This window comes from Tetrao urogallus (assembly GCF_951394365.1).
Source record: "Tetrao urogallus genome assembly, chromosome: 1".
In the NCBI taxonomy this organism is placed as follows: Eukaryota; Metazoa; Chordata; class Aves; order Galliformes; family Phasianidae; genus Tetrao; species Tetrao urogallus.
The window spans coordinates 165,557,040-165,629,128 of NC_136813.1; the positions used below are offsets into that span (position 1 = coordinate 165,557,040).

The window sequence follows — 72,089 nt, forward strand, 5'->3', positions numbered from 1 at the left end:
TCTACAGACTCCTGTATTATTCCATAAGTGGAGTGGGCTGAGGGCAGGAACTTACAGTCTCCAGCTTATCCAAAGCAGTAGTAACCTACTCACTAGACCTCGTTATCCCACCCAAAGAATAGCAACGACATGTTTGCCTTGCTCCTATTTCACAGAGATCAGAACGAGGAAGGCATCCATACCTCCTGTATTTTGATTAGCCTAGAGATGTGAACAGCAGCAGGATAGGGAACTCCACTTTTTAGTCCTACTAGACACAATCTCTCAGAGCAGGGAAGAGGACTGCCTACCCTACCACCAAGGGTAACAGGTAGTGTGTGAGACTACTGGTAAAATGAAACTGAACCATCTGGCATTTTAAAATACTCTTGAAAATCCCTTTTAATAAGTGCACAAGTTGCATGTATGTTCCCTTACTATTCTACTGTTGCCTTTCATCTAAGTCTTCCAGTGATATTTTTTCCCCAACTCCCTCCTTCCTACCACTTTTTTTTTTTTTTTTTTTCTCCTAATGAAAAACTCTGTAACATTTTTTCTTCATCCTTTTACTCAAATAGTGGTCCTCCTTGTGGATTTTGTTCCTAATTCATCACCTCAGTCAGCCTCTCTGTTAGCATTTCATCTATTTCTACTACTTCACCTACACTGCAGGACAACTTTCAGCTGGAAGGCTTCCCTTGACCAATGCCTATACACATGCAGTTAAATCCATGGCATTCTTCTCCAGCTGCAGAAGCACTCTGTAACCCCACTTCCTGCACAACAGCTGTTTTTTGCACTAGTTGACCATACACAATGCCTACATACACATATACAGACCTCCACAGGTTTGTGACACTGAAAAGGCAACTCCTTCACATAAGCTCTCAAAGTCAAGTTGGACAAATGCAACATTGAACACAGATACAAGGAACTTGGAAGTGAAAGTTATAGTTCAGTAAGACACACACACACAAATATCCTTATTAATGAATAAGCAATGTCAGACCCACATTTCAGTAACAGTCTGTAAAGGGATGTGGTATGTTAACGCTTTGGACTGACCAGGGGAGCCTATTATGCAGCCAAAGACAGATTCAAAATTTCCTGGTTATGCAAGGTACCTTTTGTTTTCCTCAAACAAGATGTTAAACAGTAAGAATTACACGCTTCAAACCAGAGGAAATTAAAAGGTCACGTACACCTAATAGTGAAGACCAAGTATGAGAACACCTGCATTCCCACTAGACCTCATCCAAATTCAGCAGCCTTACACAAGGATTTACAGACACCACATCAGTGCTAATTTTGTCCGCTCTAATTGACCATCTAGACAGCTAGATCCTTTCTAATGTGTCTGTTTTTTAAAGTTATCACGTCCTTATAAATTGAACTGGCCTTTTTTTCCTCCCTTGGCTATTTTTGTGCGTCTGAGATGCTCTGCATGAAATGCTGCTTTTTCTATAAAGTTTGGTGGCTTAAAGTAGAATGGGGGTACTGTGAGCTCTTACAGAAACATTTTATAATTCAAGCTGATATGCTTCCATACTAAAAAGTTAACAAGGGGAAAGCTGTAATCACATTATGAATCGAGCCATTTCAAAACCAAAACAGTGTAGGAAAACAGCGCATTCACAAAGTGAATAGTAAGATACATTTATCCTGATTCATACAGCAAAACAAAACAAAACTGAAAGCCTCTTATAACAGTTAATAGAAGATCCAGATGAATGTTTCTGTACTTATTCAACACTTAGGAGAAGGGAGAAGCTACAGAGCAATCCAGAGAGGTATTTGCAATGCAATTAGGCTAGACAAGCAAGCCTGAATGTGTGCCAGCTGCAGGGGCTTGCCCTTAACTCGCACAATCAAGTGTCTAGTGTTGCACACTGTCTAGCATCACTATCTCTGGTATTAATCGTCTCATCAGATATGTACTTGTTTACTGAGCGTCTTAATCAGGGCCTGAGCGCACATCTAGCTGCACCTTGCACAGTCAATACAACAGTCCATCACCAGCTGTCAGTTACCGCTCCCACAGATAGAAAAACTCCAACTCAAACAAGCGCGTTCAGCTCTCAAACTAAGCTATCGTTCACATTTCAATATGAGACTTGAATTCCTTTTCAGTGTTCTTCAACTCTGACCCAGCTCTACCCCCTTCTTCACTGAAAAGGGCAAAGACAACAGCCCAGCAAGTGGGACAGGCAAAACAGACCTCCTTTGTTCACTTTTTCCCTTCCAGTTTTCTATGGAGGTAAATAACTGAAAGCCCAGCCAGCCCTCAGTAGCTTGGAAGAAAGCAATGCAGGCAGCTTGCAACTATATTTTTCTGCCATACAAGCAATAGGGCAAAACTCAACGCAAATCAGGCAAATCATGCTACCCTTATTATTAACAATTAACTCTTTCCAAATTTCTTTAATATTAAAAAAAAAAAAAAAGACAAGCAAACCGAAACAATACAATATTCATAAACCCATTAAATTACAGTACCTTTAATACTAAAGCAAATAGGCAATAAACACACTCACTAATTTAAAATGCAGCAAATTATCACTGCAGAGAAAGTATAACAGAATTTTTTGAATACTATCAGCCCACTCAGGAGGGCAAAATCAGATTCACTGCATATTGCCCAGCAGACAGCCTCCCACGTTATTCCCTCGGCTTACATTACTGGCATGTACTGTCTCTGTACAGCTTCCCATTTTACAAACTCTTTTCATACAGAATGACAAATTTAAACTGCACTACTTGGTTTTCATTGGATGTTTGTTGCACACTTCAGATATATTGGAAGGTAAATAATTACAGCCCAAGGTGATTTGGGATAACCAAATAAAACAAAAGAGAACAGCAGCTCCACAGCTGCAAACAGCAGATTTGGGTTTCAGGCTGACTGAGCCATCTGATCTCTACCAACAAATCCCCAGTCCTTAATACACACAGCACATTTTATATCCAGGTACTAAGGAAATGCACTTCACCATAGCAAGAAGAACAGGGAGACTTGCATTACCTTTTCCTGGCTCAAAATCAGAATCCTCAAACCAATAAGGACTGTCAGTTAGAGAGATGCCTCATTAACTCCAGGAAAATGCAATTCGGTTATTAACGCTTCTGCCATTGCCCTTCTGAGTGCCAGAGAGAAAGACCAAAGCACATGGAGCTATTAGGAGATATGAGTAAGTACCACTGGATCTGTTACCTCATTTCATGCCTGACAATAAAGATCATTTTAGGAAGTCGGATTTCCGCTCTAAAATCATTTTCTGCAAACTAGCTCTGCAGTGAATGTGATAACATTACCCTTTCTGCGAGAAGATTAGGAACGATAACTAAAGATCAGATTCTGGTGATCTCCCTCACCTTAAGCATGATCACTTTTGAATATTTTTACTGTAACCAGTGAGACTAATTACAGAACAAAGTACTAATGCGAGGATGATTAATTGTGGCTTTACTCTGAGTTACGAAGAGGGCTTTAGCCTCATCATTAGCACCAGCTGGTACACACAGCCACATCATCTGATGCTGACACACAGCTGTACAGCTTTCCTTTAGCTAAATCTCCTTTTCACAATCCAGAATACAAATTCATTCAACGGATCCTGGGTTCTCTCACCACTAAGCCATTTCCTGTTCGGGTTTGCTTGGTTTGCTTTTAAATTCAGTATTCTCAAAACACGCTTCGCTAACCGTATTGATACAGTTTCAACAACTGTTTTTAAACACCCAAGAGAATATCAATTCTAAATTCAAATAAATAATTTCCACAGACTTTGGTTCTTTAGCAACTCTGATCTCTTGCTTTGCAGTTCATATTCTAAAGTAAGGACAGACATCAACTAAAGAAACCTACCGTAACCTGTAGGGAACCTGCTTTAGTAGGGGTTGGACTAGATATTCTCCAGAGGTCCCTTCCAAACCCTACGATTCTGTGAAACGCATGAAGTGCACGCACATACAAATTATCAGATTAGGCAAAAATCAGAGTGTCAGCTTTCTGACTTGTGTTTGCTTTGAGGTAGTATGTCACACTATGGTCTCTCTGACAGCTGATACTGTTTGCCAAAAAAAACCACCTGCAGATGCATCTCTTGGCACCTACGCCACTTTCCAACTCAACATGAAGTCCAGATGCCTTCTGGTGTTGCACACTGACCTACTGCACACACAGTCCCATACAATTACGACCCATAAGCGACCACAGTGATCATGCCAAATAATGGAAGTAGCTGAAACAATTAATATTGCACCTGTTAGATTCAGTGAAGTTCTTTTCAGTTTCATCCACCTTTTCTAAGCATACAACAGCACAGGAACAGAAAGCCAGACAGTTGGCTTCTAGGCTCAACAGAAGGGTGGTTTAAAGAAAGAATGAAGAAGAGGATATTTACAAACAGAAGGACCACAGTCTGCAGATCTCACCACAGAGCAACACATCCCATTCTCCATTATTTTATCTCCCCACTCAGCCAGCTAAGGAACAACACTGCTCTCACACTGCATTTGTTGGTGTGGAACAACCCTACTGACTGGGCTGGAATACCGCGAGCTTCAATATTTAAACAGCTCGCCCTCATTAATCAGATAGCGCCTAAACCCAGGCTCCCGAGGCGGAACGTAAACGCATTTCAGACTTCAGAACTAACAGCACCGTGCCGGAAAGTTGAGCAGAACGCTCACTTAATGATGACTTTATAACCGGGGAGCAGGTGCACTGCTGCTCACGCTCCCGTTGCCATTTTCTATGCCGGCTGCCACCAGACGCCAGGACAACGCGCACCCCGACCCCCCTCGGGCTCCCTTCACCCCTTACCCCGCCAGCAGCAGCGGGAGGCGGCACGGAGAGCCGTGCGGGGGCGGTTCCTGCCGGGAGCGCAGCGGGGTTCACCTAGGGCTGCCGCCGGCGGAGTGGCGCGGCGACCGCTGCCGGCACTTCAGCACAGACAGCTCCCGGCCGCCGCCGAGCGCGAAATGGCGACCTCCGGGCACCGGGCGGGGGCCGCGCAGGGTGGAATCGCCGCCACGAGCAGAGCAGAGCCGGGCCGCTCTGCAGCCGCACAGCCGGGCCCGCCGCGCCCCTCCTCGCCGGCAGCGGCCACCTACGGCGCCCGCCTCCCGCACCTGCGGCCCGAGCTGCCGCCGCCTCCCCGCCAGGTGCTTCGAGCCGGGCACCTGCCGCCGGGCTCCGCTCCTCGCCCGACCCAGGACGCAGCTCCTGCTCAGCAACCCGCCGTCGGGGCCGGGTGAGGGGGACGGCCCGGTACTCACGGGAAACTGCGGCCCCTCTGCCACAGAGACGGTCGATGGAGACCCGCGGCCGCGCGCCTCCTACTGCCGCACGCCCGAGCGCCCGGCGAGAAGAGCAGCGGCAGGCGCGCTCCCGCGCCTATCACCTCCCCGCCGCCCCCGCCCCGCCGTACCGGGGCGCGCGCTCCCGCGGGGGGCGGGGAAGGAGCGCGCCTGCGCTAGCGCGCGCGGCGAACGAAGAAGGGAGCGGGGTCGGCGCTACGTCCGCCGCGCGGGTCCGTCGCACCTGAGGCGGAGGGGCGGCGGCCTCCATCTTGGGCAGCGCCCCTCTCCCTTTAGTACTGGGGAGAGCGGGTCGTGAAACCGGCCTGGCTGCGGGCCATCGGGAGATCGGGAGGATCCCCGGAGCGGACCGTAGCGGTCTTCCTGGGTGTCTGCCCGTCCCCCCGTCCTCGTCTGGGTGGGGAACCCGGACCGCCGCGGGGCAATCCTCCCTCCCTCCTCACCCACACCGTGAGGGCCCGGGCGATGCCGTCGTTTTAAATAGAGGCATTATTTTAGCCCGGCAGTGCCCCTCTAAATAGACGGTCTCAGCAAGTTCCCAAACGGGAGACAAGGGTATTATTTTACGCTCCAGAATAGTCCCATTGAGCTCGGCAGCGCTGCTCCCATGCGTGCAGTTAAACACGGGTGTTCGCAGGACTTCAGCCAGGAACTCCGGCCACCCCGGGTACGACAGTACAGTAACGAGGCTGGCAGTGCGAGGACGGAGGCCCGGATTGGCGCTGTCGCACGGACAGGGCCGCGGCACGACCGCGTCCGAGCAGCGCTGAGCTCCCAGCGCGCGGGTTCGGGATGCCGGGCGCTGAGGGAGCGGCTGTGGGTCAGAGCCGCTGGAGGAACGTCTCAACTGAGTGCTATTTCGTAGGAAAAGACCGCTAAGACCATCTGGTCCAACCCACCATCACCGTGCCCACTAACCCTGTCCCTCAGTGTCTCCGCGTTTTGTGAATGCTTTCAGGGACGGTGATTCCACCACCTCCTTTGCAGCTTGTTCCCCATATTCCAGCTTGTTCTGATTCCTGTTTCACACAGACTGCTCTGTTGAAGGCACATCTCAGTCAAGGCGTGCTCGCAGTGCACTCCTGCACTTCCCTTTCACAATCCTGCAGCTCATTTAATAGCGGTCAGAAAGCGTTACAATATCGTTTTGAGAATCCTGTAGGCTGTGCTCAATATTGCTCAAAATTAATCCAAGACTGTGTTTAACACATGATAAACATGATTATCTGCCACTGCTGAGTGTGCTACCAGCCATTTTGGGAGCACCCTTTTGTGGTCTGACAGGTGGACACTTTCACAGTGGTTAACTCTTCGTTATGTGCTTCGGGAAACAGTTCTCAAGGTGAACTCCGTGGTGATAACTCACTTAACAGTGCAAAACACAATGGCCAAGGTAAACAAAAAGCTCTCATCCCGTATCTCTGCAGAAAACCAATTATGACGCTGTCAAGTTAAATCTGAACAGCTGACCTATTGAAAAACAGCACTCCGGATGAATAGCAGATGCTATAAATGATATAGCACATGCATAAAAATATCCAAGGGATAAATAATAAGTCAGACACTACTGCTTCAGACTGGAGATATTCAGGCTCCTATCAATCTGATGCCAGAGTATTAATGTTTGAGAGCTGAATATGTAAAGAAGATTAGAAGGATGTGAAGAAAATCCTTTTTATAGAGTGAGGGAAGTAAGTGCTTGAATTTTCTCTGTAGCCTTGTATGTTCTTTATCTTCATTTGTTTGTATTTATTCTTAGCATAGAATTCCCTTTACCAATTTATTTAATGTAGAAACACTATGGCTAAGTAGAAATCATGCAGTGTGTAAACAGAGTGCCTGAAATGTTAGGATATTGGCTAACTATGCTTCCAAGATGCTGTTTCATAGGGAGAATATGTATCCAGTTCTGGCTTCAAGAAAACGTGGGCATAAAATGCTGAGAGAAGCATGATTTCTCAGCTGTCTTTTTGCATCCTTGCCAAATTTCTGGAGAACATGGTGAGCCAAAGCTTCAGGAGGTGGACTGAGGAACTTAGCACACTTCAAGGAGAAAGACTTGAAAGTGTTTTATTTGGTTTATTTTAAAGTGTACAAATGGAGATCTGGTTTGTATTTGGATGGTATGATGAATTTTGTAAAAGACAAATCAGTTGGGCTATGGCAAACCCCCTGGTGTGTGTTAGACTGCAGAAACCAAATAAAGAATTTTCAAACATTGCATGAAGGGTGTAACAGACAGTTCTACCTTGATGTATGATTAAGCTGAAATGTTGCAATTGCTGTGGTTACATGATACCCCGTAGAATTGAAATTCCATTTTTTATTATTACGGAGATAAACAAATGCATACATTCAGCAGCATAAAGCATAACTTTCCAAATGGTGGCATATATATATGTATCATTATTATTATTTAATATTACATTAAAAAACAAATTAGTATTTATGCAGTAGATAGCAGAGCTAGGAGCTACTCCTGCTGGTGATGGCATCTACTGCTGTGGAACAGGGCAATCGACACTGGCAGTTAGGATGGTGGCATCAAGCAAAAATAAATAGGTGGGTTTGTTGGCAGAAGCATGTGAGCAGAAGTTGTGTGACTGAAGGTTCATTACCTTTTAGAGTAATTCACTGCTGCCTTGCATCATCTCTGGAATCATAATTCCATAATTCTTTTTAGCATTTCTCCTCACTTTGCCTGCTGCAGTTAGATCCATGAATGGGAGTTTCCAGAATAAGTGTTCTAGTATTCATGAAGAATTAACAGCAACCTTTATTCATTTACTTTTCTATCACCAACTTCCGTATTTGAAAAGATCTGTTGAGTATTTAATAGTCTTTGTTTAGGGAAGCAATGATCACATGCAATGATACAGCCAGTTAATGGATACACAAAATTGATACACGTGGTCGCAGTATTGTGAAACAGGAAAAGCTATCAAAAACTTGTCTGTGATAGCTGTCAGTAATTATCTGGGCATTTGCGTACTGTTTTCAGGAAGAATTTACCCACAAAGCATTCAGAAGTTTGATAAAGTAAAAGACACTCACTTTAGCTGAAAAGGAATTATTTAGTATTTTGTTCCTAGACCAGTACTTTTTTAGGGACACAGAAAGACATCTTGGTTTGTTCATCTCACCTAACTTTAGACGTCTACTATGTCAACGTCTGCATCTGAGCTAGTCACTCTCACCAGAGCATAAAGGGAACCAGAAATAGACACTTCTAGCATATGATTCATCTAACCTATTTTAGATGTCTACATTAGGATGAGCTGAGTTGCATCCTAGAAATGCCTGTTTCTCTCCATTGACGGTAGCAGGACCAGCGGGTGTCTCGCTCAGCTGCAAATGTCTATTTTAATAGTCTACATTTACTTAGCTGAATATCATTTGTGATTTTTATGTGAGTTATGCCACTGTTTCACTTGGTTTGAGGTTTTATGGTGGTGAGTGGAGTACAGTGTAGCACAAAGTGAGAAATTCCTGAATCAATAGTAAAATTAGTACAAGTTAGGCTAATCTTACTTGGTAGATTGTGAGGCCTTCCCAGTCATAAACTAAACATCTTTTGAAATTAATCTAATTTATCTATTGGTATATCAGATCTTCTTGTACCGTAATGGTAAAGTAAATACACTAACTGCTGGACAAATACTTTACTTTTTTGATGCTAGTATTTCTTTATTATAGTAGCATAACATGTAAGTATTTCTAAGCAGAAAAGAGAACAAAGTATCAAAAGCTTCAGTGATAATGTCTAATATTAGAAGTTGCACTGCTTGATATACAGTAACAAAAACAAAACGGGAAGTTTAAGTTAGATATTAGGAGGAAGTTTATCACACAGAGGGTGGTGACGCACTGGAACAGGTTGCCCAAGGAGGTTGTGGATGCCCCATCCCTGGAGACATTCAAGGCCAGGCTGGATGTGGCTCTGGGCAGCCTGGTCTGGTGGTTGGCGACCTGCACATAGCAGGGGGGTTGAAACTAGATGATCTTTAAGGTGACTATGACTCTATGATTCTATAAAAATTGGCCTTCACAGGATTTGTTTCGATATAAAATATGTTGAGAACTAGGTCAGCAAGAGAATCATACAGAAGTGTTGTCAAAAACTGAAAAATAATGCTCAGTTTTAGGCCTCAGAACTATTTTCTCAGAAGACAATTCATGACTAAGCATTGTACATGTTGTACTGCCATCACAGGGCTGAAAATTCCTTCAGGACTTAGACAGTTGGATGCAAGGAGTGGGTCCTGATTTTCAAGGACTAAATGGAGAGAATGAGCTACAAGTGCTATCACCTGCCCAGTCTTCCACTGACTTGGTCCAGAGAATGTAAAGGAATGAAGTAGAGTGAATCTTAATGAATTTTAATCTCTCAGGGCAGAAACCTTAGTACAGCATCTAGGAGAATCTGAGGATGAGATGGTTTTAATCCACTCTACTGATGCTCTTCCACCTTGTACAGACTAGTTAAATACTGAGAGAAAGTATAAAGTATCTCACAAAAACACGTAGAAACTCTGTAATTAATGTATTTGCCTATTTATGAAGAAATAGGTTTTAACCCTACACCTACACCAGATACTTCAATGCAGTTTTATCCTTTCGTCTTCTTTTTTTTTTTTTTCTTCTCCAATTGAAGTGATATTTGGATCCTTTCTGCCCAGCAGCTTGACAATTTGACTAATGATCAGAGCATTCTCTGAAAGTGAAATGCCTTTGGAAGGAGAGATGACAGCAGTCTTTTAATTTGGAATATTTGTTTTTGTAGCAGCTAGATAGCGAAGGCTGAAAAAGGAGTTAAAAATATTTCTCAAACACTCTGGACAATGGTGATTACAGGAATATGTTGGTTTTGTGTGCTCTAAAAATGCTTTAGAGAGCAATTTTGAGAGGTAAAAGGGGGAGATGAACTTTTTAAACACACAAAGATGCCAAAGTATACAGAGGAGACAGTACTTTTGGCCATTCTCAGAAGGTGATCTCAAGGGTCGTGAAAGACCTTTGTAACTTTTCAGGAACTTGAGAGAGAAGGGATTATATGAAATAAATATTTAATGTGATCTGTAGCATACTATGGAAACTACAGTCATTTTTGACAGCTGTATTCAACATGATGAAATGACTCAAGCTGACGGAAATTGGATATTGATTTCACCAGGATCCATGTTTTATCTGGTATATAAACAAAGGAAGGAAGCCCTTCGCACAACAGATTAAACTTCCTGCAGATACCAAACTTGATTTGCTTGATTAGTATTCTTATTTTTCCATTTGAAAGGATTGGCTGAGTCTGTTAAAAGTCTCTTACAAGCCTAATTCATTGTTCACAATTCTTGAAACACTGCTTCTGCAAAGATCAAAAGTCTGCAGACACCAGGCATCTTATTCCAAGGGACTTCTGAAGTGCTGAATGCTAAGTAGGACCGTGTTGAAAGTCAGGAGCTTAAGGTTAAACCCAACTTTATGATTTAATCTGTCCCATCCTTTTTGCTAAATGTCTGACAAGTTAAGGGAGACTTCCACTATAAAAATGACCTAGGAATCATTCCAAGATTCTGAAAAACAGCAAATAACTACTATTGTTATTATTGCTCTAATTTAATTCCAATCCACCAAATGTTCATGCATTTTACTGACATATGTATAATGTGAAAAAAACCTTAGTGATAGACACACGCGCGCACACACACACACACACACACACACACACACAAACATGTATTCAAGCCTTTTCAGATGACAGTGAAAAAGAGTAAAGTTGGTGAAAGAGTAAGGTCTGCTCCCTTTCCCAACATATGAATATGAGTTTTGATCACATGTAGGCTTGGAATGAGTGATTGAAAAGAAAAAGACGTAGAGTTTGGTGAAAAATTACATCAGTTAAGTCTTTTTGAAGTTATCCTTTAGTCTTGAACTAGAAAAAAAAGCCCACATGGCTTTTCTAGTCTGCTTGCTTAAGATACACCTTGTTCTCTAAGTCTTTTGGATCTTCTGAGGATGAGATTGCTTTTAAATTGCAAACACACCGTTGCCCTAAAGGCTTGGATTCCTGAGAGCTTTTAAAGTGAGAAAATCTCTGGATAAATTAGCTGGCTATACTAAACTCCCAGAGAAGAGACATCAATGATTTGCTGTTCATGGTCCTTATAGCTTTCTGAAAACAGATGCCAGTATTGTTTCTGAATAACCAAACATATTTGTAAGATTCTCTTGTATCTCTTGGTCATCACATCAGGACAGCTGCATTTTGAGAGGTCCAGAAAACTATGATTACTTTGTGTAATTTTTCTCACTTTGTGTTTGTGTTTGTTAGTCCAAAATGCAAAAGGAAAAAAAAAAATCTGACCCTGAAAATGTCAAGCAAAGCACCTAGGATAGGAAGAAAAGCAACAGCGCATCACCTCAGTACTATATAGGCTATAACTGTCAGCTTTAACTGGCAGTAAAGTTAGTTAATAATTCAAAGGCTTTGTCATAGTCCTCCCAGCACCAAATAGTATTTGTAAGATGCAGTGATCACTGGAATCATGAGCTCCTTGGAGAGCATAGAGTCATAGAATCATAGAATGGCCTGGGTTGAAAAGGACCATAACAATCATCCAGATAAACTGATTTCTTGGAATGTTTTAGTGCAGATTTCTTGTATGGACCTCGGGGTATGTGTTGGGAATTTAGAAGGGAATCTGTCTCAGACAAATAAAATACTTGAAAGTACTCAGAAAGAAACATACTCAAAATATTTAACATGGAACACAACAAATGAATTAAAAACAATGCAATCAAACATCACAAGAGATATCACATGACACATTTAAGGAAGGAAAATGTTTTCAAAATGAAACACTAAGATGTTCAGAATGCCCACAGTTGTCGTTGTGTTGGAAGTGACTCTACCCATGCTTTAGAGATTAAACCAATGTTCAGCAAGGTTGCAAAGTCCTGCTGTATGTGCAGGTGGGAACATCAGCAAAAGTAGGTACCTTTCTTTCATCCTCTTCTGCTTCTTCTCCCCTAAACCCCTGCCTTTCGCAGCATAGCCATTGAGCTTCATCATTTTCCACTCTTTTCCAGGAAAAGCGTGTTGTTTTCCTTTCGCAAACTGAAGGAATGTGACACAATTTATGAGAAGAATACTGGAAATGTCTTCTCTGTCTCACCCTTTGTTTATACTTTACTAGAAGAGCTAATGTCATATACAGCGATTATTGTTTAGTTCGGGTATCTCCTACCTGTGTGATGCATCTCACTAAAATAAATGAAAAAATTTAGTTAGTGACAAATGATTGCTCGTGTTCATGCCTTTCTCACACTGGAAATAAGTCCTCTTCCAATGTGTGTTCCTGAAGTTGTCAGTCTTTCAATCCTGAACTACCCACTCCTTCCTAATTTTAAAGGGCAGTCGTTCACCTCCTGCTGGCTGTGATGCCGACTGCTCACAGAGTCCATCGCTTTCAGTACAGGAGTTCCCATGAATACTTTGAAAACATGCCAAACGTATTAGTACAGTTACCAGCTAAATGTTCTTAAATCAGGTGGTTGAAGTGACAGAGCACAGACTGTGCAATATTTGTTTTATTAGCAGTTTTCTTGTTTTACACCAACTCTCTAATATCAACTGGATTTTTCACTCTTAATAATAAAGGTATAGTGGAAGCAAGCCTGAAAAAGTAAAGAATGCACTTTTGTTGCTCGTTGGTGCTGTAAACCCCACCTGCTAACAACTGATATGGTGCAGGCTTTCACCTGTCTGGCAGAAGGCAGAACTGGAGGCCAGGTGGGTCAGCCAGCTTTAGGACAGGCAAAGGAAGCGTCTGGATCCACGGGACTGACTCCTTGACTTCTTAATCAAATGTAGTGCCAAAAATGGAGCCAGGAGAATGACTGTACTCATCATATGAAACTTTAACTATATGGAGTGCATACTATTTTTTTCCTGTATGTGTGCACACACCAGTTCACTCTTTCCACTGCAGTGGATGAAAGAAACAGATTTGAGTTTCCTCACTTGCTTAGATATGTTAAATAAATATTTTCTCTAGCACTTCAAAAATAATTTCCATACCTGATATACAAATATCTGCAATCAGTACACAAATTATGGTTCACTATTTCAGTGTATGCTTTCAAGGCAAATACATTCTTCTACCATCTCGAATTCTCTCAAAAAAATTACTATGTATATTACATGTGACATTAAACTTTATGGGTTTTTTTTCCTACCTTTCCCTTATTTTCTAAAGTTCAATCCAATCCAAACCCCAAACCAATCCCTTGGCACTATCTACAATCTTCTCTTGTGTTAGCAATGTAATGGTGATTTTCTCACTTCTCCTGTCATCTGTTGTTCTGAGAAACATCTGAGCTCAGCTCAAAGTTTGAGCAATGCTGTAACACTGACATTTTTGAGCAGGAGAGACGAGGCTAGTGCTTTTTGTTTTTGTTGTTGCTGTAACATTTTTATCATGTTTCGTTCTATGGCACAAAGTCAAGAAGTAACACAAAGAGAGCTATCTTAGGAAAGTATGCTTTTGTCCAGAAAGCAGTGGAGAAATAGATGAGCACAAAGACTGTTCTATAAGCCATTTAACTATTATCTATAACAGCAACATTAGCCACGTGGTCATTAATGAAAGTACTTTAAAATACACAGCACTGGATGTACAGGGGAATCAGAGGTTCAAACCAGATATAGAGCCCTGCAGGACAAAGGTTAAAAAAAATATCAGAATTCTTCAGAATGAGAACAATGACACAGAAAGAAAAAAAAAGAAAGAAAGATATGTTCTGGGAAAGCAAAGTGGAAGATCTGGAGGCAGTACCCATTGGAACTTGTACAGAAATGCTATTCTACGTTATGCCCCTTGGGAATAAACCTACACCTCGAATCACGACAGCTGTTCTAGACTTTCGACAAGGCAAGATGACTTTTCTGAGCAATTCTGTGAGATCCTAGACATCTTCAGAGCTCAGGAACAGATGTGAGATTGCACAGCTGAGTGCTTGCCACTGTCAACCACGACGTCATGTTTCAGTAATGATAGAGACATATGCATGGAGATTAGATGCCCAGCTCTGACATGCATACCTGAATAAAAACCCAAAGATGTCAGATACTCACAGGGGACCTGTGATCTGATTTTGTGACCTTCACAGTGTGTGACTGCAGACAATGGGGTAACACTGAGGCATGGGCTGGACTGGTATTTAATTCAAGCCAGATGAAGGCTGCAGTGCTCTATCTCTACAAAGCTACTTGAGCATATCTGCGTCAGATTAAAAAAAACAGTGTTCAGTTATTTTGTAATCTGATGTTAACCGTTCTGGAGATAAGATTTATGATCTGCAATGTTTGTTCCTACAAATACAGTCTGACAGGGTGACTTACCTTCTGAAGAAAGTCTTTATTCTTGTTTCTTTTTGGGTGACTGGGAAGCAAATCTGTCCAGGAACTGTCATGATAAAGAAAGTATATCTAAGCTGTTCTTTTTTTTTCAGAAAGCTTTAAGAGCACCTAATTAGAAGTTCTGTTTTTTGTTGTATGTGAGCTCTGGGACTGCTCTGCAGTTTCGGTTTCCTTCACTGCCAAGAGAAGCAGAAATCATCTTCCCTTAGCATAGCCCTGGCAGCACCCATAAGGAGCCATGCATATATCTAAAGAATGCTTGAGGGTTCTGGACAGTGACCCTGCTGATGTTCTGGGACTATTTTCCTCACGGCACAAGACTTCTACGCTCCCATTTTGGGACCAGTTTGGGACTACTTATGTTTTTCCATCTCTGTGAGGAGAGTGCTCTCTCGTGCACAAGTTGACTTGACTATGACTGGAATAACAGCCCACCTATTCCCATGTCATCCTGTGATGACAACAGTAAGTCATATAAGGGACTTGTAGGTTTAGCAGAGCAGCACCCATCCTTCTTTTTTTGTTTGCTCAGGAAACAGTCTCCATAGTACATGTGAAAACCTGCTTTAACATCCCTCAGCCCAACACTGAATCCAGCTTGGGAGCTTTCTTGCCTTGCTGTAGAGCATACTTCTCCAGAGTAGAGGGTTGGCATGGGAGTCTTCTGCTCTTCTTCTGCCCATCAGATGAATAGCTCTATGCATCAGCTGGCTATTTGATGCCAGAGGTGAGTGTTCATCAGGAGGATTCCTGGTAGAATAAGGTTACCAGAACAAGGTATGGGCAGTCAGCTGGAGGTTTATTTGTTCTGGAGTCTCGGCACCTCTGAAGTGTTTTTGCAATGGAGAACTCACCATGAGGATGTTCTGCAGAGATGGTCAGTACTTCCAGTCTTTCCCATTGCCTTTAGTTTTGGCAGTCTAAGCTCCATTGGAAATCAGACATTTCAAAGTATTTTGTGAACCTGAGAAAGTGTCCTTTCTGGTACTTGTAGTGACTTTTAGCTGACTGTAGGTTATTGTGACCATGGGTTATTTTGACTATGGGGTAGTGTTTTCTGAGGCTTGGATACACAAGCTGCTTCTTTCTAAGTAGCTATTGTGAGTGAGGAAAACAGAGGCATTGTGTCCTGGATTGTAATGATCTCTGTCTTCTTCCTCATTATCTCCAGGAGGAAAGAGAGGCATCTTTTTCTGTACAGCTTCCTTTTTGAAAGCACAGACTACTAATATGAAGTACACTGTAACGTGAAGGAAGAGAGTGGCTGCTGACTAACTGACTGCTGCCTGAGTACGGAGTGACTGCATGAAGCAGTGTTGCTTTCTGGGTCAACAAGTCACACCAGTTGCTGACAAAAGACAGTAGCAGCCCTTGATTTTAATCTAGCATGCTGGGTATATACGGCTCTGGAAACTATTCTGTATTTTAATAACATTTGTTTGAAGTTGAATTATGATGAAGCTGCCGTATAGGTTTGAAAAGAGCTGACATTTACCTGAGAGGCTGCAGCAAGCTGAGTACTGCATAATAGATGAGAAAAAGCTTTCCTTTCCTTAGACAGTTTGAAGCATGCAGGCTATACATAAAGTGCACGGGAACAGCATCACACTGGAAATATTTCATCTTGCTTTTTTTCTTTATCTAACACACATGCATACATATGTGTCTGTGTGTGCTTATAGATGAGCCCACACAATAGGCAGCTGCTCAGAGCATGTTTTTCCTGCTAATCTCATCTAAGCTTTCCTTGCTGATCTGTAGCCCTTCCCAAGGATTTGTGACATATCTAGTGCAAATTCGTGAAAACCCAGTCTAAAAAAGTGTTATTTATTGTCTTTCTCACTGTATTTGTAAGCAGATCTTTCCAAAGCTTTGTTCACATTGTTTGGTGAGGGCTTTAATATAGCAAATAAGAAATCTAACAATAAGAAATGAAGCAGCTACACAGTCCTCAAGCTTTGAGGTTATGGCCTGTATATATCTTCACAAACTTTGCAAAGCAATCCTTTAAGGTCAGGTTTAGTTGTGCCCATGTTTTCATCCTGTGACTCTACACTAAAGCAGCACATGATATATTTGCTTTTCCTTGTAGAAAGACAGCAGTACTCCATACCTGGCTTTTTAGCTCTCTACGCTTCTGATTTTTTCCCTCTGCAATATCTGTCCTCTTGTTTTGTTATTAAGAGCATTCCTTGACTGCCTGGCTACCAGCTTGGAAATGCATTCAGGTGAGGTTATGTACAGAAGGACAGGATGGGTTTCTAATTTCTACAGAGCAGGCAATGGGGAAGCAAGGAGCAATAGCAGTGTTTCTGAGATTATGACTGAGAGTGGACACTGGTCAAGTTTTTAAGAAAGTTCTTGCTATCAACATTTTAGGCGCTCTGTCGTGGATGACAGGTTGGCCATGAGCCAGCAGTGTGCCCCTATGGCCAAGAGGGCCAATGGCATCCTGGGGTGCATTAAAAAGAGCGTGGCCAGCAGGTCGAGGGAGGTGATCCTCCCTCTCTATTCTGCCCTGGTGAGGCCTCATCTGGAGTACTGCGTCCAGTTCTGGGCTCCCCAGTACAAAAAAGACAAGGATCTCTCGAAAAGAGTCCAGCGGAGGGCCACGAAGATGGTGAAGGGCCTGGAGCATCTCTCCTATGAAGAAAGGCTGAGTGAACTGGGTCTGTTCAGCCTTGAGAAAAGAAGACTGAGAGGGGACCTGATCCAGGTCTATAAATATCTAAGGTGTGGGGGGCAGAATGGCGAGGCCGGACTCTTTTCAGTGGTGAGTGGAGACAGGACAAGGGGAAACGGCCAGAAACTGCAGCATAGGAAGTTCTGCACAAATGTGCGCAGGAACTTCTTTGCAGTGAGGTGACGGAGCACTGGAACAGGCTGCCCAGGGAGGTGGTGGAGTCTCCTTCTCTGGAGATGTTCAAGACCTGCCTGGATGCCTACCTGTGCGACCTGCTGTAGGGAACCTGCTTTGGCAGGGGGGTTGGACTCGATGATCTCTGGAGGTCCCTTCCAACCCCTACGATTCTGTGATTCTGTGAAAGCACGTTTCCTGACAGTACTTACTGCAGCTGATATCTCAGTCAATAATGAAATAATGGTGTGAGCACAATAAAGTTATTCCTTTTTCAGCATACAAAACCAAGAAAGCTTTTCATTGTTAAAATCATGAGTTTCTTGAGCTCTGGCATTGCATTTTAATGATCTCAGTAATATGTTCCATTTGTCTGTGTGCCCATGAAGATACTGTATTACAACCTCTTCCTGAAAAGTAAAAAAATTGGAGCACTGGCATGTACTTTCATGTTACTATGCAGTGAGATAGCCATATGTGACAGTCTTACAAGAAAGCAATAAATTAAATGAAATCATAAATATAAAGCAAAGTTGCATTCTACTAAAAATTAAACATGCATTTCCAGTACTGGATTGTTTCAGTACTTAATCGTTTTTATACTGTTGTGCTGAAAATCACTAATGATATCTCATATACGATGCCTGCAAACTTTATTAAATAACATTATAGAACTGTCTTCAAAAAAACCAGGCAAGGGGGCATACAGAAATTGAACGGTACCAGGAGAAATCCAACTGCAGGCATGGTAATGAGGAGGCTGAGCCATGAACAAGGGCAGCAATGGGACATACCACAAGGATGTGGTCACTGGTGGGGCTGGGGTGAGGTCCTGCTCACCCTGCATCTGCAGCACTTGAGGAGGAGGGTCTTGGCATGTTTCTTTTCCTTTGTATATGGACGGCAAGCTGGAAATGAGTCAGCAGTGTACCCTCAAAGCCAACATATCCTGGGCCACATCGAAAGAAGCGTGGCCAGCAGGGCAAGGGATGTGATTCTGCCCCTCTGCTCGGTGCTGGTGGGGCCTCACCTGGAGTACTGTGTCCAGATGTGGAGTTCTCAGTACAGGAGAGACATGGACCTGTTGGAGCGCATCCAGAAAAGGGCCACAAAATGATCCAAGGGATGGAACACCTCTCCTAAGAGTACAGCCTGAGAGAGCTGGGGATGTTCAGCCTGGAGAAGTAAAGACTGAGAGGTGATCTGATAGCGGCCTTTCAATGTCTAAAGTACAGAAACAAGAAGAAAGGGGACAGATTCTTTGGAAGGGTCTGTAGAGAGGATATTTAGTTTGGATATAAGGAAAAATTATTTTACAGTGAGGGTGGTTAGGCACTGGAACAGGTTGCCCAGAGATGCGGTCAATGTCCCGTCCCTGGAGACTTCCAAGGCAAGGCTGGATCAGGCCCTGCGCAGCCTGATCTGGCTGTAGTATCCCTGTTCATCGCAGGGTAGTCAGACTAGATGGCCTTCAGAGGTCCCTTGCAACTCTAAGGATTCTATGGTTGTAGTGCAGAACAACTGCTGGAAGGCACTAAAGGAAGTGTTGATGTCTCCCATCATCTTCGTTGCCACCATCTTTTAAGTGTAGCTATAGGATCCAGAAGATGGGTGCTCAATGGAGCCAAAGGAAGGTGATTCCTTCTTTTTCTTCTGAAGATTGCAGAATAGCTGTACATAATACATTTCCCTCTCACGCATATGTTCATAAACCTGTTGTATATAAGGGGCTAATGAGTGATTAATAAGGGGTCCACATGCCTGTTGCATATAAGGGCTTAATGAGCTCTTTCTTACTGCACAGGTTAAGGATTCTGCTGGCCTTGAAACCTGCAGCCTTGTAATATTGCACTATAGAACCCTATTCAGGAATTATTTTAAAACTTACAGCAAGAGAGCTTCTTTCTCCCCATTAGTTCTCTGCGTAGCTCTGCTATATTCTGTAATGTCACTGCTTTGGGGATTGGAACCTTCTCGTTTTCTTCCTCATTTTGATAGTGGTCAGTTTAATTGCCCTTGGTTTTATGGAAGTGTTGTCCCTTATCTTATTAAGTTTTCCTTCTTGAAGGAACAGCAGCATATACCTTCCTTCCAGCCCTTGTTTTCTAAGCTGGAATGTGAAACAAAGCATGCTGTCTTAACATTCCCCTTGGCAGCCTTTCTTTGCATCTGTTTTACTCTGAGTGTCTCTAGCAGCAGTGTCCCAGCTGTAATTACATTCAACTCTTGCTGCCCGTGCCCTCTGCAAAGAATCAGTATCTTCATGTTGGTACTGAATTGCCACCGACAGGAAATATCCTAAAATCAATTCCTCGCATTACACTATGTAAAAGTTTTATTTTCTTTCCTTTAGTAATGATTCATCTTTCAATTAGTATCTCTGTCTGCGTAGGTAATTAGAAACTAAGACACGTCCAAGAGGCATATTCTCTTTCTGACATTGCATTAACAGACATTATTTTACATCTTCACCTTTTCATTTCCTTGCCTAGATGCCTTCTTCCTGCTCCTCACAATCAGAGCAAGGATACTATGTCAATTTTACAAAGATTTGGCATTATCACATTCTATGCACGCAAACTTGGCATATTCAAATGCGATCGGACACTTGGGTGGAAGAACTTTGTTTTCTGCTCTCACACCAAGCAACCTGGTTATCCAGTATATTTTCAAAATTCACACTGATATCTCATATTCCACTTTGCTTCCTATCTGTCTGTCCATGGCATCCCCTGAGGCGCACTGACACACACCTGGTTTTGTAGCTGTGAATTTGCTGACTCAGTTTCTGTTAGTCAACCGGATAAATGCACATCATTCCTCAGGGTACTTCTTCATAGCAGGATTACTTTAACTCGATTTTCTGCATTACAGTAATCTTCCTTCCACTGTTGATCTTACACCGGTGTTCTTCAAAGGCACTGTTTTCATTCTAACCTATTTTCTCCTTAGATTCATGCTGCACTAAATTACTCTTGTTTAAAATATTAAGGACCCCTCCTGGATTCACCTGTAGTTGTGTTCTTCATTCCATCCACGTGCTTGGTTAAAATATGCTGGTATGTGATCCACATCTAGACCATCTGCTGCTACCTATTAACCCCTTGAATTTAAAATTCCTTCTCTGTATGTAGCCAGTTCTGATTCCTCCACAGCTTTCCCTATTTCGTTTTCATCTATCAAAGCATCATTTGGGATTCCTCATCCAATGACTCAATAAACTTCCTGTTGTACTCTGTGATGTAGGAGCAGGATGAGTAGGAATCCTTGGAAACTGCTAATATCTGTAAGTAACAAAAAACTAATTACAGCCAGATACATCTCTCACGCCTGCAACTTTTAAAATGGTTTAGAAAGGAGTGCAAACTCCTAATTAGTGCCTGATAGACAGCACAGCACTGCAGTGCCAAGGATCAAAGAATGTAGTTTGAAAGGATTTGATACACACATCCTGTGAATTTATACACATAGTGGCCTAGAACAGTCTGAATTAATTACTCTGTAGCTCAGCTCTATCTTATGTGTACTTAAAAAACAAACAAACAAAAACCCCTAAGAAAATGTAGTTACATCAAGAACAAATAAAGGAAAAGGAACCGAAGCTGTCGAGTGTAATCACAAATCCAGATCTGAAATAATTCCTTCTGCCCCCACAAGACAGTGCTATATGGAAAAAGTAGCAATGGGTTTAAACTGCACAAGAAATCTTTCACAGAACAAACCTGCTTTAAGCAGACATTTTTTGCTCTTTCTATGTAGCCTTGGCCTCGTAAGTTTAAGAGCTGTGATTGTTTTAGTCTAGTCCCAAGAGTGAACCATTTCTTCAGATGAGATTTACGTTCTGTTGCTGCTATTACATATCTTTATGCTCCTGTCCTTCATCTCAAATATGTAACTCATAATCCAGCCTCCTTTACTGCACACGAGAACATCAAGCTCTGCAGAGGTTTAGGATGAGGCCATGTACTTCACGTGTCCTCGCTTGTCCAAGCTGACACTTGGATTTTGCAAAGGGGAAGCAAACAGTTGCAGGTGCCATTTTGCCTGCACTCCTGAGCACTGATTAAATGCATTTATGCATATCCCCTTGACAAGGACACTTGTAACATGCAGGCAAGGTTGATGCCTTAGCAAATACATTGTAATTTCTTAAATATGGGATCTCAGAAGTCAGACAAACTGCTCTCATCAACCTAGAATATGTTTAATGCATTCTTATGAAAGGCTTAAAGGCCAAGGCTCTATATCAATTTTTATTTTTTTTAACAGATTTGTTGTGAACATTTAAAGAAGCAGAAATAATGCAATGCTTAAGTGAAGCTAATATGAAATCTTCTGCTCTCATTCAAAAAAACTAGTACTTTTCCAAGTTTATGCTCTTTAATCAACTTCTAGTATAAAGAACAGAGTACTGAGCACTTCCGAATGAAGAAAAAGTCCTGCATTATAGAAAACAGAAATGATATTCCACCTGCAAAGTTATTTCATATTAATAGAGTTGATCAGCACATACACTTACCCGAGTGGCCAACACCAGCGCCCCAGTTTTAATTCTTGTAAAAATTAAATGGAGATTTTATCACCTTGTCCTCTGTTGGTGCTTTCATAAATAAATGGCAATGCCAAAAATCTATGACAGGAAATTTATGAATTCCTAATACTATCTTTAGAATCCTTATGGATAAAGGCTTGACTTTGCCCTTTTTCCAGAGGAGTAATTGTACTGAATGTTGTTTCAAGAGAATATCCAACATTGTTATAATTCTGGATGCCGGCAACCCAGCGTGATGCCATGCAAAGCATCTTGATCAAAATGATGTGTTCAAGGCCAGCTTGGATGGGGCCCCGGGCAGCCTGGTCTAGTATTAAATGGGGAGGCTGACGGCCCTGTATGCAGTATAGGGGTTGGAGGTTGATGATCACTGAGGATCCTTCCAACCCAAGCCTTTCTATGATTCTATAAATGTTAATATTGCTTTTTATATGCTTAAATTTGCACAAATTGGAAAGACTTGATCTTGTTTTCTATCAGTCAGTTCTTAGTAACTGGAATGCAGAAGGGAAGTTGCATAAAGCACAGTTGTATCAAGATCATAAAACTTTTTATTGCCCTATTCAAGGAACTATTTTTGTTCACAGTAATAATGGAGCAACCAGAACCACCACCACACAAACACAAAAAGGAAGAAAAACAAACACCAAACCCTGGTCAATAAAAAACACACATTTTCTTTCACTTCTTATCTTTAAATCGGTGTAGCTTTAGAACTTTTCTTTCTCTCCGTTTCTCCTCTTTTTCCTTCCTCACATGCTGAATAATAAACGCTTCTTTAATCCTTGTGCACCTAGAATTTGTCTGCATGGGGAAGCGTTAAATAAAAAATTGAAGGCTTCAGCTTGTTTTGTGCTAATGGCACCTACTGGCTTCACCAACCAAACAAGTCTGAGAACTGAGGGAACACTAGAAAACAGCAGGTATTTGAGTAAAGAAAAAACACTCAGACAGGTGAAACTTTTTTCACACATTGAAAAATAAAAACCAGCCCAAATCAAATACTTTCCCACAGTCACAAAATGCTGTGGCAGCTCCTGAGGATCTCCGTTGTCCTCTTCCACATCCCTTTCTTAAAAAATAATCTACTAACATTTGATTGAAGAAGACAAGTAGAGAAGGTGACTGTCAAGGTAAGCATTATATTTAGAAAACAATGCAATGGCAGCTTATAACCCCTGAAAGGCAAATGGACAAATGCTGCTTTTTGGTGAAATTGGACATATTACACAGTAAGCAGTTCCATGTAGCTGTCTACTGAGATGTAAAAAGTCACCCAGAGAAGAGTGCTTGACTTGTCCTGGTGCCCAACGCACGACAGCAGCTGACTCACATTTCATTGCACTTATAGAGTTTCTAATAGCATTGTTGAAAATGTTTCATTAACATCCCGTATCGGCAGTGCTCACCACACCACCCCGCTTAACATAAGCAAGAGGTTGCAATGGAATGAGTAGTAAGATCACAGTAAGCTGTAAATAAAACTTCACAACTCTAACACAACTTCAAGAGAGTGCATGTATGAAAGTTGAAAGACAATGCATAATTTATTATTTCAGGTACCAACTGCTAATTTTTTCTTGACACCTGACGTTTGACATCAAAAACTGAAGCTTCTATAACAAGCTTCTCACGTGCCTAAATAGTGAACTGTTCTAAAGCTTTATTTCCTTTACCTTCTGATAAGAACAGCAGCTCAAATGAAGTTGGAGGGCTTGGGATTATTTCCAAATAATGAACAAACCAATCTGAAGTAAAAAAAAAAAAAGGCAACAAGTCTTAAAAATATCAGTTAATCTTCATAATTTAATATGCCATTTATAGTCATCCAAACATCTTACTGAATAGTTATGTACAAAAACCATTGAAAAGAAAAAGAATTTAGATGTTATCTTTCAAATTCAAAAGTGCAATTAACACAAGCAAAGTTTCTTTTTGTTTTTGGTTTCACTTCTATTAAATTCACTGGCTACATAAGAGCCTAACAAGTATGCTGCCTACTGTAAAGTGAATGAGGATTTTATTTGTCATTAATTTGTTTATTTTCAATGAGCCTGGCGGCTGACCGAGTCTTGCTCCAACGATAAATATGGTACATTGAAAAATACATTGTTTTCATAATTTTCAGTTTTACTGACTTCAACAAATTGAATAAGAACAACAGTAAGTTCCCTAAAGTTCTAAAATAATAATTAACACCATAAAACTTGATATCAAGGTAAGTGTGCACAAGACAGCCATCCTTGCACCAGAGCTCTACGGATAGCTTCCAAAGATGTTGCTCACCCACAACAGACACTGTTCCTCTACAGTACTGAATGAGTTTTCTGAAATAAGATTTACATTTACAGAGTTTCATGCATTACATATTCACAATTTGGAAAGAAAAGGAAACCCTTCATACATGTCAGCCTTTAATTTTATCCAATCGTGAAATTTCTGTAAAGTTGATTTTTCTTGTGTTAGTATTTTTGCAGCTTTTTTCAGCTTTTCTTCATTTCGTTCTAAATAGCGAATTCCATCTGTCTGCAACTGACTGAGTTTCTCTTTCCGGCTTTCATCCAGAGGTATGTCTTCATTCATCAGAGGATTAAATCTGAAATAAGTGTCTGGTGGTAACAGCGCATCCAGCATGGTGTGAACTTCTGCATCGAAAACAAACGTAGGAAACGGTAACATTTACATGAGAGGCAAACAGTCCTACAGTCTGAACAACGAGTGCTCTGGAGTGACATGACCCAGAAAGTGTAAATATGTGCTGCTTTACTAAGGACATTTTTTTCCCACTATTGCCTCATACAAAGAAATAAAACTCATTTTGCAAACAACCCCATAGCTCTGCTTTTGCTGAAAAGCTTCACCTTTTATTCTACGACAATTGCATTCATGATAATCAAGAAGACTTTGTGAGCTATCCAGATCCATGCATGTTCATTCCTTGATGAATAAGAACACATTCTGAACAGCAGTAATGTAACTTACATATCCCCACTCATGATTTGTTACACTCAATATTAACTGGAGAAGGTATTATGAAACAGAGCTATATATTCAACTCTCATCTTAAAGTCTGCAGTAAAAAAAAACTACGTAGTTTTGAAGCTTTCTTTAAACTGCAACCATTATGTATTATGAACACACGTTTTGGTTTAGAAATTTTCATGAATTGTAAAATGTTTGAATTCTGAAAAATAACCAGTGCAGAAATAAACTGGCTATGTAATAGATTTATTTGTTACTCTCTTTGCTTCTTCTTTTCTTCTCCTTCCATAGCCTCAATTCTCCCTCCTTTAAGATCTCTCCTCTTATATCTCCTTTAAACTTCCATTTCCATGACTACTTCCAGCTTTCATCTCTTATTTCTTTCTTTGCATTCTTACCACTCCCTCTCTCAATATCCCTTTGTACAAATCCTGCTGGATTACTAGTGGAATTCTCAGTTTTCAGGTACCTGCAGTTTACCTACGTCATCAGCCAAGACCTCATAAGCTAAAAGAGCTCAGCAATGGCACAGTGATGAAGACTCATGGAGGTAACACTGAGAAATGCACTCGTATTCTCATCTCCAGAAGACCTGTAATACTAGTATTAAAACACTAACTACATGTAATAAGTTAAGAAGAGACATGCTTTACTGCGTGTGTTCTTGCTATAACTCAAATCACAGAATCATAGAATTGTTTGAGTTGCAAAGGATCTTCAAAGGCCATTTAGTCCAACTCTCCTGCAATGAATGGGGACACCCACAGTTAGGTCAGGTTGCTCAGAGTCCAGTCCAGCCTGACCTTGAATGTTCCCCCCAAGGACAGGACATCCACCACCTCTCTGGACAACCCATTCCAAACACTTGCTGGTAGAAAAAAAAACACTTAAAACTCTCTGTCTGCTTTTAATTTTGACACCAATAAAGTCAAACAAACATGATCTTTCTACAGGTTATATGGCTTAGGCAGAAGTTTCAGTGGGTCAGACAGAGAGAAAGGGAAAAACAAAATGTTGCAAATTGCTCTCTCAATTGAAATTATTAGAATAATCAAAAAGCTGAAAAGAGCCAGAGAACAAAGACAAATTAAGACACTAACCTTCTGTGTCAGTTGCACTGCTGATAACGTTTGTGAGTTTGGCTTTCAAACTGGTGTATGTGACGTTTGTCTTCCCTGCACTTTCGTATCGGCCTGTACCCAGCGATACCAGACACTGCAGTGGAACATCTGGCCAAAGGCACTTGCACTCATGAACTGCCAGTGCAGAAGGATTATTTAGAAGCAAGCCTCCATCCTGTAAATTAAAAATAAATGTAAAGGTTAATACTATATATGATGTGAATAAAACAAAATTGCAATTACAAACTGAACTGGATAGCACTTTTGTATTAAAACATCTCAATGAAAACAGGCAATAATTTTCATCTTTTGTGCAAGTGCTCTGTTTGTGCTTTGCAGCTGCCACATAGCTAAGTTTCCTGAGCTTATGGACACTGCCAGCTCATCTCTTGAATCACTGGTGAGTTCTGCTGGTGGGAGCAAATAGTTCAGAGTAGGAAGGAACGACTGAGGTCGTGTAGTCCAAACCCCCTCATTGCAGAGGATCAGCTGAAGTGTGCTGCCAAGGGCTACAATCAGTTCAGTTCTGAGTATCTCCACACATGGAGACTCCAAAACCTTTCTGGGCAATCTCTTCCAGTGTTTGACCACCCTCATAATTTTCTTTTTTGATTTGTGTTGTTACTTCTCGTCTTTTCTAAGGGTATTCCCTCTTCTACGTTCTCTCCAAACCTTTATTTATTCACATTGATAAGATACCCCTCCCCCACAAGTCTTCTCTAGGCTGAGCAGCCTCTGCTCTCTGTTTTCCCTCATTTGAAATGCTCCCTTCATCATCTTTGTGGCCCTGTGCTGAACTCGCTCACTTAATTGGTAATCTCTGCTACTTCAGTATGTACTTCTGTCTTCTAGGCTTCTAAGACAGCCAACTTCAGAAAAGCATACTAAATGCAAGCAATAGAATATATGAACATAAAAGAGACTTTTGTTTTCAAGATTTCTGTAGTTAAGAACAGTAATTAATCATAGCAGAGACCAAGATTTTTTATAGCCATTCAAAAAACCATATAAAATACAGAAGAAACAGAATATGGATGAATATTTGCAAAAGCACTATGCAAAAGCTCCCTGAACTACCTATATCCTGTACCTGTCCATCACATTACAAGAATAACAAAGAAACCAATGAGATTCAAACAGAGCTTAGAATGAAAAACATTATGGAATTGCTGCACACTTTACAGGAACTTTTATTAACTACAGCTGTGCTAGACAAGTAGTAATGGGATTGCTGAGATGAGGAGTTTTGTCTTTTTTTGTTTATCAAGCTTCTATTTTAACCTACAAAAAGATCTTTGAGCTGCTTCTGGACTACTGTCTACTTTGCTCAGAACAGTGCTAAAATGAATAGTCTTTTCAGTGCCTATTATCCTTGCTTACGTATAAATTTAATTCTACACAGAAAACAAAATACAAGGATGTCTTTGTCCTTGATACAATTCCCCATGAATCTTAATACTTATCTTCATGGTGCTTACTTATTTCTTTATAACAGAGATTAAAAAATGCTTACCAAATAATTTCCATTTAAACAGTTTTCAATTCAGGTCTACTGGAATGACAGTAATTATTCATTAAGACACCTTTTATATAATTTTAGAATTAATATAGGTATACGCTATTCTTGGAAAGTCAGAAGTAATACTCAATAACAAGGGTAACTAATTTATTTTCTTCACCTTCAGATTATTATTGATAATGATCCAATCAATATTGTGTTTCAAATCAGCTTACTCTGACAAAGATCTTCATGATATTGCTCTTCTGCTTTCAATGATCAACTACTGAATCAGTAGATAATGTTATTAGTTAAACTGAGCTTTAGAAGACTTAATGAAGAAAGCAGTGCAATAATTTAACTCATGTTTTGCAGCTCCAGAAACATTACAACACATTAATTCAAAGAATGAAATTCTCACATTAAAAATATTGCTTAGAACTGCATGAGCAAGGAATCTTCACCAAAGAGATTTCATTGGAACGTATGCCTAAAGAAGTGCACTTCTGTTTTAAATAAATTCATCTGGTAGTCAGAGCACAAGGGAGCCTCCTCTGCTTTGTAACCGTCAAAATACTTGGAGAAAATATTAACTACAGCTCTAGCACAGCTAACTAACTGGGCCCTAAAAGAATGGTTATGCTTCCACTGAGGAGTTCTAGAAAAGTCTGTATTGGGAAGAGGAGTATTTCATAAAGCACACTTGGGAATCACTTGATAAAATGTTAAGCTCAGTATAACAACTAAATGTTTGCCACTTGGAAAGTCTTTGGCAAAAGACTGAAAGCAAAGTCCGAGTGCTTGAATTCAGTGCTTCACTGTCACAACCAAGCTTGTTTATACATGTATTAAGCTCCATTTTAAAATGTGTTTGATTACCTCCATTATTTTTATCAGATTATTATTATTATTATTAAAGTTTTCTTCCCTATTGTTAACCTGCATGATGTCACTAGGGAAGTGGCATACCCCTCATCAGCACTTGCTTGCACTAATGTTCTACTCTTGCACTTTGTGCTCAGTGTGCTGTCTGCAAATTAAGATGACTGAAGTGTGATGCAGTTTTGCAAAGTTTAGCGTATGAAGGAGTGTGTAAGAGCTGCCAGTGCACTGCCTATAGCAGCCCAGGGAAGGGGTAACTATGTATGCTCGGGAAGTGGAAAAGTTTGCAGTTAGATTGAGAACTAACTGAATGAGAGGAGATGGTGAAATGTGGTCAAGGACAATCTAAGCATGGGAGGACAAAGCAAATGAGTCACTGGTCTACTCTGGCTGGTTGCCTGGCACATAGTCAGACAATTGCATGTTTTTGTGGATGCTGATCAGCAATTTTTGTCATTTAAAGAGTTACTGTAAGTCAGTCCTTCAGCTCATTTCCAAGGTATGTGCTGTGTGTGAAAAATGCATATTTGTGGTTTTGTTTTTTTTTTTTGTTTTGTTTTTTTTGTTTGTTTTTTTTTTTGTTTTTTTAAAGACTCCAGACTATACTGGTGCAGTTCTGTATTTTGTAAGAAAGGCTTTTAAAAGTTTGTTTTACAGCTAAAATAACATACATCATAACATGACTCATGTTCTGTTTCTTTAAAGAGTGTAGAACTTTAGGAAAATGAAAGAGAATGAGACCTCAGGAGGTTGTCTGGTCCAGCCTCCTGCTCAAAGCAGGACAAACTTCAAAGTTGGGTCAGGTTCCCAGGGCCTCACCAAGCTGAATTTTGAAAACATCCAAGAACAGAGATTCTACAGCTTTCACTGTCTGCACTTTGTTCTGTGCTTTTTAAAAAGCCTAGCTAGAGATTCTTCCCCTTAGACAGAAGGCTGCGTTCTGCCTCCTCTTTGACCTTCTCTTTTTTCAGGCTAAACAAATCCAGTTCTGTGCATCATCTGCCGTGTCATTTTCTTCAGTTCTAGAACTCCTCAATGGAAGCATACCCATTCTTTTAGGGCCCAGTTAGTTAGCTATGCTAGAGCTGTAGTTAATATTTTCTCCAAGTATTTCGACAGTTACAAAGCAGAGAACGCTCCCTTGTGCTCTGACTACCAGATCAATATTTAAATAAAAACAGAAGTGCACTTTTTTAGGTATATGTTCCAATGACATCTCTTTGGTGAAGATTCCTTGCTCATACAGTTCTAGGTATTAAGGTAGGCATGCTTAAATATTGTCAAATGTTTCCCGTTTACTTCATAATCCAAAGGAAAATACACAGAGACCTCAAATAAAAAAAGTGCTCCAGACCACTCAGGAGCCTGGAAGCACAGAACCTTCTTGAATTCTTGTTTTATGTAAATAATTAAGGTGAACATGCATGAAATCACCACTCAACTATTCAAACCAGTAATTTTAAAACAGTTCTTCAACTGAAGATTTTATAAAAAAGCAGTTTAAATCACACATTACTATGGATGTTTTTGTTTTTCTTTTTAAAATGAAGTTCAGAACACACTGCTTACCCATAAGCTATCACTTCATTTCTTAATTTTGTCAATCTCACACTGTACCTTCTGATTGCTGCGTGCAGCATCCTGAAGTTTCACTTAAGTGATGTTAAGTTTTGTGAAGAAAATAATCTAGCACTGGGTGAAGGATATGACTTAAGAAAGCCAAGTCTGACATTTGGAAGCTGAGTTTGCAGGCTCCATAGTAACCATTTCACCTCACTGCTTATGCAGACATGCTTTGCATTTTAGCTCACTTCTACAGACTTGCTCTGTTGTTTACTTTCATTGTAAATACGGAAGGACTGGAAAAAGTACTAGAACAAAGCTGTCACAGGCTAAGACAAGACAGGCTAAGATTCTGAAAAGACTTTGAAAAGTACTTTTCAAATTCTGTGTTTAAAGTCAACATAGAAATAATTAACAGCTGCAGATTAAGAACAAGGTTTACTGTTTCAAATGGGGACTTGAAGACTCTCTGCACTACGGTAAGAGATTGATGCTCTGAAAAATTAAAACACTCCAAAAAAATTAAGCCAGGTTTCCTTAAATAAAAAGTAGGCTTTGCCAAATCATTCTGCAAAATCATCTCAGAATGTTCATCTGAGCAGCAGTGAATATTCTCAGTGTAGAAGATGGGAGTGAGAATACGAATGCATTCCTCCTGTACACCAAAGTTCTAAGAATTTCAGAATGAGATTCTGAATGAAATTCAGATGCTCCTTTAATATTCCTCAAATGTCTTCTGCTCATCATTTCATAAAGGCTTTTTTTTTTTTTTTTTTTTTTTTTAAACTAGGAAAACAGATACTGGAACTGTGAAAACAACTGCTCCAGTTTAGAGCAGAAAACTGGTTCCATTTGAATGGGCTAACAGAAAAACTCTTTAGAAAGTACTTGTGCAGAAAATATAATTAAATGAATTTGTATTTGCATTATTAAATGACACTGATATCAATATTTCCATTATTTCTGACTTTGATTAGTAAAAAATCGGAACATTTTAAAAGCTACATTTGTACTTCTACTACATCAACTGAAAAAAGAACACCCTATATTAAGATCACATTACATGAACTATAGGAAGTATCCAATAAAGATTGAAAGTTTACTAAGTTTAATTTTCACTATAGCTGTTCTCCTATACAGTACTTATTTTTCTAAAAATTAACAATGCCACTCTACGTTGTTTATATACATACAAATCTCATGCTAAATGCTTCTGAGAGCTACCAATTGCTATTGCTAAATATTTAATATATTTTACATTATTTTCTTCTACATTAGCCATGTTTGCTCTTGACATTTCTTTAGAATGAATGGTTGGCAGAGGTATAATGCTAGGTGATTATCTTAAATTATTAACTCATCCCAGCAGGTCATTAATTCACAGAAAACGACCAGCTGCTCTGAAGACATTACTGAATTAATTTTTGTGTCAGACACAGAAAATGTACTTACATTGTATTGGTGAAGATTTGCTAGAAAGAATTATTGGGCAATGAAATATATAGTCGGATATTCCATTAAAGGCATAAACTGTGTACCACATTTAATTACATTAATTGAGTAACGAACAACGGAATTTAAAACAACCAACAAGAAAGGATCACAGTGTGCAGTGTAAATACAAAAAGCTGGGTTGTGGTTAAGTCTACAGTGACACCAAACACACATCCCAACTTCTGCTCTCCCTGTTGTGTTTGTAAAGCACAGGCAGTGCTAAAGAGGAGTTTTACTTTTCATACTTTGAAGTCAAATGAAATTAGTCTATTAATTTTTTTAAACAAAACTATTCAAACTATTTCCATTATTTAATAGTTCCACTCTTTGTGATGTAAATGTTAGATTTTATTATACTGAAACTGAACAAAACAGGTTCATAATTACATGATTTGATCTTAAAATGGACAAAATTTAAGAAAAAGCAAGTTAATTACTGGAGGTAATTAACATGAAGGAGTCAGCATTTTGATATAAACAATCAAGTATTTGTATTGTCAGTGAGAGAGGGGGTGTAAATACAAGTAAAAGAAGAGTTAATTAAACGAGAGAACAGAACAGATACAAGCAGAACTCATATCCACTACGAACAGCTACGAATAAACAAAATCAGAACTCTTCTGGCCATCAAAAGATGAAGAAATATCCTTCTCAAAATAACCTTCTACAAGGGTAGCAACAGCAGAGACAGCTTTACATGTTTATGAATTACAGTCTATAATGCAACTGGCAACGATGACAGAGACTGGATTTTACCCAAGGCAAACGGTTTTGATCTGTACTCTCTTTTTTTCCCCCTAAGGAAATGCCAGCTGAAATAATTCTCAAACATGAGACAAAAATATATAAAAAAGTACACTGCTACTAAAGACATAGTTGGACACATAACTCAGTACAAGAAAAACTGCAACATAAAGAATCAAAGAGATCAGCCTGTTTGGAATTTGCAAAATTAGCACTATAGATTAATCCACGCACTAAAAGAGAAGCTCAGCACAGGAAACAGGGCTTAGGCACTGTATCCCATTCAACTAATGCGAATGCACTTGGTATTAACCAACCAACTTCATGCACGTTTTCTATGCATGGTGAAAAGTATCACCACTGTGGTGCTAAGACCTGCATCCACGACAAAAAGAGGGCAGTTTCCTATACTAAACTACAATGCAGAAGGCAAATCAGAGTGGATGGCACGTGACAAAGCATGAAGTAATTACTTGCAACATCCAACAGACCACCATGTATCATAAACAAGGTAACTGTATCAAAAGTAACAGCACACTCGTAGGCTTTCCTCCACAAGGACCACCACAAGGCTATTTCATGATGAAACATGGTTCCTTCCAACTCGCCATTAGACAGATGTACAGCTTAAAATAAAAATTACAGGTATAACTGACAGTAAATATTCCTTTATTATCTCTTAAGAAACAATGACCAGTGACGTCAGCACTTTAGAGGAGCAACCTAGACTGACTGGACACACTACTGCATTGCCTCAGCTCTCAATTCTTTTTTATTCCAGTCAGTTCTAATTTTACAAGATTTAGTTATAGCAAATACGAGCTGGTAAATGGTGTTAGTAAGGACACATAGATTGACAAAGTAAAGAAAAAAATAATGCAATCTAATACAGCTCCTTTGGGAATTATTTTTTTTTCTCTTTTTCATATAAGTACACTGAAATATTACATTTACAGTAACAAATCACTCTGAATCATGGACATCATAGTGCTTCCAAATTAAATGCCTAAACAAAACACACCCTCTATTTCCTTTCATTAAACAAATCTTCCAAAACCAAGTCATTTAGCAAATCTCTGCTGGGAATCCTAAAAGCAGCCTTGTCTGCAAAGAAACACTGCTGCAGTAAACACAGCATTTTCGTGAAGGCTGCTAACCTGCCCTTTGGCCATTCACCCTATGAGCTGCTAACCAAATCCATAGAATCCACAGGAGAAAACAAACTGCATGTATCCAAGTGGTGAACAAAATGCGTATGGCAACAAGTAGACAGAGAAACAAAGAAATATTTGTTTCTATCATTGTGAGAACAAGATACACCTATTAAAGCACAGTCTGCATAAGCTCTGGTGCATGCTGATCACCGTGGCATATCCTAAGAATGAAAAGAACTCCAATGTGACCTATATTCTATGTCTTCTTAGAGCCTGGGAAGTACCCTTGAATCTAATTTTAAAAGCTACCATGTAAAACCAATTAGGGTAGGATCTATTAAGCGAATCACTTTTGAAGGCCTCTCTCATAACAAGCTACAGACATGAAATGGTGCTTGCAAATTTACCCTCGGCTAAAAGGAAAGAAGTCTAAAGAATATGAAGAAAATGTGTGTTTTTTTTTCCCCCTCCAATGAGAGGAAACTTGAAATTTTAGTTACATATTATATTACTGCATATATATATATATATGTGTATATATATATATGTGTGTATATATATATATATATATATATATATATATATATTATTTCCAGTTCATGTTCTCACCATATGCATTGTTTCTCCTGGATTATTAATGCTCAACTAACAAATTAGCTGCCGATTTCTCAACCACTTCAGTAATTGATCTTGCTCAAAGGTGGTCTGGAAAATATTATTATTTGAGCATTACTGTAAGTCAACACTAGTTTTTTATTAAATGAATTGTAACAAAGCAGTGAAATCATGGGAACATACTTAAGAAAAAGTTGTGTCAAACAGTGCATATTTTATTTTGAGAAAGATGTATGGCTTTGTTAAATGCCTTCCCATCCTCCCCATGCCCTAATTAATCAAGTTTAGTTTTTACCGTAAAATCAAGTAAGTGAAGTGTGCATAATGATTGTTAAATCTCCAATTGCTCTATTAATTAATTGGCAATTTGCTCAGCATACTGCACTGTCTACTGAAGTGACACTGTTGAACAGCTAAAAAAGAAATGCTTTTTACACTACAGAATAGCAATTAAAAAAAAAAAAAAAATGACACCCCTCCATGAGAAGTAGGGGGAAAAAAAATCCCCGGTTGTAGCAGGCCTGGAGAGAGCTTAAGAGACACTCAGTGCTTCTTAAATAGATTTTAATATCAAAAAGCTGATGTGTGGCAATACAGCTTGTACACTGTGACATCATGACTTGGTCTCTCTTGACTTGCACGGTTCCTGGAGAAGCATGTTACAGGGATTAAATCCCTTTGAATGCTAATGTCTTCCTCTTTTGAACCACAAAGAATATTAATCCTCCTCCCCTCATCTACCAACAGCTGCGCTGTTTTTCCTTCTTGACAGAGTGGAACAAGATAGCATGGCACGGTTGACCTGAATGTAAATATTGCTATTTGTTATCTTTTTTTTTTTTTTTTTTTTTTTGAACTGCTTAATTTTTTTTTAATGGAAGTTTAACAAAGCTGGCATCAAGTTATCAACTGCACAAATAAAAACAAAGCATTTGGGCACCTGGAAATATCTTTTAGCAGTTCTATCAGAAGAATTATAGAAATAATTTAGTAACTTATTAATAAATTAACACACTGCAATCCTCTCAAACATTTACAGAGGCTAATACAGGAAGTGAGACTGGAATGTTCCCAGAGAAAGGGCATGACTGTGTGTACACAAATACACATACATGTATAAATATATATGGATGGATGGAAATGTGAGTGTCAAAGTGAACAGGCACAGTTCAGCTCAGGCATGGCTGCAGCAAATACAGCTAGCGTTACACACAGCATCTTTAAGAACTAATCTCAACCTTGCACACAGCTCTCATCCAACTCTTTCATGCACTCCGAGAAAGACAAAGGCTAGATAAAATAAAAAGAGAATATGCAGACTGACTATAAACAAAATCCACTATGTTTCCATTGTGAAAGTAAGTATTTTTACACATTTGAAGTCAAATCAAATGACAGAGTGTCTTTCAGTCGGATTTCAACATACAATTGATAAACCAATACAAAGCCTGGCATCTATGTAAAATCCTTTAGAGTCCCAAATGACAGTGCTGAGAAACAAATCTCACTGTATTTACCATTCTGAGTTTTATAAGGCTTTTTACAAGTATTTTCACATTTTGGCCTTCTCTATTTTTTGAATCATGTAGAAATACGAGCAGCAATGCAGAAGTAGATTATATATAGGTTAAACTAGAAATGATTACATTGATAAATTAATACAAGTTTCCAATCCATTAAAAACAAAAATCCACAGAAAACCATCTTATTTCCTACATTGTACTACAATACTGAATCTTCTGGCATACAATGAATGCATATTATATTGATGAATTAAAAAAAACCCATGGTACTACTGCCTAACAATGGCATGCTTCATTTGCATCTGTAGTTCAAAAGCAGTGCAATCTGTTAGTGTGCAGGCTGATAAATAGAAAAGAATAAGTATTTCCATGTAAGCTATGATAGCATCGTATACGATCCACCATGTTAACATTCTTGGCCAGTTACAGTGAACTTCTACAGTAATGATGCTTGACCAAATCTAATAATACAAGAACTATATTAACCTATTGAAAAAAAAAAATCCTGAAGCTGAAATATTATAACAAAGCTTTTTTAACCAGAAATATTACTGAATTTCATATTGCATTTGGAAATATTTACATGTATGTATTGTGTTCAATCTTGGATGCTTACTAGAAATAAAACTCCTTGATCATCTTACATTTTCCACTGAGGTACCATTACATTCAAAAACATACACGTCACAGTTTGCTCAAGACAAGAAGGTTCTTCCCTCAGGATCAAAACATGGTAATTCAAGGTAGTTTGAATGTGCACTGATGCAAATTAAATCTGATATGCAGATCTGCATGCAAATAGTTACGTAGCATTTGCCATATAGAACCATGCTAGCCTGCTGTCTATTAAAAAAAAAAAGCACATCCCACGTGTTAAGAAAAATATAATCTGGGCAAAAAAAAAAATCAGTTGGGTTTGAAAGACAAAAGACAACAACCCCAAAAATTTTAAAGAGTTCAAGATATTAACATAACATGCTTGGAAAGAACATAGATTTTTCAGATGATATGGAAGAATAACTAGAAAATCTAGCATCTATTTCTACTACAATAAACTGTTTAAATACTGAAAACATATGTAATTCTCCAGTGTTTACCATGGTGTACTCCCTGCAAAGAGAATACAAAATCTACAGCCTTATGAATTTTGTAGAATTAAGCAAGCCACATCCTAATCTCTTGCTCTTCAGCAATCCAAATACACCAAATAGAGTGTTTTAAGAAAGAACTGTGAGTTTGTGAGGCAATGCTGACTCTATCACAGCGAAGGGCTTTGTCAAAAGAACTCTAAGTAAGGAAAATGAACTAGATGTCATCCTAACTCTACATATCTGAGAATACTGGACCTGATCTCTAATAACACTAATCATAATTTTACGTTCTCTAGTCTGCTAAATAGGATTTAAAGTGAATATAGGTGTTATTACTATCCACTTTAATACATTTCACCAAAGTCTGGCAGTTTAGTACTTTGTAGAAGTTTAAAATCATACTATAGAGCTATTCTTCATACAGATGCACAGACTGACTTTGATGTGCTCTCAATTCAAGGAAAGAGGGGGTAGGATGGCGAGAAGAGGAAGAAAAGTGCCTTGCATAGCTTAACCCTGACCGATCAAGTAGTTAAGGAGCAGCTTGGAGCAGCTCCAAAGACTAAACCAGCTCTCTTTCCAGTTCTGCTTTGACAGGTGGAAGACCACAGTGTTTCAAGATTTCAAAAAGAATATCTGATGTGCCACTCCCTTTCTAGCTTCACAGAAAAATAAAATAACTTATTTGCTTACTTTGGGTGGCATCTGATTAAAATGCTTTGGGGAAAACCAGACACATACAAAAGAAAAAAAAGAAAAACAAAAAAGCCCTAAACAGAAAGGAGAAACAGAGTATGAAGAAAATAAAAGTACTCTCAATCTGGTTGATGCAGTAAGGCTTTCCTGCCCTTCATGAAAACATTACCCCCCAGCTTGCATACTTTTTTAATATATTTGAATGCAACTATGCCAGCTCCTTATAAATGCTTTTTCAAAATACAGCTCACCTTTTGAAATCGCCATTTTCAATCATTACATTTAATGAGTATTTGATGTCTTTGCAACACACACAAAATTGCCAATAAGAACTCTCCATTAATTAATGTTTAAAATTAGGTGAATTCATTTAATATGAATGAGTTAAGTACATTACACATTAAAAAGTTATCTTACACTAGAAGAAATGGATAAGGTCTACAATAAACTTTCTCATTTTGCTTTCCAGAAACCTCAGCAAATGCAACTGTGTACATTACAGAAAGAGAAACTGAGCACTGGAAAAAGAAATCTATATGAAATGTTAGATAGCCTCAAATCCTAGTATGTTGCATACAGACTGCCCTGTGAGTCTACAAGCCATGGCCTACAGTTTCCTCAAGTATTTTTACCCTCTCCTAATATCATTAATAAAGCAGGAGAGCTCAATTAGGCAGAAAATGTGCACAGACTTGCTTTCAGTTTCTTCACAGGACTGTTAGAGACAAGTTTCTGCACTTTCCTCCTATGCTGGTTTTTCAAATTAACTTCTACCTATTTTGCCTTTCTATCATTGCTTCCGTTTATTGACTCTTAGCACATTATTTGTTAGTCTTTAAACTTCAGTATTACTTAACTCATATGACAATGCTAATGAGATTCTACAGTATTTTAATAAATACCATAAGAAATTCTGGATGTGGTCCAGGTACATTCATGCTTAATTATGGTACACATCACACAAATATGCCATCGTTGCTTTCCATTAGTTAAGACTAATGCCACCATGTGAACTAACACGATGGAAATACAATAGATGCTTTCTTTAGAAAGACTGCAATCCTATACTGTCTTTGCTGAAGGCCTCAGATTCAGTCATCCTACAGTCCTTTCTGCAAGAGATCTGCAATATATCTTTCCCAAAATAAGCACTGCTACTTTTAAATAAATACAATAAAAAGGATTCTTTCAAATTCAGAGTTCTAGAACAAACAGTCAACGAGTAGTGAAGGACAATAATAAAGGTTAAAAAAAAGATGTACTACATAAAATTAATTTCCTCTTGTCTTTACCACTCGCGGTCACCAAAAGAAGCTGTAATACAATAAAACAGCATTCACTGTTGTATGGGAACTGCTGAGTCACGGGCTGAACCTCTAATTGATCACGTGAGGCAAGCAATGAGTCAGCCAGAGGAGCACAGGTGAAGGCAATTCACCTGTGGAGCCAGGCTCCACCCCTCCTAGACCTATTTAAGAGCTGGCTACCAATGGGGAAGGAGCTCTTCTAGAGATTAGCTCTGCTGGAGTTTTGTGAGTGAGCCCAGGATAGGGGTAAGCCTTCTATTTCTTCTCTTTTGTTATCGTAGTCTGCTTTGCCTAACTCTCTTGTTTATCTCATAATTATAGCATCTTAATATTCATTGATTATACAACTGTTAATAGGATATACCACTTCACACTCAAAGTGAATTTCTTTTGAAGCTCTCTTCTGAATTTAATCTCACTGCCATAGCATCTCTTATTCTTTTTGCTTTTTCAACTTGGAATCAGTGTAGAACTTAATAAGCTATCAGTAAAAAGAAGTAAAATGTAATGAATAGAAATGATTCATTAACAAAATGGAGCACTGAAACATGCAACTTGAAATTTTCACACTTTGCAGTACTGTTAGATGGAAAGCCATACTGTCCATCCAGTGAAATAACGCCCAATGAAATACCAGATGTAAGCAGGAAGTCAAAGGCCATTTACAACTCATATAAAGCTCCCTCCCAGGCAGAGAAGAAAGGAACAGCAGAAAAACTTAAGTTCATATTAGGAAGCCTGCAATTTTTAAGCCAGTGCCATTCTCTGGTTCTATAAAGGCTATACACGTGAAAAGTTTTCTTCCTTGCTCCTACCTGCCATAGATTTTCTTACTGCTATAAAGGTATTTGATTAATTCTGATTTTCCAGCATTATATCTGGAAAAATACTTACTCAAGGCTAAGATTTCAGCTTACCTGATGAAGATCATTGCCCAAAACATATTCCTGGAAGTACCCTGGTGCAGCTGACGATGCTCTAATGGCCTGCCACAGTTTATACTGACAGCCTCCAATATAATGAGACTTAACCCCAGGGAAGTGATTGTAGTTTCTAAAAACAAATGCTTTCAGTGGTGTTCCTCTGTTTACAATGGTGCTTACTGCAGCTACCTAGGGAATTGAAAGGAATAAAAATCAAGTAATAAAAGATAAGGACAAACTCCCAAACTTATAAAAACTCAATTTATACATTAAATGCCTCTCAGGAACTCTGCTCAGTGTGTATTTACTAACTTTTAAAATAATGCCTATGTAAATTTTAAATGATAAAGAAAAAAAAAAAAAAAAAAACACAACAAAACAACACAACCTCCCTAAAGATAAGGCTTTTTTAACCTCTCATTGTTTCTATTTTGTTTCTTTAAGAAGTGCACGAGAACCAAGAACAATTCTCACAGTATCCAACAATGTAACAATGGTGTGAAATACATATATTTAACACAATCCATTTCTCCTGGAAAAAAATTACTTAACATTGCAACTTCAATGAAAGGACTGCAGAAAGGATCCCTTCCAAAAAGAAAAAAAATCTTTGAAAGATTTTCTTGCAAGGATTTTTTGTAAGGACACTAAGACATCTTTAAGTCACATACAACTTTGACTTTTCACATAAGTGTATTTCCATTAAAAAAATTGTACAATTACAAAATTCAGCATATTTTCCAGATATAATGACATGAAGTGGGTGTACCTATAATTATGGATAAGCATTAGAATATGCAAGACCTTTTAGCAATGATGCAGCCAGTCTGTCTGACACTGTTTAGAACAATACAGCAGACAAGTGGGTGTTCAATTCTATTTTGTGTATTGTTTATTACAGAGCAGGTTTTTTTTCTGTGAAACACTGCTCAGCACCAGCATTACTAGCAGCTGACACTGTGTGATATCACTGGATTCATTTCCATTCTTCAGCTAAGTCAGTCACCTAATTTACAGTAAGCTTACCTTTGAACCTTTGAAAAGAAAAAGAAAGCAAGTATTACTACTATGCGGGGGAAAAAAAAGACAAAAAAAAAACAGAAGGAAAATGTATGCATGATTGTATGCTGTCATTTGTCAGAGGAAAACTTCTCTGTTTTGTCTAAAGGAAGGCCTGGTTCCAAGCACTGCTAGAAGCATTAAGGAAAAGAATACTTTGAAAAATTTAATTAAAAAACCTATCAAATCAATGCTTGAGGTTTTTGTTTTTTTTCCCTCCCACTATTCATATTTTACTTCTTGAAGTGAAGTGCAACTTGAAAAATACTAAGCACATTTTGGAAAACTCCATCTCTCTTCAGAAATTTAACAGTTTACCCAACTGTGCATTTTATTTTGATTTTACTGGCCTCGTAAAGAGTGCAAGCACTACAGAGTGATTACTACCAACAACTAGTTTCAATTCTATTTATATTCACATTTTATTACTGAAGAACATGGAATGAGGCCAAAGATCCCAGTTCAAAGATAACTTTCAAGTCAGTGTAGGCTAGCTTCTCTCAGAAAGTAACATACCACTCCATCCTTTTTATGTCCTTGTTTTAGACATGGATGAGGAACGCAGTCAGTCAAGCACGTGTTTCTATGTTTAGAAAAATGTGAATGTCTTCCATTTAACAGTAAAGCATTGAATATAGTGCTATGACACCAAAACACCTGTTAATTACAGACTGTTCTGAAATATATGCTATTATATTTCTCTTCTTTCTTCACACCCTGTTGTTCACCAAAAATAAAATACCCATCCTTTCTCATCTTTCATGCTGTTTCTGTATATAATGTCTCTCCAATTAATTGGTGCCCTTCACATACAGGAAGTATCTCAGGGTCAACAAACAAGACTGAGGAAAACCTGGTTATCCAGATAAAGAGACTCCTTTCTCTTACTGCACAGTAAGAGAACAGGCAGTAACAGGCAGAGTTGCTGACCACTAGATTAAGCACTAGATTGAGCTGTCTCCATCCAGCCTGGCCTTGAACACCTTCAGGGACACGGCATCCACATCTCGGGGCAACATGCTCCAGCATCTCACCTCAGTCAAAAACTTCCTCTGACATCTAATCTAAACCTCTCCTCCGTTAGTTTGAAACCATTCCCATTGCCCTCACGTAAAAATTTTCCTCATGTTTAAAATCTCCCTTTAAATACTGGAAGGCCATTTTCCAGACTCAACAAGCCCAGTTCCCTCAGCCTGTCTTCATACAAGAGGTGCTCCAGCCCTCTAATCATCCTCTTGGAGAGGGTTCAGAGGATGGCCACAAGTGCCACATATTTCTTTACCCCAGACTTGAAGAAAGTACTTCAAATGGGGCCTCAAGAAGGCAGAGCAGAGAGAGACAATCGCTCCTTCACCCTGCTGACCACTCCTTTTTAATGCAGCCCAGGATACTGTTAGCCTTCCAGGCTGCAAGTGCACACTGCTGGTTCATTCTGTTTTTCATTGACCAGGACCCCCAGGTCCTTCTGGATAAGGCTACTCTCAATGAGCTCTTCTCCCAGTCTGCACACATCTGAGATTGCTCCGACTCACATGCAACACTCTGCACTTAGCTTTGTTAAACCTCATAAGTTTTACATGGGCCCGCCTTTCCAGTTAGTCAAGGTCCCTTTGGACAGCATCTCCTCCTTCCATCACATAAACTGCAGTACTCAACTTGGCATCATCTCCAAACCTGCAGAGGGTGCACTCAACCCCATCATCTATGTCACTGATACAGATGTTAAAGAGTACTGATCCCAAGATGGACCAGAGCCATGGGAGCCACCACTCCTTATCAGCTTCCACCTGGACATAGAACTATTTACCATTTCTCTGCTTACAAACCTAAAACATCTTCTAACTTACACTATTAATAAAAACATGAGGAATTGCTATAGAAATCTAAGCTTCTATTCTTTAGAAGCACAGGTTATCTTATACAGATGCTTGTAGAGCTTATCAGTGCTCACATTTTTTTTCTTATACAATATTCTTCCCCTGCACATACAGTTAGTATTTATATTAGAACACTGTACTTACCTTTGGACATTTAGAATTTCGTGCAGTTTCAATCATTAGATTTGAGCCCATTTTTTCTCTACAAATAAATGTAGAAAAATGAAAATGTTCTGTGAGCTTTACCATGAACAAAAGACGCACGTTTTTATAAGCCCTTATAAGTATTCTGCATTTAGAAGAAACAATGCTTGGATTTCACTTTAATAATCAGGTTTTTGCGGTATTTCAATGGACCAATGCTTCATGCTTTCTAGGCTGTTGGAAATGAGTTTGAAGAGTGAGTTCTTGATTCAGTTACTCACTTCATCACATAACCAAAAACTCATCATGATTACTCAACTACTTCACGAGAGCAAAACAAAGTACTTTGCTGCATTTCAGAATAATAATAAAAAAAACCCAACAATCTCATCAAGAAGCTTTATAGGAACAAAAGCAAACGTTTTCCATTATGAGAACAAAAGCCAAGAAAATAAATGCACCATCCTGCATGATTTAGAAGAACATTTTCCATACCAATAATTCAGTATGCATTTAGCATTCATTTTATAGGTGGAATGTTTTCCATATCTTGTATTCTAATCACTAATGAGAACATAACTTTCCAGGTACAGGACACAGGCTGCTATAATTATACTAGGTAATAACCTCTTAGCAGCTTTGACTTGTGTTTCCTTACAGTAAAGGTATAAAAGTCTATACAGTGAGTGCTCAAACATAAGAATTCCAAGTTCATGTAAACAACCAAAAGAAAACTGAAAAGCTAGAACAATATGCCAGATTCTCCATGCAAATGTGATTCAGTATTGCATTATACAAATCAACATACAGTAAGCACAATTTTCTTCACAAAGTATTGAATATAAATTATTAAAAATCACTCTTCAAATTGTAACATAAGGAATCATAAGTTAAACACATATGGAAGACAAAATTGACACCCATCAGCACCCTGAATAAGAATTTAAGCAAAACCAGCTGTTATTTCCATAAATTGAACTTATAATATGCCTCACGAACGAATGCAACATTAGTTGATTATTTTCAGCAACATTACTTCCTGGAAATAATTCCATCAAATGCTAAGTGTGTATTGCATGCCTATATTTGGTAAATTTGTACACTATTTCAAGCAAGGCTGACAAACCCAACTACCATCTAAACCAAAAATTCGCTCAGCACAGCTACGATTTAAATTTAAAATAAAATATAAAGCAATTTGCCACTGAAAGTAAGCTCCAACCTTCTTGTTTCCATGAAGAGATGCTATATGACCTTTCAGTTTCTTTCTCAGTACCAGGCTGCAAGGAAGCCTGCATGAATCTATACTGTTTCAATGAAATGATGTATAGGCATAGCAGCTCCCTTTAACACTGCAAAATTGGGTTAACAAAGACTCATTTGTTGATATGACTTCTCATAGGAAGAAGTCCTTAGAGACAAAAGGAGGGGAACAAAGCTGGCTACTCTTTCACAATGCCTTTCTGGGAGTACAGGAGCTCTCCATCCATCATAACAAGAAAGCAGGCAGTGGAGGCAGGAAGCTAGTGTGGCTTGGCACGGACCTGCTGGTCAAACTGAGGAAAAAGAAGGGCAATACAGACAGTGGAAGCAAGGACATGTCACCTGGGAAGAGTACAGAAATGCTGTCTGGACTTGCACAGAGAGGATTAGGAAAGCCAAAGCATAGATGGAACTGAATATGGCAAGGGATGTTAAAAATAACAAGGAGGGGTTTAACAGGTACATAGGTCAAAAGAGGCAGGCCAAAGAGAGTATATCTCCCCTGCTAAATGAGAAAGGAGAACTGGCTACAACAGATACAAGAAAGCTGAGATAATCAATGAGTTCTTTGCCTCAGTCTTCACTGGCAGCCAAGATTTCCTGAACCTGAGCCTCTGGGCAGGAACTGTGGGAGCAGTCTCCTCGCTGTAAGGGTGGAGCAAGTCCAAGACTGACTCATGACACTGAAAGTCTACAAGTCCATGGAGCCAAACAACATGCATCCCAGGGTCCTAAGGGAGCTGGCTGAGGTAGTCACCAAGCTGCTCTCCACTATATTTGAAAAGTCATAGTTGTCAGGCAATTTCCCCAGGAAAAAGAGAAACATTACCCCTCTTTACAAGAAAAGGAGGAAGGAGGACCTGGGGAACTACAGGCCAGTGAGCCTCACCTCTGTGCCCAGGAAGATCATGGAACAGATCCTCCTGGAAGACACATTAAGGCACAAGGCATGAGTGGATGATCTGAGACAGCCAGCATGGCTTCACTAAAGGAAGGTCAGGCCTGATCCACCTATTTGCCTCCTATGGTAGAGTGAGCATGGGTGCACAAAGGGAAGACAACTGATATACTCTAACATTTTTATTGAGATGACAGGATTAAGTGCACCCTCAGCAAGTTCACTTATGACACCAAACTGATCAGAGTGGTTGATACAACAGAAGGAAGGGATGCCATCCAGAGGGACCCTGATAAAAATCAATAGGTGGGCACTTCTAAAGCTACTGAGGTTCAACAAAGCATAGGGCAAGGTTTTGCACTTGGATCAAGGTAATCTCAGACATGTATATGAAGTGGGACAAGAACTCCTTTGGAGTAGCTCTGTTGAGAAAAACTTAGGGGTCACAGTTAATGAAAAACTGAACATGAGCCAGTAGCGTGTGCTTGCAACCTGGAAGACTGTATCCTGGGGTCCATGAAAAGAGGGGTGGCCAGCAGGGGCAGGGAGGTGATTGTCCCTCTGTTCAGCCCTTAGGGAGCCCCAGCTGGAGTACTGTGTCCAAATCTGGGGACCCTAACGCAGGAAGGATGCAGAGTTTTCAGAGAGGGTCCAGAGGAGGGTCAAAAAGATGATCCAAGGGCTGCAGCACCTGTCCTATGAAGACAGGCTGAAGGAGTAGGCTTGTTCAAACCCGGGAAAAGAGAAGGCTGTGGGGAGATTTCATTGCAGCCTTCCAATATTTAAAATTATTTTATAAACAGGAGGGAAATCAACATTTTACACAAGAAGATAGAGACAGACTACTTTAAAACCATTCCCCTCCTCTGCCTAAATCATCCCTCCTTTAGCTATCAGAGGGAAGTTTTTAACTGAGAGGGTAGTGAGGAGCTGGAACAGGTTGCTGATGTCCTGCCCCAGAGGTTTTTAAAGCCAGGCTGGATGGGGCCACAGACAATCTGATTTAGTACTTGATCTAGCAGCTAGCAAGCCTGCCTGTGGCACGGGGTCTGGAATGTGACGAAACTTGAGGTCCCTCCCAAGGTTCAAGCCATGATTAAAAATTAAATGCACTGATCATGGAATCTAATCTATGAATCATATAATTGCCTTGCTTTTGTGTACTGTACATGAGTAGTGTGCTTTACTTCCCTTGTGTCATAAGCAGCTGCAAAGAATTTTTAATTTTAAAGGCATATAAAATACTGTCATGAGCTAATTTTTCTAGTTTTACAATTTTCTGGGCAATTTTTCTCAGACAAAAAATACAACACTGATTTCATCAACAATTTTTTTCCTAAAAATATGCAAAAGCACAAAAAAGAAATGTTTGGAAGCTTTTCTTCACTTCAGCAAAGCAGAGAGATGCTTACCACTTGGGAAGCACAGGCCATTGTAAGAAACTTGTTACTTATCCAAAGAAGCTTTTGGCCATTTTACATCCGCTCTCATGTTAAGTCTGTTCTTTCAGTTGCAGTGCCAGCTAACACTGTGCATTTTCAAGAACTCAACTATCAATATGAATACAGATGAATGAAAATAACAGAACACATATAATTATTTCTTCTTTTTGGGGAAAAAAAAAAAAAAAAAAAAAAAGATTTTTTCCCAAGTACTTGTTAATGCATTTGTATACTTAAAACATTTATACATTTTTACACTGTTAACTTCAACACAGTGAATATTTCTTCCATTGCTATTCGCAATTCTAACAGATTTTTTTTTCCTATTTTATAGGAATGGGAAATGGTTAAAATCCCTCAGTACAGCAGCTAACATCTAATATCCCTACTACAACTTATTATTTCTGTTCTTACTATATCTCCTTACAAAAAAAAAAAAAAAAAAAAAAAGCACAGCAGGTGGCTAGTAAAATTTAATGCAGATCTGTAATGAGTCAGATCAAGTAGCTGGCAAGCATTCAAAAATATAATCAGAAATCAGTGCTCTAAAAGCTTACTCTGCTCCTGAAAAAAAATTACACTAAAGGATTCCAGTGTTCTGTTAAATATTAAAACAACTATTTTCAAAGAATGAGACTATACATTAATCATTTTCTTTTTTTAAAAAACTTGCTTACCAAAGAGACACTAACAAAAATGAAGGCTATTAGATTTGTAATAGTAAATTATATTTAACTTTTTTCTTTAAAAAAAAAAAAAAAAAAAAAAAAAAAAGAACAAAAACAAACAAACACTTACTTGAGCATTTTTTCCCAGATATCACTGTCATAAAAGGCATGGCTCCAGCCCATCTTAACTGTTCCAACAATAACATTCTGCTTAAAAACATCGGATCCCAACTTGTGATATAATTCTTCGCAATCATCCAGAGGTATATGGAACAACCCCAACATAAAAGCTAATATAGCTCCTGAAAAGAAACATTTTGAAATGTTAAGTATAGTACATAATGAGATTATAATGATGGATTATTAATTACGATAATATTCATAGGTTAAGAAAATGTCTCTTTTGAAAAGGGTGATCAACTGACATTTCTAACACCAAATTCCTGTTCAAAAATAATAAACAATGTTTTAAGGACAATTAGAAGTTAGGAAGAGTTTATTTTCAAAAACAAATTATTTCAGACATTGACAAATGCTATTCTTTTGTTTTGCACACATCATCCCTGCCAAAATATATACGGCAGAAAGCAGGTTAAATCCACTGCGTTATTTGGAAAGAGAAACGTGTAGGAGTAGTCTGTGCTGTAGCATTTAAAAAATATTTGGAGCATTACTTGCTATCTTACAAACTCCTCGATCTTTAAAGAAAACTTCTAGCAAATTCTGTAACAGGGGAGCTTTTTTTGTTTTGGAATATATTTGGTTGCAATTGTTTGTAATTAATCATCGATGGAGGCCTTGCAGAGATCTAGACAGAACAGAGCATTGGATGATCATCAACAGCCACGAAGTTCGACAAAGTAAAATGGCAGTTGCTGCACTTGAAATGAACTAACACCAGACACAGCCTGGGAGACCAGCAGCTTGAGAACAGCTCAGCAGGAAGGGACCTGAGTGTGCTGGTGACAGCGGGCTCTGAATAAGCTATCAGTGCATCCTGGCAACCAAGAAGGCAAACTGCATTTTGGGGGTGCGTTAAATACTGCAGAGCCAGCCAGTCAGCCGAGACAATTCTCCCGCTACGTTTAGCACTGATACAGCTTCACCACAGTATGTGCAGTTCTGGACTTCACAGTATAAAAAAAAATACCAAAGTCCTTGAAAGCTTCCAGAGGAGGGTTAACAGAACTGGTAAAAGTGTGGCAAGGTATGTCTTATGAGGAGAGGCAGAGAACACCTAGTATATCTAGCCTGAAGAAGAAGAGGCTGATAGTGATCTCAGTGCTCTTTGCAGTTCCCTGAGGAAGGGAAATACAGAGGAAGATGTCAGTTTCTTCTCCTTGGAACCAATGACATACAGGATTAGCACAAAGCTGTGTAAGAGGAGGTTCACATCGGACGTTACGAAAAATGTATTTACTGTGTGAGTGGTTTAACACTGGAACAGCTTCCTAAAGAGGCAATGATGCCCTAAGCTTGCCCGTGTTGAAGAGGCATTTGTGTTGTACTTATGCTCTAACATTCAGTTAACCCTACTGAATGGATATACTACTATACTACTAGAGACAGGCAGTTAGACTTGATAATCTTTTACAGTCTGTTCCAACTGAACTATTCTATTCATACACACTGCCATCTAGTGTGTGCATAAAACAAGAATGACTTACCCTTGTAGGAAAAAACAGTTTCCAAAAAATACAGTTGCAGAATACAAATGCAAAAACATTTTCCCCATTACCACCTGAGAAACAGCATCAAAACCCACAGTCTGTTAGCACATAGATGGCAACAGATATTATCAGTCAAGTTACCCATTAAAGGGCTTTGCTGAAATCTGTTGGATGGTAACAAGACACTCCCAGGAGAGAAAAGCTACAATCAAAGGTGATAACCTGATCACTCTGTGAAAACACGTCTAATGCTTCCTCCACTTTCTGGCCTGTTATCACAGACTTCTACACTCCAGCAACCATCTCAGCCTTGGCTGCCAACATTTCAGAGAACAAAACAAAAAAAACCCAACAAATTACTAAATAAAACTTGAGAGGCTAAGGAGCGTATCTTGAAGAACATGGGTATACAGCAGGCCAATAAGACATAAGATAGGCAAGAACCTAAGCTGAAGGATGAAAGCATTCCTTCCTTACTCAACTCAGCATCAGTAAGATGTCAGCTGAAGCTCTGCATCTGGTCCTAATGGAAGCCAACTGAAAAAAATACATATATATATATATATATATATATATATATATATATAATTTCACAAAAAACCACCATGTGTCAAAGTAATCAATCTCTAAGGAAAGACCAAATAAAATGAAAGCCTTTAAATGCCTTTAAATGCACAGCAGACTGCTTCAAAGAGAAAGGAAATAATGCCATCTGCAGCCCTAGGAGTTAGGACATGGAGAAACACATTTGAACTGCAAAAGGATGATTGCTGACGTTACCTTTTGGAAATGCTGTTGTCTAATGACAACAGAGCACTAGAACAAGGTTTCTGAAGACATCTGTTATGATGCAAAATCTGACAACTGTCACCAGTGAAACAGACATAGGTTATTCATCTTTTGGGAAATGAGAAAGGTTTCTAAGATCAATTCCAGCTTTTAATATCTCAACTTGACATATTTATGAGTTGTCTTGAAAATATATTTCTTCAATCAGGAAAGTGTTCAAAAAGTATTTCAAAACTAGAAAGAAAACATGAGGGAAAAACCACACCCAAACCATTAATAAAAATGCCAACTTAGTTTCAGGAAGCTCCTAACCTACAAATCCACAAAGGCTGGGAGAACGCATAGGAGAACAAACCCTGTATTGTTCTTAACTTCAGGGGATTTTTGGAGAAGATCCTTAGGATCTTATGCAGATTTCCTATACACTCAAAACTGGCGACCAAAGAGATCACTACAGTTCAGATGTCTCTGTAGTGGGAATGTGGGACTAAGTGGGAATGTATAAACAGGAGGGGGAAAGATGGCTTACAAGGGTGGATAGCGATAGGACAAGGGGGAGTGGTTTTAAACTGAGACAAGGGAGATTTAGGTTAGATATTAGGAGGAAGTTTTTCCACACAGAGGTTGGTGACGCACTGGAACAGGTTGTCCAAGGAGGCTGTGGATGCTCCATCCCTGGAGGCATTCAAGGCCAGGCTGGATGTGGCTCTGGGCAGCCTGGTCTGGTGGTTGGCAACCCTGCAAGTTGCAGGAGGTTGAAACTTGATGATCGTTGTCCTTTGCAACCCAGGCCATTCTACGTTTCTATGAGTGGTTCTCTAAGCATACTGCTTTTGAGTGCATCAGAGCACGTCAGTGATCCAGTCCACCATACAATACTTGACAATGGCACTAATTATTATAAAGATTACTAATTATATGAAGATTTAGGAAGAAGTCCTACTAGAATTCTTGGAGAAGATCCATACATGGAAAACAGGGCAGTATGCACTTGGCCTGATCACATATTCTCGATGTTATAAACTTCTCCATGTGATTGAACTGTAAGCACACCACTATTGAGAAGCATCTCTGATGATGCATTTGGGGACAGGAAGTGAAAATACAAGCACATGTGCAGGTCCTTGAAAGCTTAAGTGTTGTGTCCATTTGTGAAAGCATACCACACTCCAGAGCTCTGTGATAAACACAAGGAATTCCCAGTAGCTCGGTTCATGGAGTAACGGTACTACTTTCATCTATGGACTTTTGTACAGCACAAACTGAGTACAGAATTTACATTAACTTTGTTCTTCATAAAAAAATAATGTTCAGTGGCCCTTGTTGCATTTCATGGTCTTGAAGATTTTATGGTACCTCTAGGCCCAGGTATTATGCTCAGCAACAGGCAAGTGAGTTAAGTTTGCAGGGCATCATTATAGGGATCTTCCTGCGTGGCTGCGCCACATTTACAACCCACGATCACTATAGAGAAGTACAAGTTAGCTATCTACAAAGACTGTGATAAGCAAAACCTAACTCTCAAAAGCCACACAGCTAAGGATAATACAAGAGATGAGTAGTGCAGCAGAAAAGAAAAAGATCTGTAACATAAGGGACATCCCTCTTATTCTTTGAAATCACAGGTCAACCAGCTGCAAGCACCTGCAAATTCTACCGGTATAAATACAAGTACCAATAATGTAGATCCCAATGGCCAAGTACACAGCTAGCACATACTGACAAACATTCACAACCTCCCCTAGCCAAGATTGTCATTGTACTTCTAAGTAGCACAGACAAAAACTTGCTAATGGAAGTAAAGCTTAGAAGAATGAAATAAGCATTATTAGCAGTTACAGAGTAGTGGGATTGAACCAAGTAAGAATACTAAGCCTCTCTGTTAGAGATAAAACATCATGATGGAAAATGACAGTTTCACTAACAGAACTTTCCTACATATACCAAAAGAAACAGCTTTCTACTACTAAATAACCTTATTAGTAGTTTCTGAAAAAAAAAATTGTAAGGTAAAACAGGCAGCCATAACATGCCTACAAACAAATTCTGACTAGTAGACAAACACCGTTCTCTATTTTGACTCTACAAAGCAGTTTCTGTCTTTGAAAACATGGACGGTGTATTTACCCATAATGATCTGTTTAATATATTTCAGAACTGAATTGTATTGGAGGATAACTATGGGGGAAAAAAAAAAAAGAAAAAAAAAAAGAGAACTTGGGTTTCTAAAGAAACTGAACTATTGAATGCATCTCTCATGTTATAAAACAGAAATGCACTGTGATTAGTTTACCATAACATCCTGAAGCAATGATGATCTATCTTTCTAAAAGAAGATTATCTTTACAGTTGCCTCCTAGGGAGAGGCAACGTAATTAGTCACAGAGTAATAACTGAGGATAGGATGACTCTTGAGAGGTCATTTAGTCCAACCTCCTGGTGAAAATGATTCAACTAGAACATGTTGGTCAGGATCTGTCATGCATGGATATATCAGTCTGACCAGGCAACTCATCCTACTGTCCCACCATCTTTGCAAGAAAAAAGGTGCTTCCTTATCTTAATCATAATTTTCCATATTCCAGTTTCTCTGTTAACTTTTCTCCTATCACTGCATACCTTCACCAAGAGACTTGCTTCATATTCTCTCTACTTTCGTAATAGTTCAAAGAGCAATAAGGTCTCACAGAACCACAGCCTTCTCTTCTGAAGGCTGAGTTAAGAAGTATATCGTGAATTACCCTAAGTTTTTAATGTACTAAAAAAGCCTTTAGAAGTCAAACCCGTACTTTCCCCAGCTTACAATCAAAATCAGAAATCTGGCAAATTTTGCAAAATCTATATCTAAGTCCACATGTTCTTACTATATTCATAACAAAATTCCAACTTGTAGAACAACAATTACCTGTGCTTACACCACAAATGTAGTCAAAAAGATGATGAACTGGCTTTCCAGTAAGTTCTTCTAGCTTCCGTAGTGTTTGAAGTGCAACTAAACCCCTGAAATACACAAAAAACCCAACGCATTCATTCATACACAATGGTAGTTTTATCTTACGTTGGTTTAATTAAACCTACCTTTGTTTAATTATAACTGATATCTACAATATTAAGAATCAAGAATATTTCAGGGAATGAAAGCACATTGGTATCAATCCTTTCCAGTCCAATGCTAAAAAACTGCATAAGGCATTAGAAGCACTGAAGCAAAGCACTATCTTGGCAACACATTGTGCTGAGAACAGCCCCTGTCATGTGCTACCTCTAACCCTGTCCTGGCTGGTGTTGAAGAGCACTATTCAGCCCTGCACAAAGATCAGCTGAACACTATCAATTAAGATGCAGAACAGACAGTAGTCAGTGATCAGGCTGACTCTCTGGACTTGTTTCGTTTTCATAGCATAGATATAATTACTCATTTCTAAAAATAAGGTGCTTTAATGGAACCATTAAGAAACTCCAAATCAGTAGCAAGTTCTTGAAAGTCTTACCCTGTAAAACATATCACACACAAAAAAAGAAACCTCCTCAATTCACAAGGAGATACATACAAAACTCTTTTCTTCCTATTCATTTTATTAATAAGTTTATATTAATTTCATGGTACTGTGTGTACAACCAAGCCGTATTCCTGTTTTATAGGAACAAAACAATACCTGCACAGTCAAAGCTACAGACTACTTCCCACTAAACAAGTTTAAGCTTATAAGTACTTAAGAAAAAAATATACAATTTAGACATACTGATAGTAACTATACATTATATTAACTCAGCAGCCCCATATTTTTAAAATACTACTATCTAGTGCAGACATCAGGTTTGCACCACACTCTTACTACTTACTGAATGCTACTGATTTTGGTGCACATAAATACTATCAGGAAACAAAGTTGGTGAAACTATTTATGCCATGGACTTTATACTCTGTTCTCTAACAATAAAGATTAATCAATTAGTAAATATTTGCTAAAAACGTTTCTTCAAACTTGCCTCAAAACACAGCTGTCAGTAAACAAGATTTTAAACTTAATGCACATGATTTTGATGCTCTCTACAAATTCTGGTAGGTGTACAAATTAACACAAAGTTAGAGCACAGGCAACTAAGGACTTGTGGTATTAATGGAAGTTTACACACAAACATGCAAAATTAAGTACCTATGACTTGAACAGTCAAACGCAACTGAATTGTAAATCAGAAAGTTCCACGTTTAGGCACAAAAATATTAAAGAGAAACTGCAATTCTATTCCCAGATACACTATGAAAAGAAACCTATAAGCATATAAAAGTTTCACCTTGTTCCTCCTCCATCAATAGCAAGGACTCGAATTCCCCAGCCTTTCACTGGATCTGTATATCCAATTATTGCCAAAGTCTCCCTGACAGCAGCCTGAAGACTTTCATCATTTGCTTGTCTCAATCGCAGTAGGCATGGGATTATCTTTTCCTGCAGTCAGAAGGAAATAACTTCGTATTTGTCAAGATGCTTAACTGAAAGAATTCATACTCAAATTTACTAGTTTTGCATTTTAGAGTAATAGCCTTATATTAGTTGAAGGAAAACTTCTTTAAAGCCATCTCTATATCTAACATGAGGAAAAAAAATGTCTGCAATATTATGTTGTATTCTCCTTATCGTTAAAATAGCCAGCTATCAAAACTTCAACAATCAAGCTGAAATTTAAATCCTTCTAATATATTTACCAGTACTTCAGTTGCTGTTGCATTTTACCAATTTAGTTTTATTGCCATTGTCACATTTGCAAAATAGGAATTTAAAGTACTGAGCATATTAAAGTACAGCTAAAAGCAAAGATTTGGCTGGACAGATATCACTCTGCTGCAAAGCAGGAAGTGCATCTGAAGTAGCACAATAATATCAAAAGAAACAAAAGTTAAAATTCTTCCTCATACTGACTAATCTTTACATTTGGAATTATTACCACAAAGATACACAGGATCATAATCAAGGTAGGAGTAGCAAGCATACTCTCTCATAATAAAATAAATCATAACTATTCATGTGCATGCTTGACCTGTGCCCAGCCAGGGTAATTCATCTGGCTGGAACTTCACTGCACCAGTTTTACAGTTCACGTCAGCCACTGGTCAAATCTGCTGGGAAAACACACGGGTCTGAAGCACTGTGATTTGGTCAGCAGTGCTGGAATAGTCTACCACCTAACTTCTGTCCTCTCACTGCATGCAGGAAAGAAAACAAGCAGAACTAGATTACACAAACTTATTACTTGATGGCTATGCTCCAGTTCTGTCCTCTCTTTGAAGGGAACACGTAAAGAAGCATCACAACTGTTGTACAGAGATCAACTGTACCGTACATTCATTTCTGGCCAATTGCAAAACAGAACACAGTGTACAACCATCACCTACCACTAGAATTAGCTATATTATCTATCCACGTGGCAGTGCTGTATGCTTCTAAATAAACATAACAATCCTAAGAGTCTTAAGCTAAATTACTGATAGCGTGCAGATAGATCTGCTGAACCAGCTAAACAAATAGCTATAAAAAACCACATTCTTCACAAGTAGAAAATATGCCTAGCCCACAAAAGCACTGAAGAAAATTTCACTTTATAAGACTTTCTCTAATAGATATTTATAGCTTGTTTAAGCATAATTGTTTGCACCTTAATTGCAACTCCTCTGCTCTCTGGAAATTCCAGAAGATGGTAAGTCAGTTCTTCAACCCTGCTGATACAGACTCTTCGATTTGAGGATCTTCGCAGGGCTTGAACTAATGCTCGAGTCCTGTTATCGATACTCACTCTTGCTATGATCTAAAACAGATAAAAGTTATACAAATAACACAGGACTACACTAAGACATGTATGCAAATTGTCAAGACTAACTGCAAAAGGTTATTTTAAGATTTCACAGAAGTGCTGCACAGCACTTGCTGTACTAGAGGTCTGCTACAGAACACAAATAAGGTTTTCTTAGATATAAACAGACTTTGTTTACCAGAAAATAAGTAAAGAATGCTCACAGTAACACCATACCGAATAAACTGGTGTCAGTATTTCTAATGGGGTGTATTTTCAGGACAACTTCACAATTACAGCAGGTAGATCATGAAAAAGCATAACATTACTTTGACTACTACAAAAATAGCTACCCATAATGCACATAGATATGACCTATATACACACAGTATACGAACACATGAACATATACATGACTATAAAACATACGTAGAAACAATAGATGTGTAAAAATAACACTAAAGACTTGCCTTTTCTCTCTGAAGGGACAGATGTTTTTCCCTCTCTTCTGCAATCTTAGTCTCTTTGACTTCATCCTCCTCATCCTTCTCAGACCCTTCTTGCTCTAGCTGTTTACTCTTTTCCTGTGCAGCAACTTTTGTATCCGATCTTAACTTGGGAACCAATCCACCAATGTAACTGTCTACAAAAGCCTGTACACTGTTACTGGGATATGAAAGAAAGTTCGCAATACTTTTTTTAGTAGAAACTGGAAGAGTGGCATTTGACTTCTCAGTACCCTGAGTCTCAGTTTCAGGAGCTAAAGGAGCTGCCGAATTGACTGTTTCTTCACTAATTACAGTACTCTCTGATGAATCAAGCTTCGCTTCACTTTCAGAGCCTTTTAACAAAGCATTCCTCTTCTTCTCTTGATCCATAACAGAAAGATTACTGAAGTACCAGTTGATATGATCAGCAACAAAGTTGTAAGTCTCTCCAAAACTTGTAGAAAGGTAGCTTATATGAAAAAGGTGGTTTTTAGCAGATGTTGAATCTTCTGGAATATCTTGATTAGCGCCACTCGTACTGTTTAACACAAACTCCAAGTTTTCATTTGTGTTACTGGATTGCTTGGCAGATAGGCCTCTGTTGCAATCCTCCTGAGTTCTGGCACCTGAGACTTGTTTACCACTTTCCAGATTCACATTGACGTTATTTTCATCTGCATTACTTTTAGTATCCTTTCCTAGAGTACCTGAGTGTGACTTTAAACGAGCTATTCGGGAAACCAGTTCACTGTGAGTGCCAGACACTGCCTTTGAAACAGATTCTATAGTATTTTTAATTCGTGACATGCGATTGTTCACTTTTGCAAGTCCTTTGGAAGAAGAAGTCAAAAGTTTAGAAACTCTGTAATACAAAAAGTCACGACTGAAAATGTGTTTGCTATACCACAGTGTTCTGCTTTTGGCCCATTTATACTGAGGCTCACCGGTGTGAAAAAATCTAAGATGAATGGCATGATTTATCCTCCAGCAGACTTTAGGTCTATACAAACACAGGTACTTGTTTCTTTGCTTCCACCAAAGACTTTTTGGGTTAATCACAAAGAGCAAATATGCATCTAGAGACAAATGAATTGTCATTACTTATAAATTATACCCTATGTTGTTTGTCTACTTCATCCTGGAAAATATATTTCAATGAATAAGCCTCAAATTGTGGTGCTACCTGGAAAAAAACAAAAAATAATGGAAACATCAAATCAATAATAAGTTAGACTAAAAGCTCAGAGTTGTTTGAAGCTGATGCAGCTTATTTACTGCTCCAGTAAAGGCAGATAAATAACCTCATAGTGGTGATACCTAGTGCTCAGGACACTTGGCAGTAAAGTCCCAACAACTACAAGGCCTAATGGTCATAGAATCACAGAATGGCCACGGTTGGAAGGGACCTCAAGGATCACAAGTCTCCAACCCCCCTGTCACATACAGGGCCACCAACCTCCCCATTTAATACTAGGCCAGGCTGCCCAGGGCCCCATCCAATCTGGACTTGAACACCTCCAAGGACAGGGCATCCACATCTTCTCTGGGCAGCCTGTTCCAGCACCTCACCACTCTCACTATAAAGAACTTCCCCCTGACATCCAACCTAAATCTTCTCTCCCTCAACTTAAAACCATCTCCTCTTGTCCTGCTGTTATCTACCCTTTCAGAGAGTTGATTCCCCTCCCCTCTGTAGGCTCCCTTTAGGTACTGAAAGGCTGCAATGAGGTCACCCCGCAGCCTTCTTTTCTCCATGCTGAACAAGCCCAGCTCCCTCAGCCTGTCTTTGTAGGGGAGGTGCTCCAGTCCCCTGATCATCGCTGGCCCTCCTCTGGACCCTCTCCAACAGCTCCCTGTCTTTCTTGTACTGGAGGTTCCAGACCTGGACACAGTACTCCAGATGGGGCCTTACAAGAGCAGAGTAGAGGGGGGCATTCATCTCCCTGTCTCTGCTGGCCACCTCTCTTCTGATGAAGCCCAGGATACCATTTGCTTTCCAAGCTGTTCATCAAAAGTTAATGTTCACCTTGAGCAACATGCAACCCGCACCAAAACCAGTTATTGACACACAGAGAAGTGTCTGCTAGTCCTTCCCAATGGCAGAAATTTACATCTTTTTCAGCAGGTGGTTTTGTGCAATGAGACAAAGTCCCAAATGAAAATGATACAGTACTGGTGCCTCTTGCAGGAATGCCTCTCAGGGCAGAAAGAGCACCAACGCTTTGGTCAAATCTGTGTGACACTGAACTAAGTTCAATGAAGAGATCCCACCCTCAAGCCAGTACACTATATAATTCCTATTCCACAAGCAAATCACGATTTTTCCTAGTGTGGCTCGAAGCTTTGCACGGTATTCACCCATCCGCACAGAGACACGGACTCAAACCCATCATTTACCTCACCGGTAAACGGCCACTCCCGGCCCAACTGCCTCCAAGCGCCACAGCCGCGGTGAAGCCGAGGAGGAACCGGCCGCAAGCAAACGGCTGCTACTCACGATCTCCCCAGGCCGCGTCCGTTGCCACCCGTCCAGCGCTACCACAGCCACAGGCCAGGGGCTGATATAGGCGGGGAGGCGCTGGGGGAAGGGGCGGAGGGCGCGCTTTGTTTGTACCTTTACCGCTTCGCGGAAACGACTTCGCGAGCGCCGCGTCAGAGGGCGGCGAGGCCCGCCCACCCCCGCCTCGCCCCACGCCCACCCCCGAATGCCCGCCACGCGCTGACGCCCCCTCCTTCGCCCGGCGGCCGTGGGTACCTGCCAGGCCGTGGGTACCTGCCAGGCGACGGCTCCCACCGCCCTCACGAACGAGGCGGCCGCAGCCCACCGCACGCCCGCCGGCTGAGTAGGGCGGCGGTGACAACAACAGCCGATAGCGGGGGAGCGGCCAGAGTGCGCGTGCGCCGCTCCCAGCGTGCCGGAAACAGCTGAGACTGACATCCCCAGGCGGTGGGGGAGGAAAGGGGAGGGGGCGAGGGCGGGTGGTGTGACGTGATTCTGGCGCGGTGTCTGGGGGAGGAGCCGGGGGGGAAAGGTCGCTGCTGGGGTGGTGGTGGCTGCGCATGCGCGTGAGCCGCGCTAGGAGGGCGACGTGTGGAGCGGCACGGCTCGGGTGGCACAGCGCGAAGCAGCTGAGTCTGCCCGCAGGCAGGCACGCACGCAGGCACGCAGGCAAGGGAGGTGACAGCCCAGCCGGTTCCTCGCCCTTTCCTTAGGCGGCTTGTGGAGGTGTTGGGAGTGAGGGGCCGCGAGGAGCAGGGGTGGAGTCCAGCCTTTCCACCTGCCTTAAGTGCAGTTCTCCAGGAGTTGCCTAAGTGTGCGGCGTTGGGTGCAGGAGGAGTGAAGTCACCGTGGGGTGATGAGCTCCTCACCCTGTCCTGAAATAAAGGCAGTGTTTTGTTTGTGGGTGCGGTTCTGTCACCTACTTCCATCTTTCTTACTAATTAAACAGCAAAATTAATTTCCTTACCTGATGTTTTCTTTGCTGTACGAATATTAAAGTCTGTTGCACATTGTAATTAGTATCAGAACCAAGCAGATTCAGCTACCTACAGGACATCTGCCGACTCTCAAATGTTTGATGAATCGGAGTATCCTGAGTTGGAAGGGACCCACACGATCACCGAGCTCCACACAGGACCACCCTGCATTCATGCCCTGTGTCTGAGAGCACTGTCCAAACGCTCCTTGAACTCTGGCAGCTTGGTGCTATGACCGCTGCCCTGCGGTGAAGAGCCTTAGTTCCTAACACCCAACCTGACCTCTCCACTTACCTCGGCAGCCTTTTCCAATGCTTGACCAACCTCTTCCTAATTCTTCCTGATGTCCAGTATATGCCTCATCTGGTGCAACTTGAGACCATTACCTCACGTTCTGTCACTTGCTATCTGAGAAATGAGACAAACACCCTTTTCGCTGCAACCTCATTTCAGGTAGTTGTAGGGAGCTAATAAGGGCCGCCCTCCAGCCTCCTCATCTACACACTAAACAGCCCCAATTCCATCAGTTTTCTAGTCCTTTTTCCAACTTCATTGCTTTTCTCTGCACATGCTCAAGCAACTCAATACTCTCCTTGTAAAGAGAGGCCGCAAACTGAACACAGTATGTGAGGTGCAGTCTCACCAGTGCCCCATATAGTGGGAGCATTGCTTCCCTAGTTCTGCTGGTGACACTATTTCTGATGCAGGTGACAAAGTCATGGCCTCTGCCCTAAGTGCCAGATATAGCTATGCAGGCAGCCCGTTGTTTTATGAGTTTCTAATTCATAACTTACTGTTACATTACAAGAACATCACAGTCCTGATAGATTTTAGGCTATGGTACAGGAGTAGGTTCTCTGCTAGCAGTGTAAGCCAAAGCAACCTCCCCAGCTGTGTCTGCCCTGGTGCACACCCTAGAACTCCTTGTTTGTTTGCCTGGTGGTGAATGGAGGTGGATTTCATAAGAAGCAGTTGCCCTTCTGAAGTGACAGTCTGGCTTTAAGTAGGATAAATTGCATTCTTATAGCAACAAAGGATGAGGTGAAAGAAGAACAACAACTTCAGTAAGAAGAAGGTTCTGCCCCCTTAAGCCTTATACTGCTAGTGCACATCCTGCTTTACTTTGCCAGATAATACCATGAAAGTTGCAACAGATCCCTTCTATCTGTACATAGCTCTTTCCTGAACAATCTCAAGTTCTCCCATGAGCCCTTCTGTGCCAGCTCAGGCATTCATTTTGCCACTGGGATGTGTATACACCACCTCTTCTACAGAAAAGATTCTTCAAAGGGATTTCATATTTCAGGTTTGATCGCAAGCACAAACATTCTTACAGGTCTCCCTGAGCTTGACTGAACCTGTTGATCTAAGTGTATTCAGAGACCCATGATTCATCAGCTTTGCAGAACAACCACACAACTCAGAAAAAAAAGAGAAAAAAAAAAACGAAAGAAACAGTGGACAAAAAGGGATAAATTCACATATTCCCAGGCACAAATTGTGCACCCACATCTTCTCAAATGTTTCACCAATTTAGCCCTGTCTTTCATAGAATCATAGAATCACAGAATCATTATCCTTTAAAAGACCACTTAGATAATCTAGTCCAGCCATCAACCCATCACAACCATACCCACTAAACCATGTCATTTAGTGCCACAACTACCTTTTTTTTTAACACCTCCAAGAATGGTGACTCCTCCACCTCCCTAAGCAGCCTGTACCAATGCCTTAGCACTGTTTCTGGATAGAAATTTTTCCTACTGTCCAACCTGGACCTACCCCAGTGCAACTTAAAGTTACACCCTCTAGTCCTATTGCTGTTACCTGGGAGAAAATTCTGACCCCCACCTTGCTCATCCTCCTTTCAAGCAGTTGAAGAGAGCAATAAGGTCTCCCTTGAGCCTCTTCTTCTCCAGACTGCTGGTCATGCTATTTCTGATGCAGGTGACAAAGTCATGCCCTCTGCCCTAAGTGCCAGAATTAGCTATGCAGGTAGCCCATTGTTTTATGAGTTTCTAATTCATAAACAAGCCCAGTTCCACCAACTGCTCCTCATAAGACTTGTGCTCCAGACCCTTCACAGCTTTGTTGCCCCTCTCTGGATACACTCCAGGGCTTCAGTGTCTTTCTTGTAGTGAGAGGCCCAAAACTGAACACAATACTTGAGGTGCAGCCTCACTAGTGCAAGTACAGAGGGACGTACTTCCTTGTCCTGCTGACTACACTATTTCTGATACAAGCTGGGATGCCATTGGCCTTCTTGGCCACCTGGGCACACTGCTGGCTCATATTCAATCAACTGTGAACATGTACATGTTATCTATGAAGTAGTGATTCAACAAAGCTTGCATGACTTAACAAGATTTGTGATGGCAAGGTCACTTGATTATATGCTGAACAGAGAACAGAGTTGCACAAAACTGTCAGGGAGACCCTCCTGATGAGTCACGAGGTTTAGAGTGGACCCTCTGGCCAATGGTTTATGTGTGCAATAATCGCTTATGTGTGCAATCAGTCCTTCATAGCAAGTACCACATAGCAAGTTAGCAAGTTATTAGCAGAGAAGTAATCTCTTAATCTTGAAAGAAGTGAAGTTCCAAGAAGCTAACTATTAGTCTCTTACCAAGTATTTACTGCAAGTAAGGAATCCCTTGACCTTGAAGAATAGCCTTGAGCTGAGTTTCTGCTCATGAGCAAGGTCCTGGCACGCAACCCCCTGCCATGCAAGGAGAGCTTCATAGGCTCTGGGCTGTCCCCTATTTACAGAGTAAGACAACTGACTGACAGTCATACTTGCTGAATGTAGTTTCATTTTAATGGTTATTATGCCTGTAACAATTTTAAAAATCAAAGGCTTTCTTACTCTCCCTCTGCCTCTCTCTATGCCTCTGTGCCACGCTTCTCTCTTTTTTATTTTAAATACATTGACACTTCACTGGACCATCGAATTGACTCCTAACTTTCGAACTGACTCCTAAACTCTGTGACACTCCACACCCTGTGATGTGGACCAGCTTTGAAGCGAGACTATCCATCACTTTTGTCCCCTTTCTGTGCCTGCTTCCTCGGGTAATCCATTTCTTCTGCGATCAGTTTTCTTATTTAGAACTTCTGAGGTTGGTAAGAGAAGGACACCTTTTCTTGGACTGGTTTGGTCATTTGGAACTGATGGTTTTATGCATATATATATACACATTCATAAGTGACTCAGGGAATGCCTCCCTTTAATTTCCATGAAACTTAGAATAGATACAAAAGAGCACAATCATGCTGTTTAATAGAGCAAATTCTCGGTTAAAAACCACTATTTTTCAACATAGTCACCACCATTCACTTTGCATTTTTGCTAGCAATGAACAAAAGTCTATATGCTGCACTCATAAAAATCTGTACCATTGGAGTCAACCCACTGATTCACAGCTCCTATGGCAGCATCATTAGTAGGAAAATGTTGCCCGTGCAGTCCATCTGTCATTAGCCCAAAAAAGATGGAAGTAAGAAGGCACCAAATTCAGACTATATGGTAGGTGTGGTAGGATGGTCCAGCCAAGATGGGCAAAGTGCTCCATGGTCTTCAAATTTGTGTGGGTTCTGGTGTCATGTTGCAAGAGAAAGGCTGTCTTCTTCTCTGGCCTGACTTGGCAAGTTTGAGTCTTCATCTTAGTCAGCGTTGTGATGTAGTGGTCAGAGCTGCTGATTTGTCCAGGTTCCAGGAAATCCAGAAGGATCACTCCCTTCCTATCGCAAAGAAATACATATCACTTTGTCAGCTGATGGCTCCATCTTGATGTTTTTCTTTGATGGGGAATTCACAAAGTGTCACTATGGCACTAGGTCACAGTGGTGGCACCATGTCTTGTCATGGGTAATAATGCGATCCAGGAAACTGCCACCTTCAGCCTTGTATTGAGTATCCAGTAGGTCATGAAAAACTTGCATATGGCATCCTTTCTGTTCCTGTGCAAGAACTTGAGAGACCCACCTTCCGCAAACTGTGATATTTCAGCATTGCCACTGCTGTTTCCAGTGTATTAAAGCTGATATTCTTTGGTTATAATCCACCAAATCATATGATAGCTGATGGAGACACTCCTCAATTCACGCTGTGACAGCTATGTGTGGCTGTTGAAAACACGGATTTTCTTTTATGTTGCTGTGGCCAGTGCTGAAACACACCACCCACTGTCTGTTCTCTATAACTATTCATCAAGCATCAATGAATGTCAACGGGTGCATTTTTTTTTCCATGGGGAGGAATTTAGTGACATATGCACTTCCATGTCAAATGCCATTTTGTCAGACTCCCCTCTTGCATGGCAACAAAATGGAATGGAATATTGGCAGGAACCAATATTTGACCTCTACTTCCAGTACCACCAATACCTGCCTTTGACATCGTGAGCCAAGATAATAAAATAGGAGGCACTACTTTCAGAGCAGCCTTCCTATCTAATTGGTCATAACTATAGTCTTGTTAAGCACAGCCTATCATATTTGCTGTTACAGCTTTGCTGAGCTGGTAATCCTATGGAAGTATATTCACTGCAATAGTATTACTGATAAATTTGTTGAACCTATAATGCTAATCTCTATTTGCTGCTATATTAGTGATTTTTCTACATCTAATTGCCTTTCTACTGTCCTTAATTATTGCTTCTGTTTAGTTATTAGCGTTATACTCTTATTTTCTACTGTGTATATGTTTGCTTCCTGTAATATCTGTAATAGCTTGTTTTTCATCTATAGATATTCACCTCACTAATCATAGTATACTTGCTAGTGGTGATTTGTTGTGATCTGTGATAAACAGAAATTTTTAGAAGATAAAGCCTTTGTGTCTTTTTGTATTATGGAATCCTACAAACCACAGTTGCAATCTCCATACACCTACAGGGCGAGTAATCCTTTAGACAGTGACACAATTTCAGTTGCAGAGACCACTGACTTCAACTTAGATTAATTAAACCTGATCAACTTCCAAAAAAAACTGTTATTTCTGAAAAAATATATTTTCATATGCTTTTACTATATGCATTATATGAAGATGTTATAAGCATGTATATCTTTTGAGCATTTGTAGATGTTTTTTTTTTGTTTTTTACTCACCCATTTGATTATGAATAGTGCCCTGGAAACAGAGCAATCAAGACACACTAACCGGGCAACAAACATAAGTATTTCAAATCTCTAGGGCAAATTAACACGAACTGGAGGACCCGTATTCTGCTAGTAATGGTATCTGAGATAATTGCTTTAATATAGCATCTTCAATTAAGTCCTAGGGAAAATGCTGTTTTCCATTTTCATCAATGCAGGGCAGCAGACAGAAGCTGCATGGTGTTCCCGAAGTTTTTAAGCTGTTTAAATGCAAAACACAGGTATTCTGCCTTCTAACACTAGATGGCAGACAAAAATGGGAAAATGTTTCCTTGTTCTTGAAGATACGACATTGAAAAACTAATTTGCAACTTGAATAAGCATACACTGTTCTCAAACTAATAAAATGAAGACTATTGTCACATACTTCTAACAGCTTGGATACCTCCTTCAGCCTTTCATTTGGATGTGTGGCTTTTTGGCGCAAATACTGCAAATAATCAAATGAATTTTTTTTTATATTAATTTCTGATAGCTTTATTTATCTCAGTTGCTTTCCTTCTGTATTTTTTTCTTGTCAAAGAAAGACAGAAATTCTCTAAACCCTAAACAAATCAAATTGAAGAAAATCATTCAGACAGCTATCCTTGCCTAGTAGTCTCGTGGTTGTGCAGGTCAGTAAGTTAAAAAGGCAGGCAGTATACAACTAATATTGCAACTACTTGATATCTTGATCTTACATCAATAATTAGACAGCTTTGCTCCTTGTTGTTACTGAATTTCAGAAAGTAATGAAGAATTGACATTTATTAAGGAGGCAGCTCAATTTCAGAGAACTTGTAGTACTAAACATGAGTTATATAATAATAATCTATCGGCCAGTAATATTCTGGGCTATTACCCAATTCCTTTCCCAGTTGCATGTTGCAAAAGAAGTGTTTGACACTTCATTATTAGGAGGATCAGAGTCCCTGAGGGTACATCTGCTCTGAATCATCCATCCAAATGTGAATCCATCGACCTGCAGCAATGTGCTAGCATGCCTGTTGCAGGCTCTGGGATACTGTCTGCACCATGGATGCAACATTTGCTCTCTGTGCATGTGCGAGTTTCTGTTAGCTAACAAAACAGTCTTGAACTGCTGTGCTTTGCATTGCTTATTATGCATAGGTGTGTGGTACATTTATAGAACTGGTAGCCAGCACATACTTGGTCGCTATTAAACGTCGATGTGCATATACAACACTAGAAATATAACAGGTCACACCCAATCAAACCTGGTGTTTTTCCCTCATTGTGCTGCTACTGTGGCTGCTCAGATTCTGTACCAACCTGGCTCCCTTCAGTGATACATTGTGCAGTGCAGACAGCCTTATTAACAATAACCAGAAAACATGCAAATTATTCTCATTAAATCTTTCCTATTGAGGTTTTTCAAATTGCAGAAGTAAAAAATACTAATACAGAAGGTAAGTTTGAAATTTGGTATGACTTTTCTGTCTCATGGTTAGGAAGACACAAAGATGTCCTTAGCTTCTGATATTAGTTCTTCAGATTCTTCTCAGTTTGTAGTTTTTGTTGTAGTTTTTGATATGAAAAGTACATACAGGACCAAACACCATAGTGTGGCCTATCCATGGGAGTGCTTTAGCCACAAGGATGTAGAACTATGTCCCTTTTTCAGACAATCATGGAATGTTTGGAGTTGGAAGGGAACTTTAAAAATCAGCTATGGTTTCCATGTTTTTTTCTTGGTTCCATGAATCTTTTTTTCTGCGTAGACACCAAGTTTCAACATGAGAAGAAGAAAGTATTTTATGCTTTGCATTGCAGATACATCAAGGAGCAATAAGTTTTCTTAGGAATCAGAAATATATGTTTAAACTTCCTGAGGCTGAAAATTGCACTGAACTGTTTTCTTACATCCCCTAGTCAAATATTCTGTTCAAAATAGTTTTATACTATATATTGTCAATGACCTTATTCCTTTTTTTCTTTCTTCCTTTTCCTGCTGCTTTTCCTGTTTCCTTTTCCTTCCTGTTTTCCTGTTTTTCCTCTCCCTACCCACTGACCTCCATTTTCTTATCCCATTTATAAGATGAGAATGATGAATAAAAGATGAGTCCCAGTGTGTTCCCTGAAGATTTTAAGACTCCTTTAGAATGGCTCTACATTTTCAGTGGATGAAGGTACCAGACCTTAGCTGGCAGTTAAGACTCAATCAGAATCTGGATCTGGAATTTCCACTGTGTCTCTTTCTATTCATCTATATGCTCCACTACTTCCAAACAGTCTCCTGCTTACCACGAAGGAACTTTGATCCCTAAATCGGGGTTTTGGATTCTGTTGCTACTTAATATTCCTTATAGTTAGCCTTGATTTCCTGCTCCCCCACAGCCCATAGTCAGTGGTCTCTGGCCTTGATCAGGGCCTTTGTGCATTCTAGAAACCTGGCTGCTAAAAATAAGAATGTATTAATCAAATAATTACACAGTAATTATGAATAATGCAGTAGATTACTTAGAGTTTGTAATTCAGACTCATGCGAGAGGTCATATTACAATTCCTTTTCAGCCCTCTGTGATTACTATAATAGTTGCTCTGTTATCTTTCAGCATGAAAGAACTGGTAGATGCGAATTTCATTATTGCAGCATCTGGCTGAGGATATAATTGTGTACGTGTCAGACAAAATTCTTGGCAAGAATGGAAGAGGTCAAAACACACAGTTCTTTTAGGTACTCTGGAATTAATTCTCTGTCCTTATTGTTTGCTATTACTTATTCAGTGTTGTCTGAGGAACTGACTCATGGCTGTTTATTTTGTCTTTATTTTAAGCATTGAGGTAAGTCTGACCCCTGCACCGGGTCTTGAGGTATTGTGCCAGGTTCCCTCTTAGCATTTGTCCCCGTGTTCAAAATCTCTATTTGTAGCTTCACATCTGTTGAAGGAGCACTTTGTCATTATTCTTCAAAACCTTTCAATCTCTAAGCCAGAACTCCTTCTCCTAAGCTACACATTGTTTCACTGCTTATGTTAGCTCTGTCCAGAGCCTCACTGAGGCTCCTGTGGGCATCCTTCTGTCAGCCATATTCCACAGTGCTGGTGGCAGATGAACTGGTATGCCATTCACTATCCTAATGGACTGCTTGGAATGCTGCAAATTAAAAAGACAAGTTTTGGAAGAAGCTTACGTACCTAAATTATAAAGATCTATTTATGCCTCAATATGAAATAGCCTGATGAGAGTTATAGAAATACCAGCAAAAGCTCCGTTTTGTACAGTTAAGCACGGTTTGTTAAAGTTGCACAATTTTTTACTGTGGCAATGGGAATAAGGTATTATTTAGACAATGATCTATAGTCTGTGGAAAATAGTTCTATCACCATAATTCAATTAAGTGAGTCTAGCAAACTCAGGCCAAGTGGGACTCTCACTCCCTGCTGTCAGTAACAGCTCTGAAATCAGAAACATGCACAAAGGATGAGATCAGCGCTGGTGAATAATAAAGTTTGAAGTTTACTGGAAAAGGTTAAAAAGTTATGCTCTTGGACATAACATCCTTAGGGATTAAAAAGAATCACGTAGTAATTTACGTAGATGGCTTTACTGTTCTGTGATGAGTACCTGTAATAATCTAGTTACGAGCCAGAGGGGGCCAATACCTATTGTTTTTCTCCAGCTTTAATGCCTGGGGCTAATTCCTGCTGCACTTAGTTTATGAGAGTCTTGGTCCAAAATATTGCCTAACAGTAATTTATAGTAATTTGATACATTGCAGTCCAGCATTTTGAGTATATTAAGCTGGATTTGTTATGTAGCTCTTAATCTTACTAAAGTAACTCCCCCTTCAAATACACAGTTAGCATACTACTCTGAACATAATTTCACAGAAGATGAAAAGCATCTAAGCTGTGTTTAGGGAGAGCAGCTTTTGCACACACATACATCTGCACGTGCATGCACACACGTATATATACAAAACACACATGTGCATACCACTAAGAGCTTGATCCACTTTGAAGGGTTTAATTTCCACTTTCTATTATTTACATGTTTAGCAGGACAGAAATTTACCCCATGTTTATTATATAGTTAATTTGAAAATTAAGGTAGTTTAAAGGTCTGGATGAGAATTTGAATTGTTCAGATGTACTTTCTAATAGTCTTTTGTGTTTCCCAAGAGTTCTGCTTCTTACTTAAAAGTTCTCTTGTCCAAATCAAAGTTCAGTTCCTTCTGAAGAATGGAGTTATTGGCGCCATTCGTCATTTTGGGTCTTATTGTTTTGTGACAACAGCATTAGTAGCTGTCTTTATTGGATGACTGTACATGTGCTGCCTGCAATACTATTTCCAATATGCTTTTTCTGTGTCTTTAATTGGCACTTTGGGTTCAATTGTTGCATCTGATGCTGCTTTATTTCCATAGATCCTCTCTAATAATTTCCTTACTATATAGTTTCAGAGTAAGTCTTTATTCCTTGTCTGAAAGACTATGTTCATTAATATAAACACTGAATTAGTGGGGGGATTTTTTTTTAGAAACCAGAACTGTAGGAAGTTGTACCAATACAGCAGCAAAATGGTGGTCATAATTTTAGTCCGGTAAAAATGGCTTATAACAAAGTTGTTTATATGCTGTATCTGGAAATAAACTATGTTTTAATACTGAAAAATATGAATCTGCCTTACTGTAAATGCATCCATATTACAGCCTAAATGCTGACAGAGCACTTGTGTAACTTTCAGTAAGTGAAATAATCCATCTGCTGGCAATTATATTATGCCAAAAATGAGTTACATTTTCACTATTCCTATGTAATTATGTTACCTAATGCATCTCATAATATGTATTCTCTACCATGACAGCAATTTCAATACACTGTGTTAATTTTTTTTGTCTCCTCTAGAACATATTACTAACAAAGTGTTTTATACAAAAACATTTCAAGTAAGAAGTCAATGTTTATACCATGTTCTTGATAATTTAATCTGCACACTTCTTTTTTTCAGTCCTACAGATTAAGATTTTAAAACAAATAGGATGACATCACCACTAAGGAAATAATTTTTGATTTCTTCAAAATCCTCTAGAGGTTTAGCCAACTATGTAAAAATTTGCTTTTCTTAATTAATTGGTTTTTATGACTTGATGAATTCAGTAGCAATTATCTACTAACTCTTCAGATCTACAAAATCTCACAGGTAAAGAGACAGACTCAGGTTTCTTAAGTCAAAAGCAGATAGTAGTGTTTTCCACTTGATCTTTGCGTAAATAGTAAGGTTTTAGAATTTATTTATGCATTCCAAAATAAAAGAATGGAAATGTATTGTATTCACAGGTTGTATTTAATAACAAGTCATATCTCGTGCATATCATGAGATGAAACAACTGATGATTTTTAGAAGTCTTTTTTTGTTACTGTCAGTGGCTGGGTAGATATCAGTGATGAATGGTGTCTGTCAGAGATCTCTACTGGGATTGACGTTCATTAATATCTTCATCCATGACATTAACAGTGAGGTCAAGTGCACTCTCAGCAAGTTTGTGGATGACTCCAAGCTGTGAGGTATGGTCAATATGCCCACGAGATGGGATGCCATCCAGAGACACCCAGATAGGTTCAAGCAGTGGGCTTAGTAAAACCTGATGAGGTTCAACAAACCGAAATGCAAGGCCCAATCCTGCACCTGAATCATGGCAGCCCCACTATTGAAACAAGCTGGGGGATGAAAGGATATTAAACAGACCAGCTGAAAAGTATTTGTGAGTACTGGTAGATGATAAGCTGAACATGAGCCAGCAATATGCTTTCTCAGCCATAAGCTGAACATGAGCCAGCACTATGCTTTCTCAGGCCCAGAATGCCAGTTGTATCCTGAGTTGAATCAAAAGAAGTGTGGCCAGCAGGGCAAGGGATGTGATTCTGCCCCTTTGCTCTGTGCTGGTGGGTTCTCACCTGGAGTACTGTGTCCAGATGTGGAGTCCTCTGTACAGGAGAGACATGAACTTGTTGGAGTGCATCCAGAGGATGGCCACAAAAATGATCCAAGAGATGAAACACTTCCCCTATGAGGACAGGCTGAAAGAGCGGGGGCTGTTCAGTCTGGAGAAGAGAAGACTCTGGGGTGACCTGATAGAGGCCTTTCGGTATCTAAAGGGGAGCTACAGGAAGGAAGGGAACAGATTCTTTAGCAAGATCTGTTGTGATAGGAAAAGGGAAAATGGTTTCAAACTAATACAGGAGATTTAGACTGGATATATGGAAAAAAAAGTTACAGTAAGGGTAGTAAGGTGATGGATGTCCCATTCCTGGAAGCATTCAAGGTAAGGTTGGACAAGTGTCTGAACAACCTGATCTAGCTGTACATGCCCCTGTTTATTGCAGGAAAGTCGGACTAGATGACCTCTAATAGTCCCTTCCAACTCAGATGATTCTATGATTCCAAATAAATCGATGGTAATGTCACTACGGCAACTTAAACAATACTCAGAACCAATGTTTAAGCACTGAATTGAAGGCTTGATTTCTATTTATTTATTTATTTTGCATGTTATGAGAATTGAGATACATAACTCAGTAATCTATAGGTCAGGAAAATTGTTATTCCCCTTTACATAGCACTCTTTACGCTGTGTCTGGAGCACTGCCACCAGTTTTGGAGTCCCCGTATGGGAATACATTGATGAGTTTAAGGGAGCTTGGCATAGGGCCATTTAGGTGTTCTGAGAAGATAAAAAAAATCTATAGCAAATCAGGTCTGAGTAAATCAGGTCTAATCAGATTCTGGGAGCACCACTTTTGTAGAGCACTGGAGAGATCTTCCCCTAGCATGCTGCGTGCATCCTGTCTATTAAGAGGTTCCTCCTTCCTTCCATGTCTTGGAGCCTCTTCTTTTGTATAGCAATCATATATCTTCTCACAGGCTAGAATGCCATCTGCATAATAACACAAAGCAAAGGATTTAAGTGTAAGGCTCAGCAGAGTAGAGATGGCCTAGTCAAGATCCCTTACTCCTTGCATATAATGTCTTCTGCAGGGCTCCTGGTGCAATGTGTTCAGCCTGGGGGAGAGAAAGCTTTCAGAAAGCCTAGTGCTGTCCTTCCAGTACCTATAGGGAGGCTCAGTGTGAGGCTGGAGCCAGCTTCTTCACTGAGATGATGGAAGAAACATGAGAGACACGGGTCAGAAGCAGGGGAGGTTCTGGTGGCACAGAAGGAAAGCTTTTTTACTACGACAATTAGTAAGTATTTTGAACAGATTATCCAGGAGTGTTGTGGGATCTCAGTTTTTGGAGGTTTTCAAGGTGTGACCCAACAACTGCTAAGTAAACTGGTCTGAATTCAGTGTTGACCCTGGTTTGAGCAGGAGGTTGGAAAAGAAGCCCTCCAGGCTGAACGACCATGTGATTCTGAAATTCTAAGCAAACACCTAAATTTAAGTGTCTTAATTTGTGAGCTGAATCCCTCCCTACCAGCTACTTCACAAAGATTAGATGAGAGCCCACACTGAGAAATTCAACAGGGGTTAATTACAATGCACATTCCCACTCTACTGAAAGTAAATAATTTAGGGAAAGAATTTAACTTGGACAGATAGGATTGGGAATGATACAAAGCTGGGCAAGAGGAAAAAGAACAATCACAGTAAAAGAACAGCTAAGTCTGCTTAAACATTTTCATCTGTTATTCTGTTTTTCTTTTT

The 72,089-nt window shown here is 39.7% G+C and overlaps 1 protein-coding gene across 1 annotated transcript; it reads right to left on the minus strand.

The window, feature by feature from the left end:
• Positions 1-24,498: 24,498 nt before the first annotated feature.
• PNPLA8 (patatin like domain 8, phospholipase A2) lies at positions 24,499-56,904 on the minus strand (the record flags this gene model as incomplete). The annotated part of the gene is made up of 9 exons (XM_079544325.1): positions 24,499-24,773; positions 26,211-26,406; positions 39,716-39,910; positions 42,802-42,859; positions 47,203-47,374; positions 52,437-52,531; positions 53,828-53,979; positions 55,184-55,333; positions 55,789-56,904. 9 exons carry the CDS (start codon positions 56,902-56,904, stop codon positions 24,499-24,501), a joined length of 2,409 nt encoding a protein of 802 aa, XP_079400451.1.
• Positions 56,905-72,089: the final 15,185 nt, after the last annotated feature.